General features: G+C 41.2%; 2 protein-coding genes across 4 annotated transcripts in view; one reads left to right on the top strand and one right to left on the bottom strand.

Moving 5' to 3' along the window:
* rin3 (Ras and Rab interactor 3) overlaps nucleotides 1–23,440 on the bottom strand; it is a 27,441-nt gene extending 4,001 nt beyond the window's left edge. Inside the window, exons 1-12 of one of the 2 annotated variants that reach the window (XM_037747094.1) lie at nucleotides 22,971–23,440; nucleotides 13,439–14,072; nucleotides 10,885–10,996; nucleotides 10,695–10,767; nucleotides 10,267–10,358; nucleotides 8,278–9,343; nucleotides 4,609–4,789; nucleotides 4,287–4,458; nucleotides 2,682–2,803; nucleotides 2,373–2,559; nucleotides 475–606; nucleotides 206–372 (exon numbers count right to left, since the gene is read on the bottom strand). In XM_037747094.1, coding sequence (XP_037603022.1) covers nucleotides 206–372; nucleotides 475–606; nucleotides 2,373–2,559; nucleotides 2,682–2,803; nucleotides 4,287–4,458; nucleotides 4,609–4,789; nucleotides 8,278–9,343; nucleotides 10,267–10,358; nucleotides 10,695–10,767; nucleotides 10,885–10,996; nucleotides 13,439–14,072; nucleotides 22,971–23,002 — 2,970 coding nt within the window. In that variant the 5' untranslated portion in view covers nucleotides 23,003–23,440. Of the gene's footprint in view, nucleotides 1–205; nucleotides 373–474; nucleotides 607–2,372; nucleotides 2,560–2,681; nucleotides 2,804–4,286; nucleotides 4,459–4,608; nucleotides 4,790–8,277; nucleotides 9,344–10,266; nucleotides 10,359–10,694; nucleotides 10,768–10,884; nucleotides 10,997–13,438; nucleotides 14,073–22,970 lie in introns of those variants that run through there. The other variant, XM_037747093.1, reaches the window with a different exon arrangement.
* Nucleotides 23,441–33,316: 9,876 nt separating this feature from the next.
* On the top strand, nucleotides 33,317–63,617 carry LOC119474563. Of its 2 annotated transcripts, none has more exons than XM_037746639.1 (5): nucleotides 33,317–33,584; nucleotides 36,184–40,254; nucleotides 49,862–49,985; nucleotides 52,974–53,868; nucleotides 57,255–63,617. In XM_037746639.1, the coding sequence occupies exons 2-4, from the start codon at nucleotides 36,699–36,701 to the stop codon at nucleotides 53,794–53,796; spliced, it is 4,503 nt and encodes a 1,500-aa protein (XP_037602567.1). In that variant the 5' UTR covers nucleotides 33,317–33,584; nucleotides 36,184–36,698; the 3' UTR covers nucleotides 53,797–53,868; nucleotides 57,255–63,617. The 2 variants fall into 2 exon arrangements, with proteins under 2 accessions (XP_037602567.1, XP_037602566.1); XM_037746638.1 differs by lacking the exon at nucleotides 33,317–33,584 and adding an exon at nucleotides 33,593–33,705.
* Nucleotides 63,618–72,089: the final 8,472 nt, after the last annotated feature.

Genomic DNA, 72,089 nt, shown 5'->3' with positions numbered 1-72,089 from the left:
TCCTATTTGTTCATCTGTAAATATTAGTTCATGAATATTGCATTTTGATTATATTGTGCTTTGAGCCATAGTACATACTAAGACTGGCAGCATCAAATACCAATCCTCATTGTCTCTTTTCAGCGTGTGAGTCACTCTGACGCTTTCAGATCACACAGTGTGCTATTGTTGATAATGTCTTCTCTGTGTGTGTGTGTGTGTGTACCCGCACAGATCCTTGGTCCATGCGTTCCTTGTTGGTCGTGCGTCGTCTCTCCCAGCGGTGGATGGAGTCCTGAACCTCTCTGCTGAGCTGCCGTGTTGCTGACCTCTGCTGGTCAAACGTCTTAATGTGCTCCAGAGCCCCGTAGGTGGTGGTCAGATAATAGGAACCTAAACAATAACACACGTACACACACACACAAGGGCATGGTCAATAATGTGATAAACACAGATAGAGCAACAGGAAAGACTGTTTAAGTGTTTACTGGGTACCTTCTCCTAGTGCCAATGATGGGTCCATCAGCTCCATCATGTATTCAACATCCAGCTGCAGGGCGGACAGATTGGATCTGGCCAGGACATACATCATTACTGGCAGGAAGTCATCAGCGCCATGGGCCCGCCCTAAACACACACACACACACACACACACACACACACAAACATATAAATACTTTGACAGGGTAAACTCCAGAGAGGAAACTATTTTAAATTTGAGGTGGAGAGCTTCATACACTTATTCATGTTAGTCTAAAATAAGTAGATAGCCAATCTTTTGTGCCAATGTGTAGCATTTTTAAATATGCCCAGTTGAGAAATGTTAAGAATAAATTGCCACTCTCAGAATTTGATTGTTGTCAGGGTAGAAAAACCTTGGTTGCTGTGGCAACAGGGGGCAATTACAGGATAATGGCACAGTGAATTTTCCTTCATCTCTGAAGAGTCTCTTGAGTCAGTTGAGACCACCACAAGCCCCACAGGAACAGCGTTGGCCAGGGAGGAGACTTTGGCATAGTGGCCACAGTTGGAATTGCAGTTTACGTGACGCCCACTAGCCCAAAAAGTCCATTTGTCATAGACAATCATAATGAGAGAAACAGATTTAAAACAATGAATAGATTTTTTTTCTAAAATAAGTCTAATGTCACAATTTTAACCATTAGGTCCAATAAAAATGAAAGGGCTGTATAATTTAAAAATATTAATAATAAGAAATGAATAATAAATGGTAAGTCAGCCAGAGAAGGACTGTAATACTCATGCTCGCTATGGGGACAAAAAACGCAGACACCTGAGGAAGCCTGAAAAACATATTTGGTGTACGCGCCTAGTGAGCAAAATTTATTGGAGTGCCACCTTGAAGAAGTACATTAAAGGGTTTTGAAGTGGGGTTGTATGAGATACTTCTCCAAGTCAGTGTATTCCCTACAGTACATGACGCTCGGCACGCCCCCAGTTTGGAGAAACAGACAGAAGTACCAGCACTGGAGCAAAGTAATGTACTGCTGTGGACGGAAGCAGCAGAAGAACAGATTATAGACACCTAAAAGAAAGGCTCACCTAAAAAGATCAATATCAGTTTAAGTATAACATTTATAATATATATAGTATAATATAATATTTCGAATATTTTCATCACTTTACTTTGCTATGAGACAGCTATACCTACTATACAGTTTATGTTTCTGACGGGGAATTGAAGCCGTTATCTATGCTCTCGCCAAAGCAACCAGACTCCATTGAAAAAAACAGTAATTTTACTCTACAGAACAGGGGAGTTGCTGGTCTACTGAGGCCTCGATGGGTTAGTTTGTTTGTGTTATTGTGTGACTTTGGTTAGTTCGGATTCACCAAAGTCACACAGTAACACAAACAAACTAACCCTTTGAGGCAGCGGTAGGCCAGCCAGCCCCGTTTTCTGCAAGGTAAAATTACAGGTTTTATCAATGGAGTCTGGTGGCTTTGGCGAGAACATAGATGGATACAACGACTTCAGTTCCCTGTCGGAAAGGACTGTCTGACAGCAAGATAAAGCAGTGAAAATGTTCTAAATACAGCGTACACTTAAACTGATATTGATTCTTTTAGGTGTCTAAAATCTGTTTACCTGCTGCCCCCGTCCACAGCAGTACATTGCTTTGCTCCCGTGCTGGTACTCCTGTCTGTTTCTCCAAACTGGGGGCGTGCCGACCGTCATCTACTGTAGGTAATACACTGACTATGGATAAGTACCTCATACAACCCCCACTGAGAAACACCCAAACTATCCCTTTAATGGAACACATGCAGTAAGCAGCAACATGTCTCCTGGCGAGTTTGACTTTTTTAATAATAAACAACAGTTCTATCAGAATAGCATTAAGAGTCGGAGGTTAAAGGACTGTTCTGACCTGGAGAGCTGACAGACATGGAGTCATAGATGAGCTTGCAGGCCTTCAGCATAAGCTCAATCTTTTTCTGGGGAGAATACTCCAGATGGAGGTTGTTCAGTTTGATGCTGATCTTCTCCATAGCAGAGGCCTCGGGGACGGCAGTGGTTACTCCTAATGCCGTGGTGGTGCTGCCTAGGACGCCAGACTGACACACACAACAACACGCACACCATCAGCATCACAACTGCTACTGCTGCTACTACTAGTAGGAATATAAATACAGCACTGTATGTAGTCTCCTGTAGAAGTGCTCACATCCAGTCCTACCTGGTTCTGTGCCAGTTGTTTCATGCTGCCGTCGTTGCTGTGCAGTTTCTCCAGACTCTGGTAAATTGGCTCCCTCAGTGGCTTCAGTACACTCTTACACAGAGCAACTTCTACTATGCTTTCTGCATGGACACATAACAACCCCAACAGTGTCAACAAACACTAAACACTCACAAGCAACAGATAAAAAAAGAATGGTCAAAAGTGAAGCAGCAGAGGCCAAGATATCCTGAATTTTGGGTCAAGCTCTAAAAATACAGGATCCTACATTTCCCATAATGTAACTCAGTAGAATCTTTTCATTAGATCTACATCAAAGGTCTACATCAAAGGTCAAGTCTGCGCCCCCTTTTGGGGGACAGAAAACAGAAGATCTCATAGACTACAATGCAATTTGACGTGTGTTTGTCATACGCATCCATCTCTTGTTATACAAATGTTTGTTTTAGACACACGTCTCAAAATTATTTTGCGATCATGCCTGAACCTGAGCGTTCGTGATACCTTAATAAATGAAGGTTGATCGCCGCCATGTCCCTTCAGTCTTCTCCCGTCCAACACAGTGGAGGATATTGCTGATCCAGACAACTCTACATATCTGATTGAACCCTGTTAGGCTGAGTGTTGTCTGTAAATAACCAACGTGTTGATAGTATGAGCCTCAAATGTCAGTGTGAAAGCCTCGTTAACCTGCTACACAACAGCTTTCCATCATTTTCTCTCCTGTGACAGCGAGTTTCTTTTCCCCCAAAAGGGAGATGATGCCATGCTGGTCTGGTCTATAGCATGGAGCCATAAAGCCATGCTGGTCTGGTCTGTAGCTGGTCTGGTCTATAGCTTGGAGCCATAAAGCCATGCTGGTCTGGTCTATAGCATGGAGCCATAAAGCCATGCTGGTCTGGTCTATAGCTTGGAGCCATAAAGCCATGCTGGTCTGGTCTATAGCTTGGAGTCATAAAGCCATGCTGGTCTGGTCTATAGCTTGGAGCCATAAAGCAATGCTGGTCTGGTCTATAGCTTGGAGCCATAAAGCCCTCCATTAGATCTTTTTAGGACGTGGCAGGGGAACAAATCAGAGATCAGCATTTCTGTATTTATTGTTGATTCAACCAACTACACACATAGCACGGCATACACAGCATAGCGTTATTACTGTTAGCGGTTTGTTTAAAGTAGAAGTTTGGAGACATGTTTCAACTTCTTCTGTTCTCTCTGTTGCCATCTATGAGGGACACGGGATTGTTTTCCCTGAAAGGGGACGTGGTCATGCGAGCCTACTCTGGATGACGTATTGCCGGTCTAATGTATCGCCCGTCTGATAAATGCCCACATATTCCAGACTCCCTGCCCCCAGTTCCTTACGCAGGTTTTCTGTTATAAATTTGTAATTTACAAACCCAAACTGAGATTACCTCTTATGACATCATCAGGGTTATTTTCTCAGATTTTACAAAGACAGAAGACATTAATGTTCACAGGCTGAGTAGTACAATACACTGTATATGAGTGAAATATACAAAGGACATAACAGTTTAACACACTTCCCCACATAGTTAGTCCCACATAAAATGTGAAGAATTCAATTGAAAAGAGTTTTAAAGTTACCTAGTTTGTCTTGTGTGTACTGATGTTGTGGCTCCAGCATGGCTTGCAGCTCTGTACTCTGCAGTAGGTAACTCTTCAGCTGAGTCATCATCTGTCTGATCTCCTGTAACAGCTCAGTGGAGGAGGAGTGGTTCATCATGGTCTCCAAGGTGAACGCACGGTGCTCTTTTACCTAAATACAAATTATGAAAGCCCAACTAAATTCCATTTGTATTTTAGACTTTTAGCTGATGTTGTTTTCAAGAGAAATATGAATATATCAGCTGGTTGTTGAACTCAAAATCCCAAACAGATGAGGAACTTTCTCCCTCAGTGTACTCACCAGGTTACCGAAGTAGCTCAGAGGGTCTCTGGCCATCTCTACGATGCGCTGTGTGAGGCGGCGCTCGTGGCTGATGAGGCCAGTGAGGACGGTGGACAGGCGGTAGCGGGCTCGGTCCAACATAACAGTGGTGGGGGTTCTCTTTACTGCTACCTTTGGGCTGCGGCTCCCTGCAGGGCGACTGGAAAGAAAGTATTTTTCTTTAGTTTTTCTTCATCTCTTGTACGTCTTACATTTAACCCTCTCCACCACAGTGTTAGATTCAGTGTCCTTGTGACACATGACATGCTTTTAGACACATGCAATTATGGAAACGTTCTGTGAAGTATGACTCGTGACTTTGGATCCTTTGACCGACATAGTGGTACCAATTGATTATGAGGTCCAGTCTTCACTCTGGTCTGAGACCTTCTGTGCAGGGAGGCGTCATATAGAGATGAATTTATATGCATAGCTCAAAATGCTTTGATGATTTGAACCCTGTACAAAGTTCCTGTCTGTGTTAATAAACATCTTATATATCTAGCTCTCTCTCTCTCTATATATATATATATATATATATGTATATATATATATATATATAAAAGATGCGTTAACTTGGACAGCCCTAATATATATACTGTATATATACTGGAAAAACAAAGTTCTGAAACTTGTGTTTGGCGGATTATTTCTCTGTTGCTACAATGCTAATGGTCATTGTATTTTACATCGTTGGAAAGCCTGTTTATTTACCTTCGCAATGATGTCCAACTTGTAAGGATCATGCATTTGTGGGATGAGCAGCACAGCTGATTATGTGGGTAGCGCCCAAGAAAAATGTTCCAAAATGCTCTGCCAATGGTAAACAGTGTATTCTCATAAGGCTACCAGGAAGCCTGCAATGACTGCCCTTCACCGTCAGGCCCGTTTGCGCTGGTGTCGACAACACAGACCTGAACATTTGGGGGACTGCCATGTTCAGTGATGAGTCCAGGTTCTGTCTGCAAAAGTTGGACGGCAGGGTCAAAGTATGGAGACGACGCAGAGAACACTATGCTGATTGTTGAACCGATGGAGTAACAGCTTTTGGTGGGGGCAGTGTCATGGTGTGGGGCGGCATCTCCCTCACTGGCAAAACAAAGCTTGTCATTATTGAAGGCCATCTCAATGCAGTGAGATATCGGGATGAGATTCTGCAGCCAGTGGCGATCCCATATCTCCACAATCTGGCACCTAACTTCATTCTCCAAGATGACAAAGCTCGCCCCCACAGAGCCAGAGTTATCACAGACTACCTCCACAATGTGGGAGTAGAGAGAATGGAACGGCCTGCCAAGAGTCCACACCTCAACCCAATTCAACACTTGTAGGATCAGGTTGGGCGTGCTGTACGTGTTAGAGTGACCAACACAACCACGTTGGCTGACCTGCAACCAATCCTGGTTGAGGAATGGAACGCCATCCCACAGCAACGTGTGACCAGGTTGGTGACCAGCATGAGGAGGAGGTGCCAGGCTGTTGTGGCTGCGTATGGATCTTCCACCGCTACTGAGGCTCCTGACGGTGTATTAAATGAATAAAGTGTAAAATTGCCAATATGTCTTGTTTGTTCCTTGTTACTGATAGAGAGTTCAATCATCCAATCCATCAAACAACTCAAAACAAGAGCCAATACCAACAGGAGAATACACTGTTTACCATTGACGGAGCATTTTGGCAAATTTTTCTTGGGTGCTACCCACATAATCAGCTGTGCTGCTCATCCCACAAATGCATGATCCTTACAAGTGGGACATCATTGCGAAGGTAAATAAACAGGCTTTCCAACTATGTAAAATACAATGACCATTAGCATTGTAACAACAGAGAAATAATCCATCAAACACAAGTTTCCGAACTTTGTTTTTCCAGTTTATATAACGCATTAACGCAACTTGCGACTTTTAGGCGTCCATGTCATACTAGCTTGTTGCAAAGGAGGTTAAATAACGCTCCAAACTTGCACTAAATTTTGACGAAGAAAAACTGTCATGGCCATTTTCAAAGGAGTCCCTTGACCTCTGACCTCCAGATCAGTGAATGTAAATGAGTTCTATGGGTACCCACGAGTCTCCCCTTTACAGACATGCCCACTTTATGATAATCACAGTTTGGGGCAAGTCATAGTCAAGTCAGCACACTGACACACTGACAGCTGTTGTTGCCTGTTGGGCTGCAGTTTGACATGTTACGATTTGAGCATATTTTGTATGCTAAATGCAGTACCTGTGACATGCAGTTGCATATTGCCTACTAAATGAATGATTGACTTTTCACACTGAAGTAAACTCAAGCAGTACGTCTTCTCTTCATCACATGACTGTATCCATATTTTACTGTTACATATTTTTTCTATAGTATATTATATACATATGAGCTCCCGTGTTTTTCACATTTGTATGCGCTCTGTTGCTGGCTGGTGCCAGAACCGTCTGCCTCGCAGTCCACCATTACACAGTCTGAAGAGACGCAATTTATTTTGGGGCAGTTGAGTATACATCAGACCAGCACAAACAGGTACTTCGCAAAAAGTTAAGGCCCCGCCCCCTTTTGGGGGATAGAAAACAGAAGATCTCATAGACTTCATTGCAATTTGACGTATGTTTGAATTTTAATTTTGACAAGTTTGTATGCATTCTTGTTATACAAACTTTTGTTTTATACACGTCTAATAATTATTCTGGGATCTTGCCTGAACCTGAGCGTTCATGATACCTTAATAAATGAAGGTTGATCTCCACCATGTCCCTTCAGTCTTCCCCCGTCCAACACAGAGGAGGATATTACTGATCCAGACATCTCTACATATCTGATTGAACCCTGTTAGGCTAAGTGTTGTCTGTAAATAACCAACGTGTTAATAACCAACTGTTTGATCTATAGGCTGAGATTTAGTTGGAGACGACATTATGATGCTGCTATAACATTAATGTATGACTGTATTACTGCAGCAGCCTCACACTCAAGTTAATGGTCTGGTCTATAGCTTGGAGCCATAAAGCCATGCTGGTCTGGTCTATAGCTTGGAGCCATAAAGCCATGCTGGTCTGGTCTATAGCTTGGAGCCATATAGCCATGCTGGTCTGGTCTATAGCTTGGAGCCATATAGCCATGCTGGTCTGGTCTATAGCTTTGAGCCATATAGCCATGCTGGTCTGGTCTATAGCTTGGAGCCATAAAGCCATGCTGGTCTGGTCTATAGCTTGGAGCCATAAAGCCATGCTGGTCTGGTCTATAGCTTGGAGCCATAAAGCCATGCTGGTCTGGTCTATAGCTTGGAGTCATAAAGCCACGCTGGTCTGGTCTATAGCTTGGAGCCATATAGACCCTCTATTAGATCTTTTTAGGACATGGCAGGGAAACAAATTGTTTTTGGATTTATTGCTGGTGCAACCAACTACACAGCAACTCTTCAGCATAGCGTTATTACTATTAGCGGTTTGTTTAAAGTAGAAGTTTGGAGACATGTTTCAACTGCTACCGTCTATGAGGGACACAGGATTGTTTTCCCTGAAAGGGGGTGTGGTCATGAGAGCCTACTCTGGATGACGTATTGCCGGTCTGATGTATCCTTATTTGTACGTCATACTTAGTATGAATAGTAGTATGTGATTTTGAACAGAGCGTACTTTGCCTCTCCAGACCTACTTGTGGTTTTGCTCCTGTTCCTGGTTCAGCTCTCCTTCTTCCTCTGTGCTGCTGGTAGAGCGGGAGTCTGGATCAGTTACTAGCACAGTACCCCCCTGTGGTGAGTACAGCGACACATCTGGCCGCCGCGCCGGGGAGGGAGGGGGTACTCTCATCCCAGCAGTCTGATTGGCTAATCCTCCTCCAGCCTGGTTGGGGCACACAGGTGCGTCTGGGGAACATGGTTTCCTCCTTGGCGGAGGGACTGGACGGGACGGTCTCTTCACTAATGGTGGACAGTGGGAGCTGGGTTTTTGTTTGTCCTCCTCTTTATCCATTTTCACCTCTTTCTCCTCCTTCTCATCCTCTTTCTCTCTCTTTTCCCTGTCCTTTTGCACCTCCTCCTCTTGATGCTGGTTGCTGTTCTCTTGTTCAGCGCCCTCACCCATCTGACCTGATTTACTTCCCCTTTTCTCCCCTCCTCTCTCTCCTCCCCCCTCTCTCTCAGTTTTCTTTGCAGGATTTTGTCCCTTCTCTCTCTCCGTCCCCTCTCCTACCTCTCGGTCAGTGCTCTTCCTGGAGGAGGTGCGACGGAGAGGAGCAGGAGGCAGTGGGGGAGCGGCTCGGCTCTGCAGGGGGACAGGAGGCCTCGATGGAGTAAGTGATGTAGACTTCCTCTCTTCTCTCTCCCCTACTCCTCCCCTTCCTTCCTCTTTTCTCTCATCTGCTAGAGTTACAGAAGATGGGGAGGGGTGGGAGGAGAAGAGGAGGCCCGTCCCAGACCCTGAGCCCAGGCTTGGGGGTCGGGGTGGTGGGCGCTTGTATTTAGTCTCCTGGTTGGTCGTGGTTCTAGTCTGACCTTTGACTTCTGTGCTGATCTTCTGTGGGGCTTCTCCATTCTGCAGGGAGGAGGTGATGTTTGGATTGGGGATGATATCAAGTTTAGAGATGGAGGAGTGGTTCAGGTCTTTGTTGGGGCTCTCCTCCACAGTGACTGGGTTGACATACAGGTACGGTCGGCTGTGGTTCTGATCCAAAACCAGGTCCTGGTCCTTTGCCTGCTGGTTCAGATCGGACATCCAGAAATCTGCAACACATGCAGTCAAAAAAAGTTGTTTTGTACTCATTTCTCACTCATTTACTGTCCTTGATTTTTTTATATACATATATATATATAAATATATATTTCACTTAGGAGACTGGTGTTCGTGTCCCGTGTGAAACCACAAGTCAAAGTTGATTTATTTGTCACGTAACTTCTGGTTTTATTTCAACCCAAACCACGATCTTTTTCCTAAAGCTAACTAAGTAGTTTTGCTGCCTATGCCTAACCAAGACGATCTATTCCTAAACCTAACTAGGTAGTTTTATTTTGAAAAGACTGGAGCGGTAATTAACACGTGCGTCACGTGTTGCTGGACATTCGTGGGAAATAGCATGAAAAATACGTTGTTGAAAGTTGTGATGAGCGTTATGAAAAAAAGGGAAATTTGTGTCTATGTACACAAATCAAATAGATTAAATTTCATGACAATTTCACAAACTGCCGGGAGACTGTGTTGTACTCTATTTCTTTAAGGATATGTGTCTCGAAAGTTAAAATATAATACAGTCTCAGAGGATATATATATTAATTCCTTTACAGTGAACCTATTCACCTTTTAATGCCCATGAAGATCGGTAAATTTGGTGTAATGCATAGATTACATATCTCATATATTCATCACATAGCCTATTCATGCTGTCTTCATGTTTTTTCTCTTTTGTTGTATCTTTTTTTGCTCGTCTCAGTGCTTCATACTTTTCATATTTTTCAAAGTGTACAGTCATTCTGTGTCTGTATATTTCCATACATGCTGTCATTCATATATATTTTCATTGAAACATTTCTGCTAAGGAGTGGTATTGATGCGATTCCTAGTATCTTCTATCTTCCATCGCTGTATCCTGCTCTTTGCTACAGCAATGACCCAATGATGTAGATTGCACTAACGATGTCGATTTATCTACCTGCACCCATAGCAGAGATGACCTCCAGCTCCTCTCTCTTAGTTGCCGTGGTAATAGCCTGGGGTAACCTCAGCGGGATGGCCAGAATGTCCCTGTTTGATGGATTTAATATTAAAAAGCCAGCATTAAGTGTAAGCAGGGAGTTCTGTATGTCTCATATGATCTCTATGTTGTAAATGTGTGGATGCATATTGCATGTTATGCATGTTTAGTGTACTGTATAGATGTATGTGTGCGTGTGTACATGTGTTTATTTATTGTGTATGTTTACTGTATATGTATGCCTTGAGTGTTTATGTGCATTTGTCTGCAGGTTGTGTGTTTTTATGAGTATGCACATGCTGTTTTTTGTGTATGTGCATTCTGTATGTATATGGACGTATACAGTATGTTCATATGCTCTTATGTGGGTGCATTGTATATGTTACCTGCTGGCACAGTAGAAGGAGATCAATTTGAAGATGTCATCAAAAACCATACAGGAGCCCTCTAAGTGGAGAACTGTGACAGAAAACAATTGAAGAATGAATGCTATCCGTGAAAATCATGCATTTTGTATTTCCACTCCCTGAAGCGTTTCTAGTAGCTCTCTGAGGCAGGAGGCTGTGTAACACGTACATGTCTTGTGTTGTTTGACCATCCGGTTGTGTACGAGCGGCGCCCCCTGTTCATCAGGCAGCCGTACTGACAGTGTCATGCCCTTGTCCTCTGTGCTGTGAACCAGGAACGCCTGCAGATGTCAACATGTGGTTACAACTCCGAGGTCAGAAGGAGAACATGTACAGTGAAAAGCTGAATCAAGTATGTACACAAACACATATAGTGTGCAACACCACAAACATAAATCAGATATTTTCAAATATTTTGCATCACATTTGTATAAACCACAGATTGAGCAACAGCAAAACAACACAAGTTCAACCAATATGGGTTTTAAACGCTGATATTTTTAGGACCCATGGTTTCCTATAATGTCCTAGAAAGAAAATTACATATAACTGTAAATTCATAGGAAGAGTCATGGAAAGGACATCTTTAGGGAAAACTGAGACACTTTTCAGTTGGCAAACTTCCAATGAATTCCTAGAAACTATTTAGTCAGCGCACAGCAGGTCATACAAAGATGTAAAGTCTACAGTCAAACATTGAAATGAACGTTTTCAATATGAAATGAATAATGAATGAATATTTACTATGGCTGAAAGGAACAGTTTGACATTTTAGGATATATGCCCTATGCTTTCTTTCCGAGAGTAGATGAGAGTATTGATATAAATCCCCGTCACCCCCCCATATTTCCATAATGTTTTTATTAGGTCTGTCAAAGTTAACGCATTATAACACGTTAACGTTAATTAATTTTAACACCACTAGTTTATTTATCTTTTTAAGCTAGAGTGAAGATCCTGGCATCATATGAAACTAAAAACATAATGAATTCATTGGTACCAACCATGCCAACAGACATGCCCACTTTATGATAATCACATGCAGTTTGGGGCAAGTCATAGTCAAGTCAGCACACTGACACACTGACAGCTGTTGTTGCCTGTTGGGCTGCAGTTTGCCATGTTATGATTGGAGCATATTGTTTTATACTAAATGCAGTACCTGTGAGGGTTTCTGGACAATATCTGTCATTGTTTTGTGTTGTTAATTGATTTCCAATAATAAATATATACATACATTTACATAAAGCAGCATATTTGTCCACTCCCATGTTGATAAGAGTATTAAATACTTGACAAATCTCCCTTTAAGGTACATTTTGAACAGATAAAATATGTGCAATTAATTTGCGATTAATCGCGATTGATCATGGACAATCATTCGATTTATCGCAATTAAATTACTATTTTAGTTGATTGACAGCCCCAGGGTGTTAACGAACGTTAGTCGCCAGATCTCGCGAGACTATGTTGTTGAGACAGAGACAGGTCTCAAACAAAGTTAATTTTCTCCTGATTTGTCTGAAAAATACCATTTTAGTGTCTAGTAATTTGTGAGAAATGGGTCCAATATTTTCTTTGCTGACTATTTGGCGAAAGAATCAGTCATATTCTGTGTTCACGTTCACTTCTCCCATTGGAGTTAATAGACTGAGGACATGCCGCTAGTCTGCTAAAGGGGCAGTGGTGAAACCCACGTGACACAGATACACGAAAATGACTCAAAATGCACCATCTCCCTTCTGAACTGTCTCTGGTGTGGAGCTACAATACAGCCAGCAGACTATTAGCTTAGGTTAGCTTAGCTTAGCATAAAGACTGGAAACAAGGGGAAACAGCTAGCCTGGCTATGTTCTAACTTAAAAAGTACAGCTACCAACATCCCTAAAGCCCACTGTTGGGGGGGTTGGGGGAAGGGAACCGGAGTGTGGGCGCTACGCTTCCACGACGGTTATCAGCTGTAACCACCATATGAGAGCAGTGCAGAAAGGTGGCCAGTAGCTAGCCAGTGGGTCACGCTCACATGCACGAGCAGGAACTAAAAAGGCCCCCAACTATGTAACCAAAGCACAGAGAAACTCTGATTCCAACACACACAGAGGGAGAGAGACTTCATTCTCTGCTCAGGTAGACATTACTCCTCTATATCTTTACATAGACCTTTAACTTTGGAGAGAGGAATGCTAACTGTTTTCCTCTGCTTCCAGTCTTTATGCTAAACTAAGCTAAACATGTCCTTGCTCTACATACGTGAGGCTTGTCTGCATAGGAGGTTTTTCAGTCATCTGTGCTTTGCGATATACGCGCGTTACGGAAATCTGAAGCCTATTTTTACACTTCAAGTCTATTTCCTTCTATTTTATGCACCTAACTACAGTGTTTGTGTATTGGGCTCTGAGCATTCTGTTAGGGCAATCGACAACTGCTTATAAACTCAACATAAACTCATATACTTTCAGAATTTTGTCTGCATTTTTCCTATAATTAGTAGCAAAGTACATAGTTATTTACTGAAAACTTTCTAAAAAATTTAAAAAATGATGGAACCCTTAAATAAAGTATTTTTCTGTGTCATTGTATAAAACAATCACCAGAGAATGCCCTGTGATGCCCTGCAGGGCACTTCTGTTGCCACCACTGACATCTAACACTCTATATTGTTTTCAACTGTAATTCAAAGAGTTTTGAGGTGAGAACAGTGTGTAAATGTGTTTGTGTCTCACCCCAGCCGTCTCTTTCTCCATTATACTAGTGGTTTGGTCTTGGCTGAGTCCTTTGGGCTGCCATACCGAGACGCTCCCAACCAGCCGATCTATAGGACTCAGCGATGGAGGAGTTGGAGAGGATGGTGGGATAACAGGGGGAGGTGGAGATGAGGAGGATGGGATTGTTGGCGATAATGGAGCAGGAAGAGGAGGAGGAGTAAAAGAGGGGGTAAGATCAGAGGAGAGAGTCGGCTGGAGAGAAAGCAGGGGAGAAGGAGAGACTGGGGTAGGGGAGAGTGGAGGAGGAAGAGATGGGGGAGGAGGGTTGGAGGAGAGAGGGGGAGGAATGGAGGGAGGAGGAGGATTGGAGGAGATGGGGGGAGGAGGTTTGGAGATGGGAGTGAGAGGGGGAGGAGGTTTGGAGACAGGAGGGAGAGGGGGAGGAAGGGTTGGATGAGTGGACGCAGGTAGAGGAGGAGAAGAGGGGAGCTGGGAGGACTTCACCGTAGGAGGTGGCGGTTTGGGTCGACATGGCCGGACCGGAGGGTTGGAGGAGGGCAGGGAGGGTGGAGAGAGGGGAGAAGATGGAGGGATGGAGGCAGGAGAGGGGATGGATGGAGTGTCAAGTGGTCCTGTCAGAGGGCTTGTAAGGCTGTAAAGGAAAAAAAAGGTTAAAGGTCAGAGATGAAAATAACATGAGGAGGATTTGTTTATATGCTGTCTCTGATTCAGTCTGCCTCCAGAAACAAGCATCTGGTCACGAGGACTTGACTCATTCTTGGTGACTGCAGAAACACAAGTTTCTCCTGTGTACTGCATGCATTTTGTGACACATGATGTGTTTCATTACTGTGAATAATTGAAACCGTTGTTGAGAGGACCGGGAGCCATCCATTTGTTTTAAGGAATCTGCTGCATTGTTTTGCTCTATGGCATAAAACAGAAAGACAGCTGCTGTTGCAGTGCATAGGCTTAAAGGATAGAGTTGGTGTTATTCTATATTTTTCTTATTGTCATCTATTTCCATGAAAACACCAAAACCAACATGTTAGCCCATCTCTCAATACTTCCCAATGTCCTGACCTTGTCTGTGGCGCTCAGCCAATTGCCATTGGTTACTACCATAGACTGTATAAAATATGGACGTGGTTTCCGTGACGTCACCCATAGGTTTCTGAAAAGCCGTCATGAAACTCAAAGTGGTTGGCTCCGGCAGTCACCATCTTGGCAGTGACGACATAGCCTAACTCCAGAGCAGACATCTAGCAGCTAGTGACCTGGTACAACACCCACCTGTCACTCAAAGCGGCAGCGCCCTCATTATGCCTAACTCTATGCCTTAATATAAATTAAACCGGTGAGTAATATAAAATCCCCCACTTCCTTTTTGGCTTCATTTCTCAGCAGCAGATTGCCACTAGGTTACTACATAACTCTTTAAAACTGCATTAATGGATTTTTTTGGGGCACTTGAGAGCAGCAGAACAAGCATTAACCTACTTTCACAGTGTAAAAGTTGTTATGGTGAGCATGTCAGCAAACAGCTTCCTGTTTACACCTTATCATTTATTTGGAGTTGTTTCACCCCACCCAATGAATATAATATTCATTCTCCTTTTAACTCCGTTTTGGTCTCCACCAATTCCTGAGAAATATACCTGTCTCTTTAGCTGCTAAACTCTCCACTATGTATCAGATCTTTTTCAGTAAAAAACAGCTGCCTGCTGCTACTGGAAACAACACTGATGGAAGCGTTGGGTAGAACCAAGACAATGAGCTGAGAGATGATAAAACGCTCGGTACAGCTGAGGAGAATTGCAGAGTTGGTGATAATTCTCTGTGGGTGTGTAACTACAAGCGACACATTACACAAAGTTAATTGAGGCCTTGTTAATACACAATTGTTGATTAATGCAGCTTTAAAATTGGGTCTCAGTTATATAATTTCATTTAAAAAAAAAAGAGGCTAAAACAGCTGGGCACTGTAGTGTTTAGCTAATATTAGTCAAACGGGAAGAACTAGAGCATTTATTGGGGACTATTTTAATGTTAATTATTTATAACTATTTTTTAACAGTTGTCACGGATCCCCTGGACTTTAGTAAGCCACCTAGTGGTTGTTCTGTGTAACGTTTTGGTTGGTCACCTAGTAGTTGTTCTGTGTAACGTTTTGGTTGGTCACCTAGTGGTTGTTCTGTGTAACGTTTTGGTTGGCCACCTAGTGGTTGTTCTGTGTAATGTTTTGGTTGGTCACCTAGTGGTTGTTCTGTGTAACATTTTGGTTTGCCATCTAGTGGTTGTTCTGTGTAATGTTTTGGTTTGCCATCTAGTGGTTGTTCTGTGTCATGTTTTGGTTGGCCATCTAGTGGTTGTTCTGTGTAACGTTTTGGTTGGCCACATAGTGGTTATTCTGTGTAATGTTTTGGTTGGCCACCTAGTGGTTGTTCTGTGTAACGTTTTAGTTGTCCATCCTTTTGACAGTTCTTTTCTTCTACTTGCTCGGTTTGGTAGACATATCATGGATGTATCAGTTTGGTAGACATATCATGGATGTATCAGTTTGGTACACATACCATGAATGTATCAGTTTGGTACACATATCATGGATGTATCAGTTTGATACACATACCATGAATGTATCAGTTTGGTACACATATCATGGATGTATCAGTTTGATACACATACCATGAATGTATCAGTTTGGTAGACATATCATGGATGTATCAGTTTGGTACACATACCATGAATGTATCAGTTTGGTACACATATCATGGATGTGTCAGTTTGGTACACATACCGTGGATGTATCAGTTTGGTACACATGTCATGTATGTATTAGAGACATATCCAGTGCCATCCTCATCTCTGTCAAACCCTAACACAGCATTATCCTGTAACTTTATTATTTATTGAATGACTTTCCGTAGGTTCAGGATATTGATGTGATGAAGCATTATGAATCATATTCATGTACTTATGAAGTGTATAAATGCACACCTGCCTGGGATGGTAAGATTCAGTGATGTGTTTTGGTACACGGGCATAGAAGTTGATGATGCGACTGTCCCGATTAAAGAAGTGTATACCGGATACAAGTTGGGATGAACTTGCGATGCATGGTTTCTAACTCGTTTGTATCGGTAACATCTGATTTATTTGTATATAATTATAAGTAGTGGTCCTATGCCTTTATTATTTAGAAATGTGACCAATAATTTGTGACAAATAATTTTAGATTTAAATTGATTCCTCCTCTAAACTGTTTCTCAAGTGCGAATCTCCATCATCTCCACTACTGTCAGTAACCAATTAGTCTACTACGGAGGCCGATGTGTGTAATCCTGAACATCCTTAAATTGTTTAACTGTTAAATGTGATATGAAAGTGTAACTGGGGACAGAGAGCAGAAGAGATGCACTGGTTTAAGGCAGGGTCCAGGTCCGGTTTTATTTCATCTTTTGTCAGAGACTTTTTTTTAATTGGCACTACAAAGGACTTGTGAAAAGGCCTGTTTGTGGCCGGGGTAGAGGTAAAAAAGAAACAGCATAAACGCGATCCTTACTGAGTTACAGTACTAGAGAAACAAGTATGTCAAGTAAAAATTGTACTTCTTTAGTTAATTCATGATTTGTTGTTTGCTTAAAAAGAACCAACGAAATAAAATCAAACTCTCTGTACCATATAGAATTGCATTGCATCATATTCTTTATGTAATCGCATCACATCGTGTTGAATTGTACTGTGTTGAATCAAATTGTGTCAAATCACATAGGGGTGAATTTAATAGGATCTCATTGGTAGTTGCTTCGTATGTATCTTTCATGTACCAGATCGTTGTCATCGAGATGTGTTTTGCATCGGCCTCAGTGATGGAGATGCACATCCCTACTGCCTGTTCCTTTGGAGGGCGATAGAAGGAGCGTTTAACTTGACTGAACAACTGACTGAAACAATGGAGCTCTATGTTACAGAGGAATGAGATATATCAGGGTATCAGGATATACAGAGTATCCTTTAACTGGTCCGAATGCATATTAGCTGCCTGTTAATATCACTAGCTAGCCTAGCTGGGCTAGTGGCTGTTTGCTCTTGTCGTAATTTTTGCTCTTCAAAAACAAATGAAAAACAGGAATAGAGAAGAGGGTTACGTGCAACATTGCCGTTTGAAGAGGAAGCAGTGTAGTCATGTGGGAATAGAGAAAGGAAGAATAAACTTTGAGCAATAACAATATCGGCGGGAGAAAGATGCTACAGTATGGGTAGCTTGACAGTGATGTCATATTGCTGATTTTGCAGCAGTGCCAGTCATCAACCGACTTAACTCTACTTTGTTTTCAGTTGGCAGATGACACCACTCTTGTGGTCTGATGGTTTTACTTTGTAGAGCTCAGAGACGTGACAACACCTTCTGTATTTGTTTGAACTCTAACCCAGTTTCACTGAGATGCAACCAGCACTGCATGCTGGTATTAACTTAGTTTAATACCTCGTCAGTTGAGATGCTGTGTTTGCAGTTAGTGCAAAATGCAGGCTTTTAATAAGAAAACAATGTGACCACATCAGTCCAATTTTAGATTTTATATAGTAGCTTTCAGTGCTATTCAGACTGCTTACTTCCCCCTTTGTAAGCTCAGATTTGCTAGCTAACACAAACCAAAATGGATAGTTTGTTGGCAAACTCTGTGTTGCATCACAAGCAGAATGATGTTATACGCTGCTTGTGCCCTTTGAACTTGATCTCTGTTCATACTTACAGCTGAGCCTTGTGTTTGAGCAGGGGAAATATACTCCTTTATTGTGGGGAACCACCACAGTCAGTCCCATGATCCATCAGGGTTGTAAAAAAATATCCATACACTTTAGTATTGTGATATTGTTTTTTGATACTGTATCGATTCTCAAAAACACAATTGATTTCTAATTAATAGTTTACATGCAAGGATTCGTGGCAGACGGTGGCTTACATTTCACAAAAAAAGTAGTGCTATGATGTTACGGGGACTGTGATTAATGCTAATGCAGTTGCAATGCCATTGTTCTTGTCACATAAAAAAGTAAACTTTTTTTACTCAGATTTTATGCATATGGCGGTGCGTTTTTTATATAATGACAGTTTTCCTAAAATGAGATTTGAAAATTTGCAATTTATCCCCTTGCCTACAGTATCGCAATATATTGCGATATATTGAATGGTAACCCCTGTATCATGATACGTATAGTATCACCAGATTCTTGCCAATTCTCAGCCCTATGATCCATTTTGATAGCCAGCAGCGAATCACATGAAACAGTGAAGTGAATATACAGTAGATGTTGGCTTTTAAAGAGAAACAAAGATACCTTAGGCTAAGTGAACCTGCAGCCTGTATCAATACTGTGATTTTAAATCGACCTTAGGTCATTTGGAGGTATTAAAGGGAACGTTCACCCAAATAAAAAAAATAAAAAAAACACAAATTTTCAATGTGGTGAGCAGCACAAAGACATTTCATTCACCTCCATTGTTTTGTATGGAGGACGGAACCAAAATAAAAGAATGAATAAATGAGCCCCCTCATTTGCATGATGAGGCAGAAATACATAAAGAAATGTAAAAAGAAATGTATAAAAAAAGAATACAGAAATATATAAGTTTGGGAAATAAATAAGGGGTTAAATGCCAAGGGAAAATCGTGAATAAATAAATGCATAAATACATAAATAAATAAATATATTTTAGAATAAATATAAAATAAATAAAGAATTAATGCAAAATAAATAAAAAATAAATAGCAAATAAATGAAAAAATAAATGAATGAATAAAAAAGAATTCAAAAATAAATAAATGAAAAAATAAATGAATAGATAAAAAATTAATGATCCAATCAAATAGATTTGAAATTAATAAAAATAAATACGTAAATAAATAAAATGGAAAATTAACCCCAAGAGACTTGCAGGGCCAGGGGCGATCCCGACTGATTTTACCGTCTTTTCAGAGGCTCTAGCAGGTTAAAGTTTCAGGGCTAGAGTGAAGCTACAGATATCATATATAAAAATAAAAAACCTAAGGAATCTATTAGAACCAACCATGTCATGCTAACATGTCAGCAAGGAGGCTAAATAATGCTCCAAAGTTAGGCTAAATTTTAGCGAGGAAAAACTGGCATGGCCATTTTCAAAGGGGTCCCTTGACCTCTGCCCTCAATATACAGTATGTGAATATAAATGGGTTCTATGGGTACCCACGAGTCTCCTGTTTACAGACATGCCCACTTTATGATAATCACATGCAGTTTGGGGCAAAAACCCTGCAGTTTCTTTCATGCAGTATAAATGTGTTATTTTCTTCTATTCTAAAATGGTGTGTTTGAATATTTCTGCATACTGAGGTCCATAAACAGTCTTGAATTACATAAGCATTCAGAGGATGGATGGATCAGACTAGAGACCTAGAGCATTCAGAGGATGGATGGATCAAACTAGAGACCTAGAGCATTCAGAGGATGGATGGATCAGACTAGAGACCTAGAGCATTCAGAGGATGGATGGATCAGACTAGAGACCTAGAGCATTCAGAGGATCAGTGGATCAAACTAGAGACCTAGAGCATTCAGAGGATGGATGGCTTGCCTAGCTACATTGACAATAAGGGGGTTTCTGAGCAGTTTACACAACACAAGTGCTCACCATCCAATTACCGAAAAATGCAACTCCTGCAGAAATCTCCAAATGTCAAACGTTTTTGATCCCAAATCACAGCATGGCTTTTTCTCTGGTGTTCCTCAAGGTCTTGGTGTCGTAATGTAGTATTCTGGAGGGATTATTGATCATTTTTATCAATTCGCAGGTGGTAAAAATAGTTAAATTTAGCACTAAATCTATGTAACAAATGGTATCAACCCAAAAGTTGCTGCAACAACTTATGAGCCACAATATAGCATGGGGATGACCATCATATACTTCCGTCGTAATGTTCTAAACCCTTATACACTTTTACAATTCATTTTAAATAAATAATTAATTAGTTCATGTTTATTTCTGATTTATGACTAGAACAACTTGACACACAGTGCTGAGCTGCATCTCAAATTAATCTTCAGGTTCCAGCTTTCAGATGATGTACACCACTTCTATGTGACATCTACTGTTGACCTGGTATCTCCCCCTAAACACCCCCATACCACCTTAAGAAGACAAAAACGGGTCTATTGTGGGTCTCAGAAGAGTAAATAAATAAGGGAATTAATACAAAGATAAATGAATAAAGAAGCAAATTAAAACAGAAATATCAATTTATATCTGATTTTATCAATTAATTAATGGCTACATTTATTTTTAATATTATTTTTGCTACATTTAATGATATAAGGATGATAATATTTATTCATTTATCGAGTCATTTATTTATTTATGTATTCATTTTATTTTGGCAGGTTCTGTCCTCTGTAGTTTTGAAATGATGGCAGAAATCTCATCAAATCTCAATCAATACCTTTCCTATATGCATGGGTAGATACCACTAGAGGTAAGTTTGAAACCCTGTTTTTATGTAGTTTGGGTGAACCAACCCTTTAATATTATCATTAAAAGAAAAGATATATGAGTTAGCATCATACTTCTGATCTACCTCCTCTATACTATTTCTTACTTCAACCACTGGATATCTTTGATCTTTTTAAGCCACATAGAATCCAGTTCTTTAGTGAGTTCACTTTTCTTTGAATTTAAAAGGAATATCTGGCAAAATGAAGGAAATCACATGTCTACAGAATACGCCCCAGAAGTCCTGTTTGTGCCACACGTCATGTCACGCTCTCTCACAAGAAAAGGGTAGAATAACCATTAGGTCAGCTAAATTTTCTCTGGGATAGCAACACTGCACTTCTCAGTAAAACTCTCAGCGGTCATTCTGGAACACACTTTATTTGACTTTTTCTTCATTATTTCTATTTGGTAACATCATACGCTTATATTTACCACATATTATTATAGTCTGGAAGATGTTCAGTACTGTAATATGGTTCCAAACGGTCAAAGAGCAATTGTTTTAAATGTCTGGTGAGCTTCCTTAGTAGTCCTTCACACACTATCACTTTACTGAATGCTGGAAGTACATTTACTCAAGTACTGTACTTAAGTACAAATTTGAGATACTTGAGTATTTCCATTCCATGCTAAATTGTACTTCCACTCTCCTACAATTCAAATACAAATATTGTACTTTTTACCATTTATTTGGCAGCTTTAGTTACTTTCCAGATTAATTACGAAATAGGATTGTTATAGATGAATTTACTAAGGATGCACCGATTCTACTTTTTCAGTCCCGATACCGATAGTGATACCTGGGCTTTGGGTATCGGCCGATACCGAGTACCGATCCAATACCACTTTTTGATTAATCAGCTGTATGTCTCACTGTGTTGAAGTGACTGGGATCATTCTTTTATGTCTAAGGCACCATCAGTTTTGACTTAATCATCGCTTTCCTAACTTTGTAAAACAGAATGTAACAAATAAACACATAGCTGCATCTATTATTAATATAATAAATCATTCACCAGCAACTTGGCAAAAAATACAATTCAAGTGAAAACCTTGTTAATGCAGCAACAAATTATATATATATATATATATATACATATATATATATAAATACATTTATATATTTTTTTAAATAAGCTCCAGGTCAAGCAACAACAACAATAAAATGCTACTCATGGATCATAAATAATAATTAATAATGAAATACATAATTAGTAGGCTATAACACTCAAAGGAACTCTTTCTGCATTACTTTTTCAGTGCAGGTCTTGCAATGGAGTATTTTTATACTGCAGTATTACTTTTACTTAAGTAAGGGATGTGAATACGTCATCCACCTCCGACTTTACTTGACCTAACATGACCTTTAGGATAATCACATTCTCATGAAAGTATAAGAAAAAAGCTACACGATCCTGGCAAAACTAGCTCTTTCACAAATAAATGGAGAAAATAAATAAATGTCATCATTCTTATTTGATAACCTTCATTGTTAAAGGAGGAAATATTCTACAGCTCATCAAACACAGCAGCTTCAACATGTTAACTGCCACAAGGTCCAACTAGTAATAATCGAGTAAAAAGGATCCTAGATCACATCGTCAACAAAGCAAAGTTTAAAGACTGTGAAGAGTGACATTCAGACTCTGAGCTGTGGACATTTAAAATAAAACATGCTTACAAATCCCCACATGCCTTCTAACGGTCTGATCTGCCTCTTCCAGGTGGTCAGTGGAAACTTTCAACCACTCACATTCTGCCAGACAAGTAGGATGAAACAAACTCCAAATGTTACCACTCTTGGTGAAATCTATGCATTAGAAATCTGATTTGGCCAGAAGCTATTGACCTAAATATCAGTTGGTGAGTCATCACATCTGTTTTTCCTGCTCTGGCTGTCTAACTTTCGACCCCCCAACTCCCTCTCCCCTCCATGACAGTTACAACACCCCCCCCTTGTCTCGACAGACTACAGCTCCTGCACTGTATTCTCACCCAGCTACAGACCCCTCATATACTCACTCTGCGTCCTGGGAAACAACGCTGGCTTCCATTATATTTCCACAGATTGAGTGTTCAGCTGCTCTCTGTCACTCTGTCTCTCTCTGTGCTCCATCGAAAACCCCGCCTTTTCTCTGCCCCCCCTTTTTTCTTCGTCCTGTTGATCGCAGCAGGCCTGAATAAGGAAAAACCAAAAGGCAAAGGGAAATATGTTTCTCTGTCAGCCCTCCCCTCAGTTTCTGCCTCAACTTCCTGAGCTGATCGTCAGGCAGGAAGAGGCCGAGCACTTTGGTCAGACTTCCCCTGCTCTGTCTAGTCTTTTTCTGTCTATGACACTCTCTGTTACAACTTGCTTTCTGGTTCTACTCTTGACAGTCCCGCCTACTACTGTTAGACTTTTTTTTGAGTAGTGAAGTTCCTCTAAATTATCTGATCAGATCTTCTTGTCTTTGCTCATTTTTGCATATTCAAACAAGATTCCACACTGATTTAAATCTTTAAATTGTTTATAGAAATACGACCCTGCTCAAATTCTGCATATGTGGCCTAAATATTCAGCAGATTCTCTGTTAGCCTCCTCCTCTCCTTCCTTCTCCCCTCCCCTCTCCTTTAAAGATTTCCAGATGCTCCCCCGTTCAAACTGTGGAATGCACAACTTCATGATTCCTGCAAGCTATGCCCCCCCCCTTTTTCCTCTCCTCTCCCTGCCTCCTCACACCTCCCCCTTTTTTTATGCTCACAATTTAAACTCACTGCTTTTAGTTGTCTGCTCTTCCCACCTCCTCTTTTTTTTTTTATCAAACCTCCTCACTGTCTTTCTGTCTAGATCCACATAGATCACTCTTGGGGTTGGACTGATATGTCGGCGTGCAGCTTTCAGTGTAAAGTCTTAGTGTCCATGCACTTTCAGAGGCTTTTCTACCCTAAAATACTCAAAACTGAACACAAAACCTGAATATATTGACAAAAAATATTGATGTTAATGAGAAACTCACATCAGTTAAATTCTAACAGAGTTTACAAAAGCGCGGTGTAAAGTTCACTATCTCCCTTTGGTTCATTCACATTTGCATTTACTGTAAAACCTACAGATGCTGAGGTGCGTGGACATGTGGTCAAAGACACACACACACACACACACACACACACACACACACACATTCACAGCCATGCATTCACAATGCAGCCAAGTGTGGTGACTGTGCAGCTGCTTCCTGTGCAAACATAGGTGGTCATACATGCTTCGACTCTGCAGACTCTGAACGTGACGAGCAGTGAGCAACCACTGGAGGGAGCTATGTTACAGAGCATTACACGCCATAGTTACAGTAGTGGTCGCCATGGCGGCGGACTATTATAGAACAAAGCCCATTGCACACCATGACACATGGTCAGTGCTTTTGTAGGCACTGTTTCATCACTAACCATGCTGTCAGGAGGGAACTCAGATCATTAAAATATCATTGTGGTCACGACTGTTCACAGACATGCTCATCTAGACTACCCCATTATATCAGCGTAGGTTCTAATGATGCAGCCACAATAGATTGGACCCGACCAAAGCCTAACTTAAATGATTGAAGGTGTATTAATTGCTTTTCTTGGCCACTAGGGGAACAATGAAACTAGCTGAAAATATGCAATTAATCGTATATTTATCAAATTTTTTATCTGTTCAAAATGCACCTGAAAAGGAGATTTGTCAAGTATTTAATCCTCTTATCAACATGGGAGTGGACAAATATGCTGCTTTATGCAAATGTATGTATATATTTATTACTGGAAATCAATTAACAACACAAAACACTGATAAATATTGTCCAGAATCATAACATAGCAAACTGCAGCCCAACAGGCAACAACAGCTGTCAGTGTGTCAGTGTGCTGACTTGACTATGACTTGCCCAAAACTGCATGTGATTATCATAAAGTGGACATGTCTGTAAAGGGGAGACTCGTGGGTACCCATAGAACCCATTTACATTCACTGATCTGGAGGTCAGAGGTCAAGGGACCCCTTTGAAAATTGCCATGACAGTTTTTCCTCACCAAAATTGAGTGCAACTTTTAAGCGTTGATTATCCTACTCAACGACAAGCTAGTATGACATGGTTGGTACCGATGGATTCATCAGGTTTTCCAATTTCGTATAATGGATCTTCACTCTTCACTCTAGCTTTAAAACTGATTAACCACCTCTGTAAGATCAGTTGCGTTAATGCATTAAAGAAATTAATGGTGTTAAAACGAATTTGCCTGATGTGATTATCATAAAGTGGGCATGTCTGTAAAGGGGAGACTCGTGGGTACCCATAGAACCCATTTACATTCACTGATCTGGAGGTCAGAGGTCAAGGGACCCCTTTGAAAATGGCCATGCCCGTTTTTCCTCACCAAAGTTTAGCCTATGTTTGGAGCCTCCTTCACGACAAGCTAGTATGACATGGTTCTAGTTTCATATGATACCAGTATCTTCACCCTTGCTTTAAAACTGAGCAAGTTGCATTAATTCATTCATCCATTATCTGTAACTGCTTATCCTATTCGGGGTCGCAGGGGTGCTGGAGTCCCGATCCCAGCTGACATTGGGTGAAGGCGGGGTACACCCTGGACAGGTCTCCAGACTATCACAGGGCTGACACATAGAGACAGACAACCATTCACACTCACATTCACACCTATGGGACATTAACCTAACCTGCATGTCTTTGGACTGTGGGAGGAAACCTGAGAACCCGGAGAAAACCCACGCTAACACGAGGAGAACATGCTAACTCCACACAGAAGGGCTAACAGTGCTAACCACTGCACCACCATGCAGCCCCAGTTGTGTTAATGCGTTAAAGGAATGAATTAGTGACGTTAAAATGGCTAATTATCACGTTAACTTTGACAGCTTTAATGAAATATTTATCAGTACAGCTTTAAAGATGCATTGCTTGTTTTTCTTGGCCACTTGAGGGCAGCAGAACAAACTGTGAACACAGCAAAGGTCTTATGGTGAATGTGTTAGCATACAGTTGCCTATTTCCTCATCCAGCAGACACGGAGCAACATTAGCATTCATTTGGAGTTGTATCTGTGTCCACTTGATGAATATAATTCCAGTATTTACTCTTCTTTTAGCTCTGTTTTGGTCAGGAAAATACCTGTCTCTTTAGCTGGTAACTCCACTGTGTTTAACCACCTATAGTGTCTAGTTTTGTGAAGGTTGATGAGAGCTAAAACACACTCAAATACTGAACTGCAGAGTTGAGTGTTAACTATCTGTTGGTTCATCATTGTGAGGAACCCAGTTCACATTACAGTTATTTGATCCAGTTTTTAATACTAAAATATTGATAATGCAGTTTTTAAGATACACTACATAGAACAACATGACCATATTTTATCAGCCAGTTTAGCACGTTTGTTGATGTCATTGCAAACAAGCAGGTAAAAAGATTAAAAAAAAAATGTCCTCAAAAGCTTTATTATCTTTCCCCTATACTGTATAGTTATTGTTCTATATTTCACTAGAAATTGCTGTTAGATCGCCGCTCTACTTGGCAAGCTTACTGCACGTACTGCGAAAATGTGATTTGTGGTATTTGTGTCAGTTGCAGGCCACCATATGCTGTGACAGAAGCCTACCCTGGTACCTCTGAAGACATTCCTAGCCAGTACTTTGTCTTTTATCTGCTTTCTGAACAAAGACTCTTTTCTGTTTTAGCTGAAATGGACATTGAGCATTTGGTTTGGGTGATTCATTTGTTTACCAGGAGCTGGCTGCGGGATATGACTGTCCTTCAAACATAAATGAGGAGCAATAAATGATTAGAGGAGCTGTCTGTTCATACTGCATGAGGTTTCTTTTCCTGATGGAGATAGAGATGATGGTCAAATACTGTATCACACACATACACATCATTTAAAGGGATAGTTGGGGTGTTTTGAAGTGGGGTTGTATGAGGTACTTATCCATATTATAATAATATTACTTACAGTAGATGACGTTCGGCGTGCCCCCAGCATCAACAAAAAGACAGGATTACCAGCGCGGGAGCAAAGCAACACAGTGCTGTGGACAGGGGCAGCAGAAAAATGTATTTTAGACACCTAAAAGAAAGGCTCACCTAAAAAAATGTATACCTTTTTAAGTGTATGCTATATTTAGAATATTTTCCAACGGCAAACTGAACTGAAAGTGAAACATATCTATATTTTATCTTCTGAGCCTGCTGGGTTTGGAGAGAGCATAGATGAGTTTCACTTTCAGTTCAGCTCCCTGTCGGAAAGGAGAAGGAAAGGGCTGTCTGACGGCAAGATAAAGCAGTGAAAATATTTTTAATATAGCGTACACTTAAATCAATATTGATTTTTTTTGGTAGCATAGCATGCTAGTTAGGCTGTACTTTGCAGTGCTTTGAGCTAAAAGCTAACGTCAGTATGCTAACATGCTCACAATGACAATGCTAGCGTGTTGATGTTTACCATGTTCACCATCTTAGTTTAGTGTGTCAGCATGCATAAACTTACTAATTAGCACTAAACAAAGTACAGATGAGGCTATGTTAGATTTGTATTTGATCATAAACCATAGACTATATATAAGAAGTGGACGTCACCCATTGATTGGTTTGTGGACTACCATTCTGAAGCCTCAAGTTCGGCATTTTGGCCGTCACCATCTTGTTTTTTTGCAACCAGAAGTGACGCGAGAGGGTGGAGCTAAGTACAACCGAATGCTGAATAAGACATTTTTATGCAACCAAAATGTTACAATTAACTTTCACGAAACTGAAAACACACTGTGAAAGGGTTGAAGTTCTAAGACGAAAACACGGACAACTCCCAGACCGGACAACGCCATGGTAGTGACCTGTCAATCACAAGGTAGCCCCGCCCTAAAGCATCTCCTGCTTTATGGTCTATCTGACTCTAAATGGGACCATAATTTACTAAATGAACATCATGCTGTATTGAAGAAGACTTGAAACTAGTGATTGAGACCATAAACTCATATATACAATATAAACATTGTATATATGAGTTTATGTGAGGTAATAAATTAAGTGAGAAGTAGACCCTTTTACAGCCGACATCATAAAAATATGCGCACGCATGTTGTCAATGGAAATGGCATTTTGCCCTAGCCATCCACACGTCATTAAGTAGTTATTTTGGCATCCTTTTGACCGGTTTATTGCAATTAAATCACAGCACAATCTGTTTATTTTGGGTTCATACTGCTAGTAAACTAGATTAATTGTGTGAATTGTGTAAAAGTGACTTGCTAGATATTATGAATACAGCGCACACCATGTTTCACAGTGCTGTGTGCGCCTCCGGATGATGTCATGAACCCAGACATGACAGCGTTTGGTTTTCCAACGTATATCTGGGACTTGTAGCTATAAAGCAGCAATAGTGTTTTTTTTGGCCACGGTTGATGAAACGTTGTTGGTATCTACATGGAGGTAAGGCCCTCCTTCTCTCAGGCGCGTCTCGTGCGAGTGATGCAAATAAACACAAATGAGCCTGCGGTCAAACTCGAACAAGTAACGCAAGGTGAAAATTTGCTTTGGTGCAAACTAGATGAAAGTCAAACATTTACTCTCATTGGCAAATAAGACCTCAGGAAACAGGAAGAAATATAAACACAAGCTTAAACCTAATTACTGTCAGCAAGTTCTCACAGATGTTGGTCTTATCTAGCACAACATGCTCAGCTGTCCAGTGTGGACCCACCAGGCTTTGCAGTCTGAAAAAAAAAAAGCCAGCCACAGATTTTCAGACCAACTCACAGTTTTTCTTTCAGACAGTGTATTTTCTCCGGTGTTGACAGAGATCTTTCTCCCTGTCTGCTTGCCTCTCTCTATCTCCTGCCTGTCTTTCTCTCCAACACACTCACAGAGTCAACACCACTTGAGCTCACATAGCGAACAAGCATAATAAAGGGGAGTATGAGTCAGTCTCCGTCTCTGTCAATCACCCAGAACATCATGGAAACGACTGGCCCAATTTTAACAAGACCCAGGTACAGCTTCCAGCTGAAACCCTGGAGTTTCACAAACTCATACTATTTCCATGTGTTTATATTGATTTCATTTAACTCATTTGAATGCACATTGACTGTACAGCCTTTTTTTTTTATTATTATGAACCACGTGTATCTTCTTTGTTGTTATAACTTAAGTAAGTTTGGAGAGTTATTTAACCTCGTTCCCGAGGTCAGAGCTATATGACATGGTTGGTAACGATGGATTCATCAGGTTTTAGTTTCATATGATGCCAGTATCTTCACTCTAGCTTTACAACTGAACCCACTACAACCTCCGAAATATTGATTGTGTTAATGCATTAAAGGGACTTTTTGTAACTTCTTACACGAATAAATCAATCCGGGTCGGTGTCCCATGCGTGCTCTTGTGTGGCTATGCTGTTCAGACTCAGACTCCAACACAAACTACACGGAAGCACCAAAACCTCAAAGTTCTATCTAGTGAAGCCCGTCTGTTAAACAGTGTTGGCCGTGGTCGGAGGACGCGGGGGAGACCGTAGCTTTGGTCTCCAGGGCCGGAGTCTCTGCTGTACTCTGCTCCTCTGCCTGCTTGCCTTCACTCATACACCACACTCGTTCTCTCTTTTTTGCTCCACTCTCACGTGCATGCTGCTCACTCCACACTGCAGAAGAGTTAGTTTAGCTCTGAGAATATCTAGTGAATGTTCAGTGGACATTTGTGCAGAAATAACTGCTGCAGCTCCTCCAGACCAACAGAGGTTTCCCGTGTCTTGTGAAGTGACGGGGCTCCGCAGAGAGAAATGTTATCGTCTCCGACCAAAACTCTGGTGTCTCCCCTGTTCCCTCCGGCCGCGGTCGGGAGGCTGAGGCAGGAAAAGCCAACACTAGGATCAGCATTGATTCATGAAGAGACCTTCGTCTGGTCAGCTAACATTACTGCCAAGCAGCTGAAATATAGAGTGATATTGTGGTTTTAGCTGACGTGAGTCGCCTCACTGTGTTGAGCGATGCTCGTTCATGTTTATGTAGAGCGAGCACAAGCGTGAGCAACAGGACACTGACTTTCGTTGACTTAACGGCCACAGGTGTCACTGTTAACAAGACATTTCTGATTCTTACAAACAGTCCCTTTAAAGAAATGAATGGTGTTAAAATGAATTTGCATTAACACCTTACTATCGTGTTAACTTTGACAGCCCTAATGATAATCCTGTAGGACTGCTAAAAAGATTGTTTTTTAGTTGTTGGTTGAATCTTAGTTAGTTAGTTAAAGTAATTAAATAGTTAAGAGATTTCAGTGACATTTGATGGAAAGGTACGTCATGAGACAAGAATGAAGGGATTCAGATGTGGATCAAATAACACCACCATGTGGCCACTTTATGCTTTGGCTCATAAGTCTAACATCTCTTCCTAACATACAGCGACTGAGCAAATTCTGGCAAATGGAGCGCGGAAATTTGCCCAGAGATACTACGAGTGATGTCACTCTCTATTTCATAGAGGGAGTGATATTGATTTATGTCAGTTACTGTCGGTGTTGATTTTGACAAGTGAAAGTTGGTAGAAGGTGGAGCAGGTGCGTGAAACTTTGCATAAATAGAGCCAGAGCGAGCGTTTTTTTTTTTTTAAAACAAGTGACACGTCACTCTGCCTGTATGCTGATGCACAGAGCAGGTTAGAACATCTTCCTCGGGAAAAACTGAAACAATCCGATGTTAGCTTGTTCGCTTGTTCGCATCGCGTCCAGTTAGGAAGAGGTGTAATGAGCCATTCACTCCAAACGCAAAGCAAACTTTTCGTGCAGCACAAAATAAATACAAAGTCAATGCAAAGAAGCGAATAGATGTGAGTTTGCGCTGGGTGATGAAAATGGCGCGAAAATGTGACTTACAAAACTTGCAAAATTAATTTGCATAAGTTAGGCATTGACCTCGAAAAGTTCAGGTTAGGCATTGATCTCAAATAGTTAAGTTTAGGCATTGACCTCAAATAGTTAAGGTTAGGCTTTGACCTAGAATAATAAGGTTTACGCATTGACCTTGAATAGTTAAGGTTAGGCATTGACCTCGAATAGTTAAGGTTAGGCATTGACCTCAAATAGTTAAGGTTAGGCTTTGACCTAGAATAATAAGGTTTACGCATTGACCTTGAAAAGTTCAGGTTAGGCATTGACCTCAAATAGTTAAGTTTAGGCATTGACCTCAAATAGTTAAGTCCAGGCATTGCCCTCGAATAGTTAAGGTTAGGCATTGACCTTGAATAGTTAAGGTTAGGCATTGACCTAGAATAATAAGGTTTACGCATTGACCTTGAATAGTTAAGGTTAGGCATTGACCTCAAATAGTTAAGGTTAGGCATTGACCTCAAATAGTTAAGTTTAGGCATTGACCTCAAATAGTTAAGTTCAGGCATTGACCTCATTTAGTTAAGGTTAGGCATTGACCTCAAATAGTTAAGGTTAGGCATTGACCTTGAATAGTTAAGGTTAGGCATTGCACTCGAATAGTTAAGGTTAGGCATTGACCTTGAATAGTTAAGGTTAGGCATTGACCTCAAATAGTTAAGGTTAGGCTTTGACCTAGAATAATAAGGTTTACGCATTGACCTTGAATAGTTAAGGTTAGGCATTGACCTCGAATAGGTAAGGTTAGGCATTGACCTTGAATAGTTAAGGTTAGGCATTGACCTTGAATGGTTAAGGTTAGGCATTGACCTTGAATAGTTAAGGTTAGGCATTGACCTTGAATGGTTAAGGTTAGGCATTGCATTGAATAGTTAAGGTTAGGCATTGACCTTGAATAGTTAAGGTTAGGCATTGACCTTGAATAGTTAAGGTTGGGCATTGACCTTGAATAGTTAAGGTTAGGCATTGATCTCGCATTGACCGACAACATGTCGCATAGAAGAAGAAACATAAGTTCGAGGAGTTTAGCCAGCAAGCTAGTGAAGAAGCTAACGTATAAGCTAGTGCACTTGAACCAGCGCTTCGGGAGGCGGTTTCTGAGATTACCGCTAATATCTCCAGCTTTCTCAGTTGTTACATATGCACCGTCAAGAACTGGAGCGGACACTAGAATCCTGGCACTTTAAGATTTTGTTAATCCCATCGAGGGCAAGCAAAGCGCTGGAAAAACAGGTGCCACCTCATTAATCCAGCATCCTTTGGACTCGAATTTTGACGCATTTCCAGACTCAAATGCAGAATTTCTAAATATCGTCTTCTGTCATCAACATAAATACATTTACAGGATTGTGCAGCCTTGGCAGAGGTATGTAGTCTCTTGTGCAGTGTACTGCTATGTTTCACTAGAGACCAAGAGATCAGTCTATCAATGTGTCAATCAAATTATGTGGGCAGCATTGTGACACCTTCTTCCTTGGATTTTCTTTTTTTATTTGGATGAAGTTTGTGTTTCTGTAGGTGGCACTCTTTTTTTCCCATGGTGCATGGTGGCTGCCGCTCAGGCTCTGTTCTTCCTTTTCTGTTTACAGCAAATGGAAACAAACAAAAAAAAACAATCACTGTCTGAGCACCAGAGATTATCATTCTAGGAGTGTTTGGTACAGCAAATGTAACAGCCAGCTGTTGTACCATTCAGATAGGTCGGAGCACCAAACGTACATTATGATACCACTGATCGGTACATCACAGTAACATCTCTTAATGATAAACATAGAGCCTGTTTTTCCACACAGCTGTATATGGTCGAATGATGTTGCGGATGACGACTCTTTATAAATTGCACTGTACAGTATGTGAGTACCCATTGTTGCTCTTTCTTTCTCTGCCTCTCTCACTCTCCCTGCCGCCTCCACAGTGATGCGTGTTGCATTAACGCTGAGGTGAAGAGTGGGAGGTAGAGGGCAAACTGAGAGGGCTACAAGAGGGATGGAGAGAGCCAGAGAAGAAAAGAGTGTGTGGGAGACTGAAACATGGATAAGATAGATAGATAGATAGATAGATAGATAGATAGATAGATAGATAGATCTATCCCTCCTTCATTCCTCTTCTCCTTCGTTACCTCATTTCTAAAATGTCTGATGGTGATGATTTCCCAAGGTAACCCACTCAGGTCAAACTAAATCTAGAAGGGAATGAGAGAAGGGGGGGAGAGAGAGAAAGATAGTAATACAGAGAGAAAACGAGTGAGAGATGAGAAAGAGAGAGATGAGATGGAGGAAGAGAGAAAAGAGAAGCTGTTGGAGAGGAGAAGTTGGTCTCTTTGCAGCTCCAAAGCTCTTAAAGCCCCAAAGCTGTGTGGAGTGTAAATGGGAGGAGAGAGAGAGAGAGAGAGAAAGAGAGGGAGAGAGAGAGAAGAGCGAGAGGTAGAGGGAGGCTGAATTGAAGAGAAGAAAAGCTAGAAGGGAGAGAGAGTGAAAGGGAGAGGAGGAGGAGGAGGGTTTGCGTTGGTGTGTTGGTTGGCAGAGAGAGCGCTTGTCAAAAAAACCTTCCTCTGACAGAAGGCATGATTCACAGCAGAGAGAGAGGGAGAGGAGGGAGAGAGAGGGGGAGAGAGAGGGAGACAAGCGTCAGAAAAAGCGAAAAACGGCAGAGATAAAGAGAGAGAGAGAGAGAGAGAGAGAGAGAGAGAGAGAGAGAGAAAGAAACGACAGGGGCAGAGATGCCGGTAAGAAAAACAAATGAGGATGCTGATTTGAGGCAGAATGACGAGACATTAACAGGATGGGACTGAGATCGACGGACTGGATTGATTGATGCCTTTTAATGACTGTGACCATGTTGATAAGGTTCTGGCTTTTCTATTGATCGGGGGAAATAGAGCAGGTGGCAGCAGCAGTGATGAAAGAGAGAGAGAGAGAAGGAGAGAGGATGCTTAAGAATGAAGGGACATTGAAAAGATGGGGAAAGAGATAGAGAGACCAGGAATGATTCTCAACTATCAATAGGCTCCTTTGATGGAGCTCAACTAATTTGTGAGGAAGGCATCACTAATACATGCAAATGAGACAGTTGTGAGTCTTTACATTTGAGATTGATATCAGTATGGATACTTCAGGACTACTGTGGACAGCCTGCTGAAGATGCTTTGTTGATATGTGAATGTCAATCTGTTCTTTTCTTTATTTCTAAATGGAGTTTTTGGAACCAGTAAATGATTATTAATTCCTCTTTTAACTTTTATTCAAGTGCGGTGAAATTAGTCAGTGTCATCACGAGGTTGCCAGGTCTTTCAGTATGTGTGGTGGATGCCATGCTTCTGTGGTCAAAATTTGTTTGAAATGCTTTATTCTTGTGGTGTTGGTGACTTCCTGTAAGCTAATGTTTAGAGTTAATCATCATACCAAGTACTGTTGTTATCTCCCATAAATCTGGAGTTGGTGGGCTAGCTGCGGTAGACGAACCAGTGTGGTACGTTCAAAGCAGGAACATCAAACCACATTTTCACAATGTCATACCATGGCATGTTGAAAAATTCAGCTTCTGATTTCTCGTATTGATGGAGGGAACAGCTTTGAAGCAATATTGACGTCATCTTGACTTTATTTTTGGCACCAAATTTGCATGGGGCTTTAGGCTGCAGACTGTCGCATTAACATCTCCCCAACTTCAAAATGCTTGCTTGGAGTTGTTTGAGGTTTTCTGTTGTGTTGGCTATAGACAGTTTTTTCACCCTTTAGATGTCAGAAATGTTGGTATGTGTTCTTATATAACTTCTAAAAAATTGACCAAAGGGAATTGCCAACAAGGGCTTCAGTATTTAGCTTGGTGTTAAGCTCATCACGAGGAGAAAAGGTTCTACATAAAGAAAATTTGAGGTTTTTATCATTTGTTGTCTGGGCTGTAAAACACTTTTTCATCCTTTAGGTTTTGAGAACTGTATATGTGACAAAGGAGATCAGCCATTATCAGTACATTAATGGCTTTTATCTTTTGTAATCTTGGCTGTGAGGAGCTACTCTCCATTTAGTTTGTGAAGACTGTTGGTATGTAATTTGTCCTAATATATAACTTCTACCAAATTGACCAAAGAGATAAGCCAACTAAGGTATTTAGTATCAGTATTTAGTTTAGTGTTCAGCCCGTACTCGGGAGAAAACATACAGTTCAATGTAAAGAACATTGGGGGATTATACCCATTGTTGTCTTGGCTGTGAAAAATGTTTCAATATTTAGATTGGTAATACTGGTAGTATATGTCCTAATATATAACTTCTATGAAAAGGACTAAAGGTATTATCTAAGTTGGGCTTCAGTAGCTTAATATTTAGCCCATCTTTGGGGGAAACATGTCTACAAAAGTACATTTGGTTTTCCATCTTTTGTTGTCTTACCTTTGAAGTGATAACCCTTTAAGTTATGAAGACCGCTGCTATGTTACATGCTTCAACTAGGGCTGCATTACAGTTGCTAACTCAGTGTTCAGCCTGTCCTTGGAAGAAGAACACAAAGGGTTTTGTAGAATACATTTGTACTGACAGTGTTTTGAAGTGATGGCTTCACTTCCAAATTACAAAAAGTGAATGCCTTTTGAGAAACTAGTGTCAAAAAGAGGTTTTAAACTAACAATTTTGAAAGTCCATCTCATTCTTCTCTACTCCCAGAACAGGGCTTCTCTTCTCGGCATTATTGGTAACCCACTGATGGATGGAGGTCCTTGGGTCGGTGCTGTTTGACCTGAGTGCATCACTTAACATAAGTGATTCTAATATTTTAATCAATAGACTGACAAAATGCTTTGCTACTTTTACTCCCTAATATGGGTCAAGTTCAAAGCAACACTTGGTCGCACAATTCCCATAATGCAACTTAATAGTGTCTTTCCCTCCTTGCTTGGTAAAACCCAACATTTCACGTTTGTAACACTGGCTTTCTGTCTCAAACCCAATCGGAGTTAACTCTGATGACATCATCAGGGTTATTTTTTAGATTTTAGAAAGCTCCATTCAGAGAAACAGAGGATATTATACAACTATTGCCACAGGCTGAGTAGTACTTCTTATTACAAGTAATCTGAGCTTTGTGTTTAAAATTGGGGGAGTGCCCCTTTAATTGACCCTTTGCTAAGTCCCACCCCTTGAACGCAGACTGGCCAATCATAGCGTAGCATTGGCGAAAGACAATTGGATATGCAAGACTTATCAGTGATTGTTAACTAATATCTTAATACTGAATATGCTAATATCCACTCCCTTTGATATTTATGGAGAGACTGTTTCAAGCTGTCTTCCATTCAAATCTTTTGTTGTTTGCTTTGTTTTCCACAGACAGACGGTGGTAATCAACAAGCACAGCCAGAATGAAAGGAGACGCTTTGACTGGATTCAATCCTCCATCCACTCTGCTCAGCCTTTCTGTCGCTTTGTGTCTGACTGACTAACGCTCCACTGGATAAAGACGTAATTGGCTCTAAATGGACAGCCAGAATAATAACCAACCAGAATAAATACAAATGCAGACATGCTGGGATGAGAGTGGGAGAGAAGATGAGCTAAGAACAATAACCCTGTGGACATAAAAACTGGACACATTTTGTCTTATATTTTCATGTTTTTCTGGTTGGAATATTTCATTTGGACAATATCTTGTTTTTTATGTCATGGAGCTTTTGACTAGCAGATTTTTTGCAGCAATGCGAATACTTTGATCACAAGATTATCCTGACTTGTCATTTAAACAGACGGAATATGCTTCAGTATTTTACCATAAAAGAAAATGCAAAAATGTGTTTATTTTGCCATGGCCTTCTCAAAGCCAGCTGCCATGCATCTTGCAGACTCTGATGTGTATTTTGCAAGCAGAATTTTTCAGAATTAGTCAAATAAACAAATTCACAATTCACTCTTCAAGCTTCAAACGTGCCTCCCAGCAACCCCTCCCACCGTCAGCCATCCGACCAATCATGGGCAAGCCTCTTAGTCGTCCCGGGTGTTTCAGGAAGAGCTCCTGCTGCCTGGAGAAACATGGAGCTGGGGATGGGGGACTGGGAGGGCGAGCTGGGGTGGAAGGAGGATATGGAGATGGCTACGTACCCCAACGATCCATCTATGATACCATGTGTATCAATCAACAGATTGACAGCCATCACCATCACCCTGGAGGGTCAATAAGGCGAGATGGTGGAGGTGAGGGGAGTTTTAGCTACTCTGCAAGCGGCTCCCTAAGGGTTAGCAGATCTCCGGCTGACATGTTCGATCCGCAGCCCCGCTCTCTAACTCCGAACCCCTCGTTTGTCCGGCGACTGGATGAAAGAGCCATCTATGATTCATTGAAGCTTGGGGCTCAGGATGTCGATGTTGGCGGCTGCCATTCTCCAGGATGTTTCAACCGATCAGTCTCTCCCTCCGTGTCATCATTCTCAGCACCGGGAGTGTCCTCCTCCTCATCCAAGAAACATCATCATAGCCACCACCATCACCATGGAGACAGTACAAAGAACAGAGATGGCCGACAATCCTGGAAAGTCTTGACACCTCCGAAACACCTGGAGTGTCTGGAGCTTACTACAACCGAAATGATGGACAGAGGAGGGGGGTATCTGAACCCAGGACAATACCCTCCCCCTGGGGGGCAGTCCTCCTCTCTTACCTCCCCCCTCATTTCCCCCTTCTCCGGCTCACCTCTCTCCTCGGGTTACCATACTCCAGTGTTTTTCTCCCCTGCCAAACCTCGCCCCAGTCAGTCTCAGAGTTTGCGATGTTCCCCTCCCCACGTTATCCAGCCGAGGCATTATTCCCAAACCCAGAGCCTCAGGCTGTCACCCCCCCTAGAGCTTAGACGATCCCCCTACCGTTCCCCGCTGGTCCAACTGTCCGCTCATGACCTCGAGCAGGACATGAGGGATCGAGGAGGGGGATGGGGCCGGAGTGAGCGAGAAAGGGAGTGGGAGAGGGAGAGAGAAAGGGAGATGGAGCGAGGGTGGGCCCAGCGAGAGTGGGAAAGAGAGAGGGAGAGGGGGAGAGTGGAAAGGGAGAGGGCGAGAGAAAGGGAGAGGAGGGAAACATCGTTTGGGACCTTCGGATATGGTCGACCAGTTCCTCTGCGTTCAGACAGAGACTCTGTGTTTTTAGAGCCCGACCAGGTTCTAGACACAACGCCCCTGTTGCTCCCCCAGCCCTCACCTTCACCCTCCCCTAGCGCTGCCCCCAGAATGGGCACCGGTGCTGTGGGTAGGAACAGAGCCGGGTCAAAGGTTGGCCCTGATAATGTAAGTGGGGTTATGGTTTCAAAGTTTGACAATGGGAGTGTGGGTTTGGTGTTAATTGACAGCAGATCTGGGTGTGGGCCGAGGTTAGTATGTGAAGTTGGAAACATGTCAGAGGCTGAAATCAGGGCTGGAATACAAGAACACCATAGAGCTGAAAGTTGGAACAAATATGACAACGGATCCAGGGCTAGCATTAAAAATGGGTCTGAAACAAGAATGGGTTCCCAGGTGAAAACACGACCAGGGGGACGGGATCTGGAAGGAAAAGTGCAGTCTGGGGTGGGGATAGAAAATATGGCTCCAGCTGTGTACAAGGAGGGACACAGGGGAGGGATAAGGAGTGGAGAAAAAACTGGAAGGAGTGTGGTTAAACCAGAACCTGTTGCTGAGACTATACCTTCAACTGTGACTGACATAGAGAACAGGATTGAGCCTGGAGATAAAGTTGAAATTGGAGCTGGACCTGGTCCAGGGATGAAGCCAGAGATTGAGGCAGAGGTCGAGGAAAAAGCTAGTGCAAGGCAGGTGGAGATCAGGACTGGAAGAGAAGCTGGAGGTGAAGCTACAGTTAACAATGATGTTGATTCAGTAGCAGAGTCCAGAGTAGAAGCTAACGTTGAAACTGATGTTAAGATTGCTCCAACACCTGAGCCTGAGGCAGTACTAGAGACTGTGGTTAGTAATGAGACAGGGACTAAAAGTACCATTGAGACTGGGGTTGTCAGTGAAACCCAGAACAGCAACAAGACTACAGATAAAGCCCAGATAAGTGTTGTGGCTGTGGATAAAACTGATACTGCCCTTGCAGATCAGGCAGAGAAAAAGCATTTGGATATTGATAAAATTGAATCTAGCCATGTAGAGAAAGGTTCCAGGTCCCACAAGTCCAAATCATCCAAGTCCAGCTCTAGGAGTCGACCTGGCACGGCCACAGGGCTCCGACCAGGCGTGGCCAGCCCTCGCCTAAGCAGAGGGTTTGGAGACCTTGAGTCAACAGTCCCCACTGAGGGCATCGAGTCCACCTGGCCTCGCCGAATCATTGTCAGAAAGAGGACTGTTCGTCAGGGTGGGGCACTCCACAACCTCCCTATTCTACCCCCACTCCCCGCTGTCCTCTCAGCTTTGGAGAAGAGGCGCCCACATGCCCACCTCAACCCCCGTCCAGGTCACGTCTCAGAGAACCCGCTAACCACAACTATTATGAATGCTACAAGTATGGTGGGCCGATGCTCATTTAAAGAGCCCTCCAATCCAGAACTAGGACAGGGTTCTAGTTTTGTTGGAAGGGCTTCCCTGAAGGAGCAGAACTTGGAACAGTGGAGGGTCTGCAGAGAGCAAGAAGAACCCAAGAGATCTAGGAGCAAGGAGAAACAAGGAGAGCAGAGAAAGGAGAAGACTCAAGTGGAGGTGAGGAAGGGGAAGGAAGAGAAGCGAGACAAGGCGAGGAGAGAAGAGAAAGACAAAAGGGAGGACAAAGTGGGTAAGGAGAAAGAGAGGGTTACTGTCAGTGAGGGGCTGGTGGAGGAAACCAAACGGGAAAAGTCAGAGAGAAGGGTTGAAGGGAAAGTGCAAGGCGATGAAAACATAAAGGAAGATGTGAAAAGGGAAAGGGATGTAGAAATAACGTGTGAAAAGGTGGAGGATAGAGGAATGAAGATTAAGGATGGAATACAAGAGTTGGAGGAGGTGGTGGCTAAATCAAGGAAAGAAGAAAGTGAGGTGGAGGGAGGAGAAGGAGGCACATTTGGAGAGGAAGGGGGGATAGAGGGTTGGGACACTGTCCTTGACATGGTCAACACACTGTGGGAGGACGGCTGGGAGAAAGGGGGTGCGGGAGGAGGTGGTGATACAGATTCCTTCTCGGGCTCCCTGCAACGTTGGCCTCTTCTCCGGCCCCCAATTGGCTTCGGGGGCTCCCACCCCCCCTCCTCAGCAGCCTCGGAGCTCAGCCTGACAGAGTTGGAAAGGAGAGCCAGGGAGCTGGACTCTGACCTGGAGCACCTAGACCTGTCTCAGCCTCACAGGGACACCCAGGATTTATACCAATCACTGCTGGAGCCACAGAGGGAACGAGCTGACATGTACCAAACACACCCTGGACCACAGAGGGAGAAACCTGCTCTCTTGACAGGTAGTCAATAGTTGGATTCTATGTGCATTTGTTTTCAATGTTTTCATATTTTTTTCATTCAGTTGCCTGCAATAATACACTGAATTTCATAAACAGCTTATTATGTTACAGGGGAATTCTATTGATTTTACATACAAAGGTCAGTTTTTTTGTCATGGAGACTACTTCTTTGGAAGAGCTTTGTCATGTTTGGAAAAAAGCCCCTGATTACGTCATAGTGATGTCATCGGGGTTATCAAAAATTTGCTTTTGGGCCCCCTTGTTGTTGGGGCCCATTGACCCATTTCCCCACCTCCTTCCCTCTGTGCATTGTGTATACTTTTGCCGTCACCAAGTTCTTATCAAGTACAGACTACACAGTAGTGATACAAGGGTTGACCCACAACCCGCGGGTTTGGCAGGTTTGGGTGAGCTTACTATCACAGGTTCAGGCAGGTCAAAAAGTGATGTATCTATGAACCCAGTAAGTTATTAATCCGTGTGTTAGTCCACATTCTTACCCTCTCTGTCACTTTCTCAAACATACACACACACACACACACACACACACACACACACACACACCCTGTGCGTACGCCGTGACTCTTGAGTCCGCTTGTCTCTGTCTTTGTCTCAGACCTCAGTCCTGACAGTTGTGCTACTATAATGCATAAAGTTGGTGGTTTGCGGGTTGGGTAGGGGTGGTGGATTAACACATATTTCTGCGGTTTGGGCGGTGCGGATTGGCTCTCGTAGCGGGTCAGGTGGGTGCAGGTAATGAAAAACCCTGACCTGCTCATCACTACTTCACAACATACATACTGTAGCAGCTTCATGATTTCCCCATAGACCATAAATTAGTAATCCTTTGCTCGAATAACCATACCTGGCCCCAGATTTCTATTTGTAAATTAGTCTGCTCTAAATTAATCAAACACAGTTTGGCAATATGGACCACTGAGCAAAATTTTAAATACTAGAAACTATCATTAATAATAATAATAATAATTACAGCTGCAAGTGGCAGTTGGCGGGTTCAAGCCTTTTTTCGCTCAACAGAAGCCGCGAGCAAGTCAGCAAAGTCACTTAAGCTGGTTTAATATTCTGAGGAGTGAGACCAATCATGCACTTGTTTTATAATTACAATGTATGCAGTCTTTCAGTGATTGAACAGGCAGTGTCCCGCCAGTCATATTTCTTGGCATTTTGGGGACATGTTTCAACAGATTAATTGAAAATATCCAGTTAGTTTGGTGATTTTGGACAAACTGTCATTGATTAATGGCCAAATTTGCGCCAGACCCATGCACATGTTCGGAACTGATGGCGCCCCCTTTTGAGCGATTTCAAAATAGTTTTACACACGTGGTTCAACATTGTTATGAAACATATCCTGTGAGTTTTGTATTGATTGGACAAACTATTTCTGATGTATGGTCTGATTTGTGTTATGCCACGCCCATCTTTTTTTATTTGTCGCTCCCCGTAGTGGTTGATTTGAAAGAAACTTTCAGGGTATGTTTCAAGAACTGTTGTGGTTTTTGATTGTTGGCCAAATGGTTGTTGACATAAGTCTGTTTATGTGCTGAGCCACGCCCTTTTGAAATTCATTGGTCCATATCTTGAAAACGAAATGAGATATCAACAACTTTTATGCAACGTTTGATGAGCTTGGTCCAATAATGATACACATAAAATTTGGTAGAAATCGGTAGGAATTTTAGACTTTAATGATTTGTATTTTCAATTGGAACAATGAACAGATGCTTTTTTTCAATATTTTATTGTACTGTAGGTAACATTTTGCAGTGAAACCCATTAATTCACATTTTTGCATCATATGACCAGTCAAAACAGCAGTATTGTTATACTGTATTCACTGCACACTTCCTTGATTTTAGCAGTTGCTTTGTATTGTTTGGCTGGGAGTTTGGCTGGGAGTTTGGCTGGGATACTGACTGTGAATTACTTCATATTAATATGGACCAAAATAACAGGTGGTGAATCAATGCCAGCAAAGTGCAACTGTTCATGATTCTGAACTTATGTATTAATCAGTTGCCAGGCTTAGGCATGGTTTTCCAGTATTTTCTCCTCATTAATATCAGGACAGTGCTGTAATATGACTTCAGAAAGATAATAATGAGGCAGGTACTGTAAGGGAAAACCTCTTACAGGATCACAGGAACCTGAATCTCGATAAATATAGCATTCTATTACTGTTTTGCCCATTTAAAGATCGGAGAACAAGCTTGACATTAGAGCATAAAATAACTTGCAACTTGCAAATGCACTGTTTCTCATCAATTAGGGATGTCAATAATTAACTGTTTAACAGTTAACCGACATTAAGCATTTGAACCAATTAACGCTATCGGTTAAAACGGTTAAAAGAAATGTTAATAATTAATTAAAAAGCTGAGAAAAACTCGGCACTTGAAGTGGAAAAGCTGGTTCACCTTAAGAGCCCACCTTAAGAGAGTCTGAGCCGGAGTTACAGATACAGGAAGTTGGCTCTGGTCTTGAGCTCACTTGAGCAGAGAAGTTGTAGCCCCGTAGCATTTATTCACTGACTGTCTGCTACATCTACCAAATTTCGCTGCGCTGACAGACCATAGGTGTGTGGCTACGGCGAGCACAAAGCCTCCAGCAACGCTAGAGCTGCTAACGTAGCACAAACACACACACGGTTTGTTGGTCACTCGCTATCGTTAATCCGGGCAGACACACAGCTGACAACCTGCTAAACTAAACTAAATGTGCGGTGGAGACTTTTACTGGGAAAGTGGCTGCATGTCCGCGACACTACATGCTGCATCTAAGTTATCTATGTGCTAAGTTAACGCTCCCGGATGGTGAACTGTAGACAGTGAACGCAGCATACGCTCCCGTACGGGTGAACTGCGGACTCAGTTGTTATCCTCACACACTGCAGCTGGTACACCGCTGCATGCGAGGCACAAATCCTGTCTGTTAACGGTTAATAGTCGGTTAACGAGGGTCGGTTATCGGTTAAGAACATTTTTCAAAATTAGCATCCCTATCATCAATGCAATCCAGTTTTTCTTTTGTCTCGCCTTTCCTGCTTCCCTTAGAAGCCAGGTCCTTCTAAATATAATATCATTCAGTGTTCCCGTTTCCCTGGACACACAGCTCAGTCTCACTATGCACCTCATATTATACAGAGATCTTGGAGGGAAAATATGTGTCTAATAGGGCTGTCAATTGATTAAAATATTTAATCGTGATTAATCACGATTGTCCAGAGTTTACCACGATGAATTGCAAATTCATTGCACATTTTTTATCTGTTCAAAATGTACCTTAAAGCTTTAGTACACAACATGTTTTTGGCATCACTGGGCACAAATTACATAATAACCTTTCAGCATATTGTAATTCAAGTGTTCTGAGAGATAACTAGACTTCTGCTCCTCCTCATGGCTCTGTTTTCAGGCTTTAAAAAATCAACTGTTCTCAATATGGCTGCCGGGTCACAATCTTTCTCATGTTGGAGCTAAACCGTGACCTACAAGATGATTCTGAAAACATTTGAGGAGAGAAATAGGCATTACAGTAACAGAATATTGATTCATATTTGATCAGCGCTACCTAGTTTGACCGTTTGATCGGAGTTTGCGAGTGACTGACTCGTGGCTCTAAAAGACAGCAGCTGGACGGCAACTCCAACAGCTGTCAGTGTGTCAGTGTGCTGACTTGACTATGACCTGCCCCAAACTGCATGTGATTATCATAAAGTGGGCATGTCTGTAAAGGGGAGACTCGTGGGTACCCATAGAACCCATTTACATTCACTGATCTGGAGGTCAGAGGTCAAGGGACCCCTTTGAAAATCTCAGTTTGCACCAGTGTAATGTTGACTGGCTGATTGAATGGTGTGACAAAAAACGCTCTTATCATTAACACTAATAAGACAGAAGAAATTATTTTTGGCTTTCCTCCTGATTGTCAGTTGCCTCCAGTTACGATTCATAATGTAGAAATTAAACAGGTCTCTTCATACAAATACCTGGGAGTTATGATAGACTCCACCCTATCATGGACCCCTCACATTGAATTTACTTGTAAGAAGATACAGAACTGCATTTACTTTCATCGCAGACTCAGATCTTTTGGAGCCAGTAGCCAGATTATTTTTCTATTTTTCAGTTCAGTGATTCAGAGTGTCCTGTTGTACTGCAGCACAGCCTGGCTCAGTAGTCTATCTGTAAAACTTAGAACTAAACTTTATAGCCAAATCAAAATTTGTGCGAAGATCATTGGCCAACCTGTGACAGCCTCCTTTCAAGCAGCTCACAACAAGAGCATGCTCAGACTTGCCAACAGCATCTCTTCTGATCCCTTACATGTTTTAAATGGTGCACATCAACTTCTGCCCTCCAAGAGGCCATTCAGAGTCCCTACATTTAATCGCATCAGGCTGAAGAACGCTTTTGTTCATCAGTCCACCTTGCTGCTAAATAATAATTAATGTGCTGCTAAGGAGATGTAAATCCAGGGGACAGATGATCATTTTTTTAATGGGTTATGTATGGTTAATTATGATGTGTTTTGTGTTTTTGTCTGATGGGTCAAACTTGTCTGTCTGTTTATGGTAACAGTATGTCTATTGTATTTGTACTTTTTTCTCAAACTGCGCTGCCTATGGATGCAAAATTGATTTCAGTGAAAACTGACAATAAAGTTGTATCGTATCGTATCGTAAAATGGCCACGACAGTTTTTCCTCGTGTAAGTTTGGAGCATTGTTTAACCTCCTTCCCAACAGTTTTTTTAGTTTCAGATGATGCCAGTATCTGCACTCCAGCTTTAAAACTGAGCTACAACTTAAAAATCGCAAGTTGCGTTAATGCGTTAAAGAAATTAGTTGCGTTAAAACAAATTTGTGTTAACGCGTTATTATCACGTTAACCTTGACAGCCCTAATGTCTAATAAAGATACAATATCTATGATATATGAATTACATCATATTAAATGGGTATATTAAAATGCTTTTCAGTAACACCTTGGCTTTCTCAGATAGTTCCTCTAAGCCTTAAAGGTCACCTATTGTGCAAAATGCACTTTTCCATGTCTTTTAAACATCAATATCTGTCCCCAGTGTGTCTACAGGCCACCATAGTATCATAAAAGACCATCCTCTCTCTTTTTCTCCTGCTCCATCTGTCCGAAAATGGGTCTGAAAAAACGCTGAGCAGCACTTCCTTACTTTGGTGATGTCGGTAACGAATTTCATGCCATATAAGGGTTTCCTGGTGGAACGGTTAGAACCAGAGGAGAACCTCCAGCTAGGTGACCCCGCTCACAGAGTGACTCTCTCTCCGTCCGCCTCGTAACTATAAGCAACGTCTGCTCCTACTTCTGTTAGTCTGCAAGAACCAGCAGAAAAGACTTCATGTACTCCCATCATCTAAATATAACATGTTCTTTCACAAAGGTTTTATGTAATTACACTGTTTCAACAGGTGATATGAAACATTAATTTGATGTCATGCATGTAGAAGGGTAGCCTACAGGTAGTAAATAGTGACTGTAAGCAACACAACACATTTCTGTTTCACAGTCAAACTTTATTTGAGTAGACAGATGACAATATTAATTATACACAGCATTTTTAATTCCACCTGCAGTTATGTTGACATGGTACAGGAGAAAGTCTTTCAGCTCCGGTAAGCTCCGGTAAGCTCCGGTAACCGGTCTATAGTCATGGTAACAGATAGACAGCTTCTACAGTAAATAATATACCATTACTCTGATTACTTCAGTATGTTTATCAGGAGTCTTTTACCAAAAATAATGAACTGACTACTGTTTCACATCTTCTATTTTCCACCCTGATGTTCGCTGTCTCATGTAGCTACATGCTAACATGTTACCTCTGTAATGTAGCTACATGCTAACATGTTACCTCTGTAATGTAGCTACAAGCTAACATGTTAGCTCTGTAATGTAGCTACATGCTAACATGTTAGCTCTGTAATGTAGCTACATGCTAACATGTTAGCTCTGTAATGTAGCCACATGCTAACATGTTAGCTCTGTAATGTAGCTACATGCTAACATGTTACCTCTGTAATGTAGCTACAAGCTAACATGTTAGCTCTGTAATGTAGCTACATGCTAACATGTTAGCTCTGTAATGTAGCTACATACTAACATGTTAGCTCTGTAATGTAGCTACATGCTAACATGTTAGCTCTGTAATGTAGTTACATGCTAACATGTTAGCTCTGTAATGTAGCTACAAGCTAACATGTTAGCTCTGTAATGTAGCTACATGCTAACATGTTAGCTCTGTAATGTAGCTACATGCTAACATGTTAGCTCTGTATCTCCATGTAAATAGAACTATCTGCTCACAGCTAATATTTGCTTCTCCTCTGGGATGATTCTGTCGGTCAGTTCTCACAGATGGATCCGTAAAGACAAACGTAAAACAGAGTGTATGTTTATGGTTTACAGAGTTGATGCAGAACGTAAATACTGAGCTAACTAACAGAGCTATAAATAGTAGTATAGTTACCGGAGTTAAACCGTCAGGAAAAACTGGAATCTTGGCCGCAGATGTTGTTAATTTCTCGCCAATTTCGGATCAGATTCCTCCGGTAAAATGCGCTGTGTGAAGTTTCTGGTTTATAAACTTCTAAGTAGTTTATTTGTTAAACTCTTCCTGCTCTCTCTCTAGCTCAGGGCTGCTGCACGGAGAAAGTGACGCTTTGTTGAGGGCGTTTGATTGACAGCGGACAGCAGGAAACGCTGTCCAATCAGTGTAGAGTGGGAGGAGACAGGCTCTTAATCAGGGTTTTTCAGACAGAGGCTGAAAGAGGCTTCATGCAGACAGAATGAGGCAGGCAGTATGAGAAGAATGAAGGTTTTTTTGAAAATTACAGCATGTAAACATGTTCTAGTACAACATTAAAATACATCTATGAACCTGGAAATGAGCATAATATGAGACCTTTAAGATACTTGTAAGGCCTCAGTAAATATAACACGGTTCAGTCAGCCAACTCGTGGAGTGGATTATTATGTGAACGTAGAATATGTACAACGTTGATGTTTGGCATCTAGGCTTCCTGTGACCTCGACACTCCCCACAACTCCGAGCTCAGCACAGCAGGGAGTCTGGGGGGGGGGGGACTTTCATTGAGTGTGTTTACATTGACATGAATAACCCGGTTATGATCGGGTTATTGGAGTATCCTGTTCATGTGTTTGAGTATGTAAAAACACATTGTGAAGAAAATTCAGTCAATGACAGAAAATATTGGGTTAATGCAGCCTCTGCGCAGTCCGTCATATTGTGGAAACCACGCCCACCGGAAGGGAAAACAATTAGTGCCACAATATCCAAAGGCTGAAACGCTAGCAAAATTTCCATATTTCAAAGGATTATTTTAGCACCATATGTCAACTAGGGATGCGGTTGATAGCTAAAATGATGATGAAGATGATGATGAAGATGATGAAGTTAGCTATGTGTTAGCAAGCCACTGTAGTTAGCTAAGGCGCTTGCAAGCATAATAGCTAATAGCATAGCTTTCTGATTTATCCACATTCCACTACAACACAAGTTGCATACTTTAGCTTAACTTACAGAAATATGGTTAGCCTAAAACTGACTGATTTGGACAAAATGCTTGGTGCACATGTGATCACCTCAGGATCCCACAATGTTCCTATTACTCCTTTCTGATGCCTCACATTTGTCTTCTGAAAGGCTCAGTAAGTGTTTTGGTTCAGTAGCTCATTTAAACTAAGTTCTGGGTTCCATACCCTGTTGGTAGTGCATTCCACCACACAGCAGCTTTTAGGCATTTGTCTGTTGTTTGCTAGCACAGTGGTTTTGAAAGTGGGGTCCGGGGAACCACAGGGGTCCTTGAGGGGGTCCCCAGCAAAAAGGGGAATAACTCACTTTCACTGTAATTCCATCCATAAGTAACAGAATGATAGACTATGACTATTTTGGTCATGGGTTTCATACACTTTTAAAACATCTAAAAGCCAAAATCTTCAAATGGGGGTCCGTGGTCTAATTTGTGTCAGTTTAGGGGTCCTTGATGTGAAAAAGTCTGTGAACCACTGTGCTAGCAGACAGACTTGCCAAGGAGACATCTTCATGCAATACAAATTCAATGGAGAGACCCTCCGGTGTGGGCGGGACTTAATTGCACTCTGTCTCTACTGCCAGTTTGTTGTTGTAAACATCACAGCACTTAGACAAATAGAATATAGTAATCAGTAACCGGGTTGCTAGTGTTTATCATGTACTATAACCACATTTCTCTGTGCTCATTTAATCACCATATCCCAAATATGATCATAACCAGGAGAAGCTTCATAAAAGGTTATTCATGTCCATGTAAATGCACTCACTGTTCAAGTTCACACATCGAGGGAGTATCAAGGCGTAGGCATGGTGGGTACAGTTTGCTTGTCCTACCTCAGCTCTACCCATTCTCCATCTTTTTCAATTCAATATGCTTTATTGGCATGAGTGTTAGGTGAACAATATTGCCAAAGCGTCAATTCAATAATGAGAAAAAAAGAAGAACAAAATAAAAACAAAAATATAAATATATATATACACATATATACAATTCATTAAGCAAATTACAATATAGAGATATTTAAAAAGAACATGGAAATGGTGGAAAACAATACAGAAATCACTCATGTTTGTTGTGTCAATAAAACAAACATACAAATAAAAAACAATTAACAACAATATATATAAATATATATATATATATAAAGAACCCATGAAGTACAGGAGTAAATAAAAGACAGAGTGTGAGTTCCAGCTGTTATGTGTTGTTGTGGTTGTCTCTCAGGCTGTGACATGCACTGACGTATCCTGCAGTTTCTATGCTGATGACACTATTTTCTCCAAGTAGATGTTGTATTTTATTTTGGTCAGAGAGTGAATCGAAATCTTGGCGTTTACATTTAATTTGTGTAAAGAACCTAATTTCTTCATATGTGCTACATTGTAGCAGGACATGTTGCTCTGTCTCCACCTGTCTCTGTGGGCAGAGCTGACACAGCCTGTCTTCTCCAGGCAGCCAGGTCTGCCTGTGTGGGCCAGTCTCTACGGCCAGGCTGTGATCACTGAGTCTGTACATACTCAATGTCTTTCTCTGTTTCTGGTCAGTCACGGCGATCAGATAGTCTGCCACTGTGCACTGTCTGTTTAGATTCAAATAGCATTGAAGTTTGTGTTGACTTTTTGTGGTAGATGTCCAATAGTTGATTTAATTTTCTTTTCTTTAGCTCTAATTTGGTTGGTCCAGATAGTGTGAGGACTGTCCTCAGGCCTTGTGCTGTTAGAGGAGGTGAGCCTCAGGACCAGCTGGCTGAGGGGGCCATATTACCTAGATTAGGAATTGACATTGAAATGATGCTCCCAGAAACCTATGTGTGCATCACTTTTATAATCCTGCAGAAAGGCCTCAGCTAAAACATGAACCAATGCTACAACAGCCACTACATGATGGCAAACGCACACCAAAGGCTTGACTAGGAGGGGAAGGAATGGTTTAATGTTTTGGTTTATACCTCCCATTTCTCATGTTTAATTGTGTTGAGTCTCTGCTCTATTTTCCAGGAGTGGGAAGCAGATCCCAGGTCAGTTTGGAGCTCAGTGTTATGGCCTCACCAGCTACAGACACGGACAGACCTCCTGTTGACTGGTCAACCAAATCTGCTGGGACTTCCACTGTTGGCACGAGGTAATTCAATGAAAATGGTTATCGTCAGCACTGACTCTGAGCTGTTCTTTACCACATGTTGACATGCATCCTGGGTGGCTGAAGGTTCATCTCACAGGGCAAAAACAAAATCCAGGTTTGAATTCAGCCGAGATATTCTGAAGAGCTGATCAAAGTAGACTGGGTTATAAATGTACAGGGCCACAGTGCCATTGGATCTTCAATTCAATTCAAGACAAAATGAGATAGAAATTGTTGCAAATATAAGAGAGGATATAAAATATATAAATATAAAATATCAATAAAGGTGCCATCATTTTGTACTATACTTTGATATTTACTGACTTTTTGTGTCAGTTTAGCGAATGTATGACTTATCGGCATATCTGGATATTTCAAAATTAAATCTGTGGTTGCCAGAGTCACCACGTTGTCATAAATCATGGCACATGTGACAGTTTAGGTTTATGTTTAGAAATTCAAAGCTGATTTAATTTCTCATTTTCTTTTCTTTTTACATTTTTTGATATATACTAACAAAGCAATCATTTTTCTAAATGTAAGTAAATGCAAATGCACAAAACATCTTGAGGCTGAGCCATGAGTGGTATAAATCAACAAAATGGTAGTGGCCAAACACTTGAGCCTTGAGGCACACCACATGTAATCAGTGAATCAGAACAGTAAAAGTGAATGAATTAGAAAAAGAAAGATGGTAAACTATCTTGGTCAGTCCCAGAGATTAAGATAAATTGTATTCCTAAATCTCACAAATAAAACAGCATAAACAGTAGTACAAGGTTCCTAAAGTCATTTTCAGACTTTGTTAATTTGCTCCAATTTCAAAGTTATCTACTAAATTGAATGCTGTTGTTTTAGTTTAGTCCAGCTTCCCACTGCAACAATTTAAACGCTGCAATTTGTTTATTAAAGGTGTCAGCAATTCTGGAGAAAGATTGTTGATACAGTGGAAACTAGTTCTGTTCATGTCAAATTGATCAATAGAAGTAGATGATCAACCATTTCTTTTTTGTTTTTCTTTATTTCTCGTGCAGATTACCATCTAATTGGCATTTGTATATTTATTACATGAATACAAAGTTATGAAATGCTGCCAATTTTTCTGCCTTTTCCCTCACCAAGGGCTCGCTGGGGCTGAGGTTTTGCCAGTTTATGGCCAGCTCTGTGTCACTGCAGCGCGGGGGAGCGCGTGCAAACGAACGGCACCTTTTTGCCGGCTCCTCGCTCATGCGGTGAGCGGCATGGAGGGAGACAGGTGAAGTTCGTCTACATGTGCTGTCGTTGCTGTGGTGGCGCAGATCCCAACAGAGTCTTATCCTAACTCGTCACATAATGACGCTTTGTCACGCCCCTTTGTGCTTAGTTTGGTTGAGCTAACATGGTTGAGCTTAAAAGTTCGACATTTGTAAAGTGGAAATGAAAGTGAACAGCTGATCGTAACATGAAAGTAAAATTGAACACATGGGACATGAACAGCAGTCTCCTGGATGAAAGCCTTGTGTTTGTTGGGTCGAGCCACTTAGTTTTTTTCCCATTTACAGCGCCAGGGCTGTGTATGAACAACACCATTTTTTTTCAGCGCGCACACAAAACAGACAGCTTGCGAACCGTGAGGAGATATTGGCTGAATTTGACAAAAAATGTATTGGATTAGAATCGCTGCCTCCACCTTTAAGAGACTTGTGTATAAATGTGGGTGATTCGGCAGGAGCACATTCATACATTTGTCACGATGGACTACCAAATGCATTTTGTTGCTATTTCATTGCTTTTCATTTGTCATTATTATGAATATCTCATACTGGTAGAACAGAGTGTGTGCCCATAGTTTGGGATGAGAACAGGCACATTCGGTACATGTGAGCAGTACCGTGTTGATGAGCTGATAGAGAAAGGAGACAAGTACTGCAGGTTTCTTAAGGACCGGCACTGGATTTGTCCTTTATTGGCCATGTAAGGAACTAAAATACAAGAAAGGCTGGCAGTCATTGTAATTCCTGCCCAAGTCCACATGGTTCATTATCAAATACGGACTGTGTTGATTCTACAATATCAGCTAGTTTTAGAATGTGGACCGTGTCGACTTGACAGGTTGAAAGGCTGTTTACTGGCAGGACATATAATGCTGTATATATATATATATATACATGCTTATACCACTTCTATACAGAGGGTGATTTTATTCAAATTGCATTTGGACTCAACTTGACAGCATTTATAGCCTACATTTCAAGTAACTGATCTTAAAAGCTTTCAGAAAATAAGCAGTAGCAAGACTGACATAGTCTTAATAAAGACAGATCTTTATAATTACCAGTCTAAAGCTGACTTAGTGATTCAACTAAACAATAATGACTTATTGCTGTGTGTCACAATCATATAAATCAGAGTCTCTAGTAGCCCAAAGCTAACATGGGTGGGGTAAAATGTTTTATTGGGGCAACTGGTCCTCATCTGTAGATGGATGCACTTTTTAATGATACAGCACAATTTTACAATTTATAGAAAATTATTTTGTGGACCACCTGACAGAGTGCCACGGACCCCACTTTGAGAATCACTGGTCTGGACCATTATAAAAAGGATTCATACGAAGTGAATACAGGTGTCTGGTGCACATTAGACAGCACATCACACCGTGCCAAACTGAACTGTAAAAATCGTCATGATTATTTGTGTTGTTCCTGGCTAATGTAGGCATAAACCAAACCATGCCACGTCATCAGATAAATTAGAGAACTTATGTATTCATAATGATGATGTGTCCATCACCCAAGACATCTAGGTTAGCAGTCCAGTTAGAGGCATAAAAAAAGTGCTCTGAGAGGCTGAGAGACAAAAACAAATCAATAGCCTTAATCTGAAAAAAGTAGGTTACGATGAATTTGATCTGTGATAATCAATAATAGAGAGAGAGAGAGAGCTTTAGAAGTCACAGGAGGCACATGGGGATGTAGCAGTCATTTGGCTGCCTTGTCTTTTTTCTAGCTCCACTAAAGAGGACAGCTCTCCAGACTCCAACCTCACACTGGAGTCCGACTCCAGTGGCGTCTTCCTCTCCTTATCCAATCAGAGCCAGGAGGAGGCCGGCTCTGACAGTGACCAGCCAATCAGTGGCTCTGACCTGGGCAGCAGCAGCACGTCACTGGAGAAAGACGGGGACGATGGGGGGTTAAAGGAATGGGGGAGGGAGGAGAGTGCAGAGCTCCAGTGGTGCTACCCATCACTTCTCAACACCTCCTTGCATGAAGACACAGAAGGAGATAGCGGAAGAGAGGAAGCAGGACATGGGAAGATGGGGAGATATGAAGAGAGAGGGAGAGTTGAGCATGGAAGGAGGGTTGGTAAATTAGGAACAGTTTCAATCATTAAGAGCCCATTCAACCACAAAGACATTGAGTTCTCCACATCTTTAAATGCCCCACAAAGTGAAGAGATACCTCCCAGGAGAAAAGTGACCCTCATGGGAGGTGACTATCCTCTTCCTCTGTCTCCGTCAAAACAAGCAATCAAACAGCTTCTAGATCCTAATCAGAAACCAATCAGAAGCTCAGGACTGGACTGTGGTGACTTGGATCCCTTTGTCCAATCGGACAGCTTTGTTTACCTTGCCGTGTCTGCAAGACCTGCCACCCAGGGTGAAGTCACTACACTGACAGAAGTATCCACCCATGGTATTAAACAAGACAGTGTACAGCAACATCCAGACAGTACGAAAACACACTTGGACCAGTCGAGCACGGAATGGAACGCCAAGCCGACTCATCTAGCCCCACAAAAAACCAGAGGAAGGAGACTTCCTGTGCACTGACAGCTTCGTGTACCTGGCTGCTCCAGCCTGCCTCCTACTGGGCCCTGCAGGAACTGCACCCTATAGCGGCAGGTAGGTGAATTTCTTTGTGTGTTCAGCTCTATCCATTGTTTGTTAAATGCTAAAACAGCATTTCAAAGCAATGTTGTTAATTTAGCTATAGATCCATCCACCCATCCATCCATTTTCTGCTCCGCTTATCCTGGTCTGCTAAGTGAGGTAGCCCAGACATCTTTCTCCCTAGCCATGTCTTCCAGCTCTCCCTGAGGGATTCCGAGAGGGTTCCAGCCCAGATAGGATATGTAGATAGATATACTTTCTTGTCCCAATGGGGAAATTTGACATGAACTCTACAAAGCTAAACCTTCCACAAAGCTTGATATGATAAATAGTAAATGGTACTTGCACTTGAATAGCACTTTTCTAGTCTTCCAACCACTCAAAGCTCTTTACACTACAAGTCAGCATTCACCGATTCACACACACATCCATACACTGATGGCAGAGGCTGCCATGCAAGGAGCCAACTTTGCCCATCAGGATCTGATCTAAATACTCATTCACACACCGATGGCTCAGCCTTCGGGAGCAATTTGTGGTTCAGTGTCTTGATCAAGGACAAGTGACTGGAGGAGCCGGGTATCGAACCGCCAACCTTCCGATTGGTGGACGACCTGCTCTACCTCTGAGCTCATGATCCTCCAGTATATTCTGGGTCTTCCATCGCTGGATGTGCCTGGAATACCTTCACAAGAGGCAGAATGTTTGGATCATAGACTGTACAGTATATAAGAAGTGGACCTAGTCACCGTGACGTCACCCATTGGTTTGTGGACTGCCGTTTTGAAGTCTTGAGTTCGTAATTTTGGCCGTCGTCATCTTGGTTTTTGGCCGTCGCCATCTTGTTTTTTTGCAACCAGAAGTGACACGAGAGGGTGGAGCTAAGTACAACCAAACACTGAACAATACATTTTTAGGAGACCAAAATGTTACAATTAACTTTCATGAACTGAAAACACCCTTGAAAGGGTTGTAACAGCCCAGACACACCAGGAACGTCAGCAGCACGTGGCGGCTGCGTTACCTGTTGTTTTTTATTTCGGCGTCCATGTCAACAGGTTAGAGCAGCCACACTGCACGCGTCAGCTGTGTCTCTTCTAGAGAATAGAGGTCCTATTTTTGACGCGGACCGCGTGTGTCTCACAGCAACAACAGACAGTGAAAGTGATCTATTGACTGTATATTAACATCATACCAGCAACATTACTACAGTTTTGATGTCTATCTGTAGAATATGTTGCGGAGATGAAAAACAAATAAAGACTTATTGTTAAATCAACAATTCCTGCTTTCATTTCAAATTAAAAGCCCTTAGGCGTTTTTTCTGTGGACAGAATTCCTTCATTTGTTAACACAAAGCTTTTATTCTGAAATATGAGCAGTCAGTGCTGTGGAACATGCAGTGACTTGGAGAGCTCCATGAATTGATAAAGTACGGGGTTTAAATCAACACTTCCTGCTTTCATTTCAAAATAAAAGCCCTCCAGCATTTTTTTCTGTAGACAGAATTCCTTCATTTGTTAACACGAGGCTTTTATTCTGAAATATGTGCCGGACAGTGTTCTAGAACATGAATGAATATAGTACAGAGTTTTAATTGTGGATTATTACTATTATTTACAAATTACCACACGTTTCTTAACCTCTGTCTAAAATAAAATATAAATTATATTTATAATGAAATTAAATTGCCATTAAAAGGCAAACTCTATGTAGAAAGAAAGGGCTGACAGCAGGAGCTGAAGCAGCAGAAACGCAGCTGACAGGCAACTGAAACGCAGCTGCTGTGAACGTCCAACGCGTGAATCACGCAGCCACCACGCCACACAGCCGCCACGCGCTCCTGGCGTTCCTGGTGTGTCCAGGCTGTAAAACAATCACAAGGTAGCCCCGCCCTAAAGCATCCCCTGCTTTATGGTCTATCTGACTCTATCTGACTAAATGGGACCATAATTTACTAAATGAACATCATGCTGTATTGAAGAAGACTTGAAACTAGCGATTGAGACCATAAACTCATGTTTACAATGTTTACTGAGGGAATAAATCAAGAGAGAAGTAGGCTCATTTTCTCATAGACTTCTATACAATCAGACTTCTTTTAGCAACCAGAGGAGTCGCCCCCTGTTGGCTGTTAGTGGGGAGGAGAACTGCTGACCAGGATTGGGAGCTTTCTCCAATGTTGAAAGGAACACTTGGAGGAACTCCTGAATCTGAATAGGCCTACAATGATTCCAAAGTTGACATACTGTGATGTCCTGTTGAGCCATTTTAAAAAAAAAATCCATTTCAAACAAAATCATGCTTTGATTCACAAAGATAATCATCTCATTTCCATTACAAACTCACTATAGAGTATTTTAAATGGAAGTGTGTGTGAGTTCCCCCCCTCCCTCTGTGTTTTGAATTCAGCACTAATAATAATGCTTTGTCATTTCAATAATATAAAGACTGCTTATGTCAGATTTCTGCAGCATTTTAAAAGCAGTGCTTTAGTACCATTCAAATACATATAAGAATGAAGATACAAGAAAAAATATTTGGGATTGTTTTAATTAGGGCTGTCAAAAATTAACGTGACAATAACTGGTTAACACAAATTTGTTTTAAACGCCACTAATTTCTTTAACGCATTAACGCAACTTGTGTTTTTTTAAGTTATAGGGCTCAGTTTTAAAGCTAGAGTGAAGATACTGGTATTATATGAATTAATCCATCGGTACCAACCATGTCATACTAGCTTGTCGGAAAGGAAGCTAAATAACGCTCCAAACTTACTCTACATTTTGTCGAGGAAAAACTACTGGCATGGCATTTTCAAAGGGGTCCCTTGACCTCTGACCTCCAGATATGTGAATGTAATGGGTTCTATGGGTTCCCACGAGTCTCCCCTTTACAGACATGTCCACTTTATGATAACCATATGCAGTTTTGGGGCAAGTCATAGTCAAGTCAGCACACTGACACACTGACAGCTGTTGTTTGCCTGTTGGGCTGCAGTTTGCCATGTTATGATTGGAGCATATTGTTTTATGGCTAAATGCAGTACCTGTGAGGGTTTCTGGACAATATCTGTCATTGTTTTGTGTTGTTAGCTGATTTACAATAATAAATATATACAAACATTTGCATAAAGCAGCATATTTGTCCACTCCCATGTTGATAAGAGGATTAAATACTTGACAAATCTCCCTTAGAGGTACATTTTGAACAGATAAAAAAAATGAAAAAAATAATTTGCAATTTATCACGATTACATATTTTAATCGACTGACAGCCCTAGTTATAATTAAACATTGGTGTTAGGCTGTAAATTCCAGTGATTACTTTGGTCGCTGCAACTCAATATTACTGTAGTTCAATATTTGACTCAGATTCTGTCTGTTGTGTTTTTCCAGGGAGTCCGACTCCGAGAGTTCAGGATCTGGCCCTGTTGATGTGTCGGTACTGGGTTGTGACTCGGTGGCAGGGGACAGTGACTGGGACTCAGACCTGTCTGACTCCGATCCCAGTCGCTCCTCCAGAATCTCCGCTACTGGTAACAAATCTGCCGGCGTAGCGCGGTCCAAGCGGACGCCTGCTGAACCGGGCTGGGACTTGTTCGGAGAAACCACCGAACCTGAAGTGCTGAGTGAGCTCTTCACAGAACAGGGACAAAAATAACAACGGCGATGCATGGAAGGTCACCGGGGTCACCACCAGCCTGGAAGATCCACCAGCCATTCCCATGACAACCCAGCATGTCACTATGCCAGGGAGACAGTCGACAACAGTGGAGCAGTCGTCAACAACGAAGAAGGTGACGTGGCAGTTTAAAACCAACCCAGAGGTCAGTCTGCACAGGAAGCAGAAAGGAGAAAGAGAAGGAAGTGACATCATCATCATCATTCGGAAGGTTCATGGAACTGAGAGGAGGCGATAGACCCTCCCCTTCATCTTCATCATCTTCATCATCGTCATCATCTTCTGGTTGATTTTTGAAGATTTTTACTGTGACCGTTTGAGTGGAGCTTTCAATGGCTGAAGCAGAGGTTGTTGCCAAAAGGTAGAAAAGATCTTCAGCTTGTTCTGAAGAAACTGATGGCCGGAACAACTACCAATTTTTTGCCTGTAAATTTTGAATTTTGCATCTAGCTGCTGCCATTGCCTTCTTATGACCTTCTAAGGCTGCATAAAAGACTAGTGAATTGTTGCATTTTCTTAGTCCAGCCTACGCATTATCATATATAATCAGTTTAAAAGTAGTAATCTCGAAGATTTTCATTTAAAGAAGTGTCTGTCTATCTATCGCCGAATGAGGTAACACGATGGTGATTGAGCCGATGGCCCCACCGATGAAAGACCTTGCATTTGCAGTATTACGAACTGGTTGTGTCTGTGGCGACATTCCTGGGTAAAATCCCAAGCGGTGCTCTCTAGGAAATGAGATCCAAAAACACGCCTGCAATTACCGCTTATCGCCATAGGTGCCGCCAAAGAGAAGGAAACGGAGATCTTCGAGGTTGTAACTTTACGTTTGAGACAGTGTGAGACTCAGGCTAAACAGAAACCTTCAGGTTGAGATAATGTGGAAATACGGCACATAGAGAAGATATGCACAAGTGTCATTCCTAATGGGTTTTATCAGTCACATTTTTAAACACAGGCTTGATTCATTATTTAAACGTTGACATTATTCTCTATCTAAGTAAGAAATATGAATCATTCTGTGGGTTTTTTATTCTATTGAATGTACTGTACAGGATATACACAACTACGAGGAAAATCCACCGTAAAACAGAATTCACATATGAGACATTCTCAATGATTTGGCTTGATCACCTGTATTTAAACATTATTACAATGTTGGAATTCAGTTACAATAACACATACAAAGGATAAGAGGTTGGAGAAAAAAGAGTTTCTGTCGGACTCCGTCATTGTGATATCCATTTATAAAGATCTAATTATGTAAATTTGTCTCAGCCTTCTATCAAATGACACTTCCTACTCACTTTAACTGCTCTTACTTACTTCATATATACTTTAAAAACAGACTTTTAACAACTGACTGAGGTCGAACTTTACAGTGTACAATGTATTTTATAATCACATCCAAACTTTACAGTGTATTTAACAGTGTGTCAATAATATATTTTGAAACATTGAGATAAATATGGAGTGATATATGTATATATCACTCATATCTATATATAATATAGAGTGATATATATATACATATATATGTGTGGATGAATGTGCAAACATGAAGAAATAATGGAAGGATTTAATAATAACATTTGATTTAAATGTTTTATTTATCAATTAGATTTGAAATTGTGAATGTAATAATCGAGCAATATGCTTACAGATTCATGCTATATTCTCTGTTTCATATGTGGAAAGTGTTGCCTGAGTGATGTGTATAATAATGGCTGAGTTTCATTTTATTTTATACAGCCAAATGCTAATTGTAAATGCAGTTTTACACTCATTTAAAGGTTCTGTGTGTAACATTTTTAAACATCGATTTATCATCAGGCAGCTTGGTATAATTGCCATAAACAATGAGACCACGGTTGAGATGATTGACAGCCTTTGTCCCACGCCAGTGGTATTTTTAGTGCAAGTGACTTCATCTCCCATAATCCCCTTGCTCCCCATGCTTCCTGCCTCTCCTCGCCTCTGTGGCATCTTTGGCTTTACTGAAGAGGATGAACATGTGGGAGATGATTTTTTTTTTTTGTCCTATTTGCCTTTCCCTCCCATCCACCATTTGTCAGAGTGAGAACATTTGACAGATTTCGCTCTGTTTGCTCTGAAAGTGAAGCAATCCAGAAGATTTTCCTCCAAATCCATGTCAGTGGCACACAATGTAAAATGCAGCGTGTAGGCTGGTGGAGCTGCCAATCATCCCAGCAGTGGATTTGTTATTGAGTAATCATACTAATGTCTCAAATGAACACGGCCATTATTCACTGATGTTAAAAATGACACATGTAGAGACACCTTTAAAAGAGAGCACAGTGCTATCAGATTTGTTATCCTATTACAAATGTGACAAAGGGAACATGGCAGGTTGACAGGTTATCGTCAGTTACACAATAATACGTCTTGTTACAATATGATGTGGTTATGAAAGGCTGTGTGGGAAGTTATGACCTGGCAAGCAAATTGCTTCCTAAGCAGTTGTAGTTGTGCTATTTAAATATGCATTTGAATTTCAAATTGGCAGTGAGAGATAACTATGACGAAATCCAAGCCAAGTATTAGTGTGTGTTATTTGGAGGGATGACTCTGTTGTGGGGATGCTGCAGCCATATTTCTTGATTGCAGTTGATGGAGTAAAATGGGTGTTTTTTGTTGTTTTTTTGCCACAAATGAGAACCGTTGCCTTGTGCAGCTTTAACTGCCATTGTGGAATATTGAAGTGCTCCGCCAGTCCTTATTCTGAATGATGATGCTCTGTGTAAACCACAGGATTTGGCAGAGCCCTAAATGCACCTGTTGAGTTTACTGATGGATTTATTATTATGTATTATCTTATATTTTCTGGTGCTTTCAAGCACAGATTTACAAGCACATCCAGGGAGGAATTCATTAGCATGCATCTGTATTTTTAAAGCTGCAAGATTGTCAGGATGTCTTAGGAGGTGAATGTTAACCAGGGCTGAACTGATGACTGATGAAGATTTAAAATGACCACAGCCTCTGACTACTTTCATTTTCTTAAAGGTTCTCTTTATGATATCCAGAGCATTAATATAGCAGCAAACAACTATTGTCTAAGTAAAGATATAGAGGAGTAGTGTCTACCTGAGCAGAAAATGAAGTCTTTCTCCCTCTGTGTGTGTTATTAGCCAAGCTTTTCTGTGCTTTGCTTACATAGCGGGCTGGCCACGTGTGCCTTTTCGTGCATGTTCGTGCATGTGAGCGTGCCCCACTGGCCAGCTACTGGCCACCCGCTCTGGCACTGCTCTCAAAAGGCGGTTACAGCTGATAACGCCGTCCCACACTCTAGCGCTGTTAGCACTGTTAGCTGCGAGCCGCCAGCTCAACCATCGCCTTTGTTAGAGAGCCGTGTGGAGGCAATAGATATGCTCTGAATGTCGTATTGAGCAGCTTTAACCATGTCAAATGCATTGAATGTACATTTGTACCCCAAACCCGCGTTGAATGTCAGCACTTGATGTTGATGTCACAACATGAAAGTGATCTGTGAGGACATTTTGGCAGGCTGGAATGAACCTGTTAGGGGGCCCTCTGGGAACAAACTTCCTTTCCTGTTTTTCAGTGTGTGTCAGTTTGTGGTAATTTGATTAAACACACATTTATGCAGGAATATGTACCATATAAACTGATATATACCATATAAACAAATTCTTAGGCCTCCGTGATATCCATTACAATAGTGGAATGTACAACTTACAGTGTTGGGCAATTTATGTGAAAACTGTAATCAGTTCCCCATTACTCACTGCAAAGTAATAGCATTACTTCACTAATTATTCAGCAGCAAACGTTATGTGTTACATTACTTGCTGTTTTACTTTCATTAGGCCTACTCTGCCCAGCTCTATCAAAGGTGCCTTTAAACTCCAAATCCTCCACACCCAGCTGTTGCATCTGTTGTATAACACATAGGAAATATGGAGGATACCACCAGATCCTGTTCACTGCTTCTTTAAAGGAATGCTTCACCCACCACGTCCATTACTCACACAGTGTTACCTTGAATTCTTGAAGAAACTTTGTTTAATATGCCATATACAAATGCTTATTTTGTGGGTGAGGTATTTCCTATAATTAATCAAATCAATCACTCAGAAAATACCATTTCACGAGGTTGGGTGAAGACTTTTAAAATCCTTACAAGTTTTGAAATTAGGAGAGAAAGAAATTTCACTGAGTGCTTTAAAGTGTTAACCATGCACAACTTACAGGAATAGAGCTAATGTTATCTAGCTCTCTCTGTCCCTCACACAGGCTGCCTCTCCCTCTGTCACGGACACACACACACACGCACACACACGCACACACACGCACACACACACACACACACACACACACACACAACAACACACGCACACGTGTTGTGTATTCTCGACTGAAGTGTAGTTTGTCTGTAGCCTAACGTTAGCTTTTTACTTCTGCTGATTGCATTCACACTTCAAAAATCAAAGAAGTGGTGTTTATTTGTGAGATTATCTGCTGAACAAAATGTGGTGAATATCATAAATGTGTGTTCGCCACAGAGTTTATTTTCTACAATAATCCAAAAGCCAGTGGAACAATCCCATTGGCTTTTTGTGGAGGGAACCAGGGTGATGCTAACTTCCTGGTTGGCCTACAAAAATACGTGCTGCCTGGAGCTCTCTATAACCCCTAGTTCCAAGCTCTTTAGCTAAGCCTTTCACCTAGACTTAATACAGGTGCACTCATTTATAATAGCAACAAATACCTATGTGTTAATCCACACCTGCCAATCAGAATCAGGAATTTTCAGTGGTCATGGTATAAACTACAATAATAATAGAAATAGATTTTAATCACAAATTATTACATACATACATTCATAATGTAGGACCTGCCTTAATTGATATTCTACTTTAGTGGTGCCAACAAATCTACAATTAATCAAATTACCAAGACCTTTGACATACAGTGACCTGGAACTTTTGGGGCCCAGAGTCATGTATGTAATCCAGCCTTCCATCCATCCTTATCCATCTGTGAGTGCAATATTAGAACCAGGGAGTTTTAGCAACATGACAAAATTAGCTCTTATTTGGAAGTGGCCAGTTTGGACACATTCCACCCACATTTCACATATGAGCAATATAAAGGCATGGAGCGGGTGGAATGTGTTATGAGAGATAATTTTCACTGATGCAATCTCTTTTTAATCTATATGAAAGATTGCTTTGGAACATGGCCGTAGATCAAGTTTAGCAGAGCCAGTTTTCCCCTGCAGTTGGCCTCCAGGCAGTTTCTTGGTGGGTCTTTGCCAGCTCTGGCATCTCGATTTCGTGATCATGTATGGAGAGCTGTGCTGTTAGTTTTGAAGCTGACTGCTTCTTGTTGTAGAAGTGGTACCGGGCCATGGCATTTATAAAGCTACCTGGACCAACTGTCTGGTAGTCCACACTGCCTTTTAGTAGGCCAACACCGATCCTACATGTACAGTACATGCTGGCTGAGGTCTTATTCTGAAAAGCTATTTACATGACACTGTTCATTAAATGTAACCTGTGGGGGATCTTTACTCTATGAGAACAATTGGCACTATACTGTGTAGGCACTTGAAAACCTGGTTTCTATTGAATGATGACGTATGTTCTAACCCTGCTGCTTTACATGTCTGCTCGAAGGAATGTTTGTCTTAGTAAACTGACTTTAAAGCTCACACATTGGACCAAATGAAAGGATGAGCCTGATAGCTGTGTGAACTATTTTTATCAATGAAATAATCTTTGGTTTCCGCTCGCATTAAATTGTGGCAAGGCATCTAGTTTCACTGTGATATATTAAGGATAAATTACTTTACACCTTCACTGACTTTTGTAAAATTCAGTGATATCAGGCCATGCGTGTAATACTTTGCTGTTCATATAAACGCTGATCACTGTTAAAGCTTAGTGGTGATTAAGAACTAAGACCTGAGAGGACTTTTTAGTGGATAAAGATTGATTTATGTGAAATATTATTCTGTGCCGTATTCCCAAGCCTTGTTGAAATGCATTAATGTACAAATAAAGACTAAACTTGATGGTGGAATGTGACTCACATTGGTCTGTTTGGAATCTGTCTCAGCTGTCTTAACCCTGCATGTTACTCAGGGAAGTAGTATATCAATGCTTGGATTACACTACACAACCATATAGCCTACACTATACCTTAACCAGGCAGCAAACTCCGGTTCAGAAAAGTGAAGCCATTGCTGAAGAGCCTTAAACTTGCGTTCTTTCTAACAGCCAGCAGGGGGCGACTCCTCTGGTTGCTAAAAGAAGTCTGATTGTATAGAAGTCTGTTAGAAAATGAGCCTACTTCTCACTTGATTTATTACCTCAGTAAACATTGTAAACATGAGTTTATGGTCTCAATCTCTAGTGTCAAGTCTTCTTCAATACAGCATGATGTTCATTTAGAGTCAGATAGACCATAAAGCAGGGGATGCTTTGGGGCGGAGCTACCTTGTGATTGACAGGTCGCTACCACGGCGTTGTCCGGTCTGGGAGTTATTTTCGTCTTACAACTTTAACCTTCTCACAATGTGTTTTCAGTTATATACAGTCTATGACCTTAAGCCAGGTCCACCAATATATGAATCAAAAACAACCTTAAGAAAAGAACCGTGAACAAACTTCTGTATTTGTTATCAACCTGGACCCTATAAGTGACTAATGGGGACAAAACCTTTTGAAACTGGTCCAGTATTGAGGAAGAATGCTGCAGCCGCCAGCCGCTAAATAACCTGCAATAATCCTTTGGGGCAACCTGGCACTGTCAATTTACGTCCACTAAAGTTCTTGTTTTTGCCACTGACATGCTTTTTCATTTCCTGTTTGTTATTGTGTCATGTGACTTGTTGCCGGAAGACAGCAGTGGAAACGTAAGTGAGAGTGGAGAGAGGAGTGCCACGGGACGTGATGTCAGAGTTTTTTGTGTTGGAGGACAGAAAGCGTAGCTTAGTGTCATCTAAAAGATTTTCAGTGTCATGGCTGAATATTTAGATGATTTCGACAATGCAGAGGTGACACAACATTTCACAACGAGGCTTCTCCGAGCGAGACACGCAATAACAAACAGACCGAAGCAAGCAAAGGGTAAGAAAAAGGTTTCATTTTTCTCTAGGGTCCTTTCCATTCTAATGTTGTCAGACACTTATAATAACAATCTGAGCCTGTCAGTGGCAAAAACAAGAACTTTTAGTTAATATAAAATAACGGTAGCAGGTTGCCCCAAATGATTACATTACACACCCGCTTAGCGGCTGGCGGCTGCAGCATTCTCCCTCAATACTGGACCAGTTTCAAAAGGTTTTGTCCCGATTAGTCACTTAGATGGGAAAATAGGGTCCAGGTTGAAAAATACCTGTTATCCTTTAAAGCTACAGCAATCAATAACTGTCCAGCACCAAACAGCAGACAGAAAAAAGTTAACGACCAGCTTGTGAACATAGTGGAGCATTTAGCAGCCAAAGAGAAAGAGATTTTTCTCAAGAGTTGGTGGAGACCAAAACAGAGATAAAAAGGGGAGAATGTTTAACTTACTTGGCCAGAAACTCCAAATAAATGCTAATGTTGCTCTGTCTGCTGAATGTGTAAACAGGCAACTGTTGGCTAACATGTTAGCAATAGCAACTTCATGAGGTGATAATATGTTAACTTTGTGTTTACAGCTTGTTGTTGTTAATTTCTAAGATTTGGTAACATTGTTTAAAGGAAGTCAGGTCAAAACCCCGTTGGACTTTTTTCATTTTTAATTTTTTGTTCAATGAGGGATTATTAGCAACATTTCAGGTGCGTTCTCTTTCAGCATAGAACATACAGTATATTGCCAAGAAGTGAAAGTCAATAGTTTGTTCCATTGCAACATCAGCGCCCAGCAGCAGAGCTACGCTTCCACCATTTTGGACTGAAAACGACTACGGGACGCCAGTAAAACGTCCGCCTATAAAGTGACGTACAAAAGTAAAACAAAGTGATTTCTATTCTATTGTCATATTCTACCAAAATGGCCTCTGTTGAACAATAAAATATTATGAATATAATAAGCGTTTTGTCAAAAAATACCGTAGTTTCATCTCTCTTCAATTTGACCTCCAAACAAAGTGGATTTGATAATCTAGATAAACTGTTTGTTTACAGCCTGTTGGACTGCTCATGTTTCTTGCCCTGTTGGACTTTGTTGTAGCGATGTCATAATGTTCCTAGATCTTAGCAATTGCTCAGGTGAGTTATCAAAAGCTATAGAAATGATGGCAAAAACTGACTGTAAAATCCATGTCCTAATAAACTGGAATTATTCTAGCTATCCTAGATAAATAAGGAATCCAAAACCTGCTTTTCATTTGGAAAATTCAACTCCAATTTCATGATTAACTATAGAAAGAATGATTTCTTCTTATTAGGTACTGGGATTTAATTGATACCAAAGGCAATGATCTGTTTAATCAATCAACTGGGAAAAAAACTCACTGTAATGCATCATTACACACAACTTATAGTTGCCTAACACACATACACACACCAGTATACACACCAGTACACACACCAGTACACACAGCCTGCGGTGCAGTGCCATCTGTGTATTAAATAGTACATGGTGTATGAGGAGCTGTGTTGTGTCAGTAATGTAGGTCTGTCCATCTATTTAAGGCTGATTAATTAGAGCACTTTGAATAAGGCCAGAGAGGGAGAGAGAGAGAGAGAGAGAGAGAAAGAGAGAGAGAGAGAGAGAGAGAGAGAGCACCTTTATGAATAGTTAATCTATGTGCCAGTTCCACAGCCACCACGGGGACTGTGGTGATTTATTGGGCCAGATGACACAGTCTGTTTGTCACACAGTCTGTAAAAATATGTGACCAGATTTACTGTAATTCTTGAACTAATTTGAACAAACTTTTCAGGATCAGTGCACTCTGGGAAGATGGGAGACTGAATTTAAAGAACTTTTCTGCTGAAATATAAATGTACAGGCGTTTGTTCGCTCTCTTCACATGACCATAACGTGTCTGTGGACTGATGTGGTTGTTGATCTGAAGCTGTTTCCAGCAGGGAAAGTTTGACATGTTTAGTCTGTTGGTGTCTTATGCTTGTTGTTTTTCATCCCAAACTGCCTGGAGATTTCAATCTGATAATCACACCCACTTTGCATAGATTGGCCAGGTGTGTGGAGGTGTGAAAGTGGGCAAAGTTTGAATTCCCATTTTGCATGAATCATTTCATCAAGACTGCTAAGAGAGTTCCAAGAAAGAAATCAGTGATGCAGTGGAATGCAGCCGGTTGGAGGCTATGACAGCCTTCAAGTGTGACCATACAAACCCTTTTAGTATTATTAAAGTGGCTATATACTATATTTTTTATAATAACAATGTATCGAAAAACAGTGTACATCGCTCGTAGCCATGATCCTATAGAGAATTATCAGCTGAAAGCTGATGAATCTGCTGATCCCCTCGTCCTTACTGAACTTTATTAGTTTCAGCTCATTGTTTATCTGTCCGGCCCACAACTTTCTTTTGTTTTGATTGACTCTCTCATTGGGTTGTTTTTGGGCCGCAGCAGGCAGCTGTTTTCACCAAAATCCCACTGTACACTACCTGCTCAGCACCTAACAGTAGACAGACACAGTTAGGCTACATCCATATTAATGTGTTTTTGTTCTAAAGGTCCTTTATTCTAAAAAGTGACATTTTCATGTCTTTTATATTATAAAGCAGGTTTAAATCCTATATAAACACTGTTGCCATGTCAACTGAAAAGATGATGATATGTCAATGTTTGTAATTTGTTTCCACAGCCCTCCACAGAGAAATACACACAGCCCGTTTTTTTTAAACAAGCCGTCAGGATTTCTGTCCATTTGTGATGTCACAAATCTACAATATTTAGACCATTTCAAATTTTTAAACATAAAAACATTCTAAATGGGTCCTAGTTTATGTCCTGTTGCAGTGGATGTGAATGACATCAGTTGACAGGACGTAAACATGGACCCAAGCTGTTGCCTAGCAATGCAATTCTGTTGCAATTCCATTGAAATGCACTAAAACGGAGTGTTTAAGACAGAGGGTAAATACAGGTATATTCAAGCAGACAGAATTAGGAAAATTAAGTTTTTTTATTCATTAAAGTATGTAAACATGTTCTAGTAGAAACCCAAAATACAAGTATGAACCTGAAAATGAGCATAATATGGGACCTTTAAAATGTGTAATTTCTCCTACGTTTATTCCAAGTATCCACTATGGTGTTTTTGAGCTCCTAAACCGGAGACGTTTGGAAATGCTGCTGACCCCGTTTTAGTTTTAAAACTCCGGGGTTGTGTTTTAGTCTGGACGGAGAGAAACGGAGACCTTTAAAAACGATGATGCAGACGCCCACGTTCGCTTCTTGATTAGGTCTCATCAGTCATGACGTGTCCTTCCCTGATTCGTCACGCCCCATCACGTGAACCTTTTCCAGAAGAAAACACACAACATGCAGCCTCGACCACCAGTGTGTCACTGGCAGGGAGCAGAACAGACAGGAAGGACCCAAATTCAGAGACAACCAGAGAAAACCAGAGTCAACGAAGATATTTTATTAACAAAAAGGCTTACAGTCAGGTAACAGGCAAACAAAACTCTATACATAATGAAAGACGAATTGACAAGGAACTGAGGTGGTATAAATAGTGACTAACTGGGAAAGTAAGAACAGGTGAACAGGAGGTGAGTGTAGAATTAATTAGGAACAGGTGAAACGGATCAGGGCAGGGCTGAGTAAAACCAGACAAACCCTTACAAAAAAGAAGTATACTTCAACCTTATTTTATGATATAAACTTAAGTATAGTTCAAGTATAATCCCAAGTATACTTTATATAATAAGTATACTAATATCAAAACTATAACATTAGTAGTATATTTGTAAGTGTATTACTTCAATACTTCTTGGGACTAAATTGGCCCACTTTTTAGTTTATAAGTGTATACTTTTAAGTATACTTTAAATGTAAGAGTAGTAAACTTTGATTACACAACTAGTTTACATCCAAGTTGTATTTTTTACTGCAATTATAATATGAACTGAACCACACGTGAACTTATAGGTATACTGTTAGTTTACTAGTTATATACTTGTAGCCCACTTCTTAGTTTATGAAAGTACACTTTGAATAATACTCTCAGTAAACTACCAGTTTAGTAGTTTTCACTTCAAGTATAGTTGTAAGTTTACTTTAAGTTAACTTATAATACTTACCCTTAGCCTTAGCCTTATACTTGCCAAGTACACTTAGACTTTTCTGTATACTTGTCGGTATAAGCCAAGTATACTTAAGGGGACTATTTGTAACTTTCAGAATTGCTTGTTAACAGCGACACCTGTGGCCGTTAAGTCAACGAAAGTCAGCGTCGGGCTCGCGCTTTCTCGCTCTAAATAGACATGAAGGAGCATCGCTCAACACAGTGAGGCGACACACGTCAGCTAAAAGCACAATATCACTCTATATTTCAGCTGCTTGGCAGTAATGTTAGCTGACCAGACGTAGGTCTCTCCATGAATCAATGCTGATCCTAGTGTTGGCGGGGCTCCGCAGCGAGAAACGTTATCGTCTTTGCCCGCAGCCGGAGAGAACAGGGGAGACACCGGCACCCGGTTGGTAACGAGACGATAACGTTTTTCTCTGCAGAGCACCGTCACTTCACAAGACACGGGAAACCTCTGTTGGTCTGGAGGAGCTGCAGCAGTTATTTCTGCACAAACATCCACTGTACATTCACTAGATATTCTCAGAGCTAATAACTCTTCTGCAGTGTGGAGTGAGCGCACGTTCACGTCTAGAGGTGGAGCGAGTACGCGAGAAGGCGCGCAGTGCGTCTGAGTGAAGGCAAGCAGGCAGAAGAGCAGTGGCTCCGGCCACACGCGAGCGTGCATATGCGAGCGCGCATGTGTCCCGACCCGGAACATTTATACGCTTAAAAAGTTACAAACAGTCCCTTTAAGTATAACTTTGTTAAGGTCATCCCTGATGGGTACATAAAAAGTAATCTGAAAGCATACTCTCTTATTTTAAGTTTTAAAAGAAATATCCTAGCATACTTGAATAAACTTCTTTTTTGTAAGGGAAGGTACAAGAGGAGAGGACTTTCAAACTAAAAACAGGAAATGAACTCTAACAAAGGACCATGATTCATTTCAACATGGATCAGGAGTTACAAGCGTTGCTGACCCTGTTGTCGATGCTAGCAGCTGCTGTGCAGTTAAATTTAGCATGTTATAATGCTACTACTGCCTACATGTGCAGGAGGAAAGCTATTATTCGAGTGCTCTGTGACAATTCCCGTGTCCAACGGCATTATCAGCCCTACATAGAGCGGTCATGTGGTTTCCGTTTTCAGGCGTGGTAGTATGGATGGAGATTAATTGTGAAACGGTGGAGAAACACACTTGAGCATTTAACAGCTAAGAGACAGATATTTCCCCCTCATGAGTTGGTGGAGGCCAAACACAGAGCTAAAAGAGAAAGAATATTACATTCCTAAGGTGAACAGAAACGCAACTTCTTAATGCTGATGTTGCGCTGTAACTGCTGGATGTGTAATACTCAACTGTTAGTTAACCAGTTGCCATGTCAACTGAAAAGATGATGATATGTCAATGTTTGTAATTTGTTTCCACTGCCCCCAAGTGGCCAAAAAAACAAACAGTTATTGCAGGTTTAAGAAATTGAATCCCAAAAAATAAGCATGTGGTGCAGTGCTCATGTGGTGATTTGAAGTCTCACTGAGTCCCTCCGGCGCATGCCTTTGAGATGATGGTGAAGTCACATTCTGTAGAGAGGAGGAAACTCTTGCTGTTATGAATAGGTGCCACACACACCATGCTCCGTTTATGAGCAGTTGAACATGTGAACATGTTTGCACAGGTATGTTTCCACTTGAAGCTCTTAAAGTACTTATTGAGAACTTTTTTATGTAAACAAATCATTTAAAAAAAATAATACATCCACAAAACTTTTCGAAAGGTGCCGAATAAAAGTATGGCTTTTCTTCAAAAATATTATTATCACTGTGAAAATGAATCATTTAAAAAATGTTGACTGATCTAAAATGAATGTTTTGTTTATATCTTTTGGAAGACATCTGACGTTCGGTTCCTACTTCTAACAGGCTTGTGAACCAATAGAATAATGGCATTGGTATCGTGTGGTATCTCATGGTACACACACCTAATGTAGGCCTGCATGTTGTAAAATGACTTTTACTCTACCACCAAAGATTCATCACTTGACATATGACTGTCTGAGTCTCTCTCCACTCTATCATAAAATATGCAGGTTGTGCAACGAACTGGCAACCACTTGTTGTGAAGTGAATGGAATGGAATGGGGGAGGGAGAATGTGACATCTAATGGCTGAATGTTATCAATGTTATCAATTGTACATTTAAAGCCAGCTCAACAAGTGTATTATCAGAAAATTATAATAGGAAAAGCCTCCGCACATTCCCGTCTGTACAATATGTATTCATTGAGAAATATGTGATATCCGACAGATTGGAGAGTGAGGATGCCTTCCCTACCACTGAACCTCTGCAGCTCCACTACCTCCAACAAGCCCAAAGCAGCCATCTGTATGAATCGCACTTAATCAGACAAATTCATTCAAACACATTATGAAACCTCTGCTTGTCTATGACAACCTAAAAAGATGATGTGCCATAATGAAGAATGGAGCACTCACTCATCCTGTTGCTCCATAATGTCGTGCTAAGCACTGCCACCAGTGTGATGGTGTTATATTGTAACTAGGGCTGTCAATCAATTAAAATATTTAATCGCAATTTTTTACATGATTGTCCATAGTTAATCGTGATTAATCGCACATTTTACATCTGTTCAAAATGTATCTTAAAGGGAGATTTTGTCAAGTATTTAATAATCCAAAATGCTGCTTTATGCAAATATATGTATATATTTATTACTGGAAATCAATTAACAACACAAAAAAAAGACAAATATTGTCCATTTAGCATAGAAAAAAAATGCTCAAATCATAACTCAAAACTCAAGCCCAACAACAGCTGTCAGTGTGTCAGTGTGCTGACTTGACTATGACTTGCCCCAAACTGCATGCGATTATCATAAAGTGGGCATGTCTGTAAAAGGGAGACTCGTTGGTACCCATAGAACCCATTTACATTCACATATCTGGAGGTCAGAGGTCAAGGGACCCCTTTGAAAATGGCCATGACAGTTTACGCTTGTGCCAAAATTTTGCGTAAGTGTTAAAGTGTTAGCGTTATTTACCGTCCTTTACGACAACTGGTAGCGGAGTGGTGTATGACATGGTTGGTACCGATGGATTCCTCAGGTTTTCTAGTTGCATATGATACCAGTATCTTCACTCTAGCTTTAAAACTGAGCCGCTACAACCTCTGAAAAAAGCAATGAGTGGCATTAAAACGAATTTGCGTTAACACATTATTTTTGTGCTAACTTTGACAGCTCTAATTGCAACAATATAAAAGAAATGATCAAGGATGA

The sequence above is a fragment of the Sebastes umbrosus genome, chromosome 16 (genome assembly GCF_015220745.1).
Source record: "Sebastes umbrosus isolate fSebUmb1 chromosome 16, fSebUmb1.pri, whole genome shotgun sequence".
NCBI classification, from domain to species: Eukaryota; Metazoa; Chordata; class Actinopteri; order Perciformes; family Sebastidae; genus Sebastes; species Sebastes umbrosus.
The sequence above is the reverse complement of the archived record's forward strand: the minus strand, read 5'-3'. Positions and strand labels throughout refer to the sequence as shown.

What these genes read in the sequence shown, in the direction of transcription:
- LOC119474563 (XM_037746639.1), top strand. Translation starts at nt 36,699, where the DNA reads ATGTGTATTTTGCAAGCAGAATTTTTCAGAATTAGTCAAATAAACAAA. An exon ending in GAAACCTGCTCTCTTGACAG is followed by an intron (nt 40,255 to 49,861) that starts GTAGTCAATAGT and finishes TCTATTTTCCAG; the next exon opens with GAGTGGGAAGCAGATCCCAG. An exon ending in ACTTCCACTGTTGGCACGAG is followed by an intron (nt 49,986 to 52,973) that starts GTAATTCAATGA and finishes TCTTTTTTCTAG; the next exon opens with CTCCACTAAAGAGGACAGCT.